Consider the following 63,438-nt stretch of genomic DNA (forward strand, 5'->3'; position numbering starts at 1 on the left):
TGAAGAGTATTGGTGTTAACTCTTCTTTGAAGGTCTGATAGAATTCTGCACTGAAACCATCTGGTCCTGTGCTTTTTTTGGTTGGAAGACTTTCTATGACTCCTTCTATTTTTTTAGGCGTTATGGGACTGTTTAGATGATCTATTTGGTCCTGATTTAATTTTGGTATTTGGTATCTGTCAAGGAAATTGTCCATTTCCTCCAGATTCTCCAGTTGTGTTGAGTACAGGCTCTTGTAGTAGGATCTGATGATTTTTTGGATTTCCTCAGTTTCCGTTGTTATATCTCCCTTTTCATTTCTAAGTTTGTTAATTTGGATACTTTCTCTGTGCCCTTTGGTCAGTCTGGCTAAGGGTTTATCTATCTTGTTGATTTTCTCAAAGAACCAGCTCCTGGATTCGTTAATTCTTTGTACGGTTCGCTTTGTTTCCAATTGGTTGATTTCAGCTCTGAGTTTGATGATTTCCTGCCTTCTACTCCTCCTGGGTGAATTGGCTTCTTTTTGTTCCAGAACTTTCAGGTGTGTCATTAAGCTGCTAGTGTATGCTCTCTCCATTTTCTTTTTGGAGGCACTCAGGGCTATGAGTTTACCTCTTAGCACTGCTTTCATTGTGTCCCAAAGATTTGGGTATGTTGTGCCTTGATTTTCATTAAATTCTAAAAAGTCTCTGATTTCTTTCTTTATTTCTTCTTTGGTCAAGGTGTCTTTGAGTAGAGTATTATTCAGCGTCCATGTGTATGTGGGCTTTCTGTTGTTTTTGTTGCTATTGAAAATCACTCTTACACCATAGTGATCTGATAGGAGGCATGGGATTAGTTCGATCATCTTATATTTGTTGAGGTCTGCCTTGTGTCCAATTATATGGTTGATTTTGGAGAAAGTACCATGAGGTGCTGAGAAAAAGGTATATTCTTTTGCTTTAGGGTGAAATGTTCTATAAATATCAGTCAAATCCAATTGGTCCAAAGCTTCAATTAGTTTTACTGTGTCTCTGTTTAGTTTCTGTTTTCCCGATCGGTCCATTGAGGAAAGTGGAGTGTTGAAGTCCCCCACAATTATTGTGTTAGGTGCAATGTGTGCTTTGAGCTTTAGTAAAGTTTCTTTTACGAATGAGGGTGCCTTTGCATTTGGTGCATAGATGTTCAGAATTGAAAGTTCTTCTTGGTGGATTTTTCCTTTGACCAGCAAGAAGTGTTTTTCTGTGTCTCTTTTGATGACTTTAGTTTGAAAGTCAATTTTATCTGATATTAGAATGGCTACTCCTGCTCGTTTCCTGTGACCATTGGCTTGTAAGATTGTCTTCCAGCCTTTTACTCTAAGGTAGCTTTTATCTTTGACACTGAGGTGAGTCTCCTATATACAGCAAATTGTAGGGTCCTGTTTCCTTATCCAGTCTGTTAGTCTATGTCTTTTTATTGGGGAATTGAGACCATTGATGTTAAGAGATATTAGGGAATAGTGATTATTACTTCCTGTCATTTTTGATGTTCTTTTTATATTTGAGTGGTTATCTTCTTTTGGGTTTGATGAAGGAAGGTAACTATCTTGATTTTTCCAGGGTGTAGTTTCCCTCCTTGTATTGGAGTTTTCCTCCTATTATTCTTTGCAGAGCTGGGTTTGTGGAAAGATATTGTGTAAATTTGGTTTTGCCATGGAATATCTTGGTTTCTCCATCTATGGTGAATGAGAGTTTTGCTGGGTATAGTAGTCTTGGCTGACATTTGTGTTCTCTTAGAGTCTGCATGAGATCTGCCCAGGATCTTCTAGCTTTCATGGTCTCTGGTGAGAAGTCTGGTGTGATTCTGATAGGTCTTCCTTTATATGTTACTTGGCCTTTCTCTCTTACTGCCTTTAATATTCTTTCTTTGTTTAGTGCATTTGGGGTTTTGATTATTATGTGACGGGAGGTATTTCTGCTCAGGTCCAGTCTGTTTGGAGTTCTGTAGGCTTCTTGTATATTCATAGGCATCTCTCTCTTTAAGTTAGGAAAGTTTTCTTCCATAATATTGTTGAAGATATTTGCTGGCCCTTTCTGTTGTAAATCTTCACTCTCATCTATACCTATAATCCTTAGGCTTGGTCTTCTTATTGTATCCTGGATTTCCTGGATGTTCTGGGATACAAGCTTTTTGCATTTTGTATTTTCTTTGACAGTTGAGTCAATGGTTTCTATGGTATCTTAGGCATCTGAGATTCTTTCTTCCATCTCTTGTATTCTGTTGTTTATATTTGCATCTATGGCCCCTGATTTCTTCTCAAGGTTTTCTATCTCCAAAGTTGTCTCCCTTTGTGATTTCTTAGTTGTTTCTACTTCTGTTTTTAGGTCCAGGATGGTTTTGCTCAGTTCCATCATGTTTTTGTCTGTGTTTTCCTGTAATTCTTTAAGAGATTTTTGTGTTTCCTCTTTCATGACTTCTGCCTGTTGACTCAAGTTCTCCTGCATTTCTTTAAGTTTTTTTGCCTTTCTTCTTTATTGGCTTCTATCTCTTGGGCCTTATTCTCCTGCCTTTCTTTAAGTGTTTTTTGTGTTTCCATTATACGGGTTTCTAGCTTATTCATGTTCCTCTGTATTTCTTTAAGAGATTCATTCATGTCCTTTTTGTGTTCTTCTAGCAGCATCATGAACAGTGATTTTAAATCCAAATCTTGTTTCTCTGGTGTGTTGGCATAACCAGGACTTGCTGATGTTGGAGAGTTTGGTTCAGATGCTGCCATATTGCCTAGATTTCTGTTAGTAGCGTTCTTGCGTTTGCCCTTTGCCATCATGTTCTCTGGAGCTAATTGGTCTTGTCTCTGGCTGGTGTTTCAGCCTCTGAGACCCCTGCTATGTCCGCCTCGGGCTATGCCTGTTAGCCTGTTTGGTTTTGCCTGCTAGGTCTCTCTGGCTTCCCTTAGGCAAAATGGCAGTGGTGTGCGTGCGCTGGCGGGGGGAGGGGGGAAACCTCCTGGCCGGGTTTGCACCCTGGTGGCCCCCCAATCAGCCCAGGGCCTGGGTGCAGGCCAACGCCCGTCGGGCTTAGAGCCCCGCGATGTTGGTCTCGGGTTATATTTGAGTACCTCAGTCTGATTTCTCTGGCGACCGAGAATCAATATGGTGGCCTCGTATCTGACTGGCAGGAGGCAGAGTTCTGATGTGGCTTCTGTGTGGTGAAAGGCGCCATAAATCCTCCGCTGCTCGCAGCCTGTCTGACCAGCGATGGCCAGTGGTCGTGGGCGCAGGGTCTGCCTGGACCCTGTCCGCTTGGTTCTACAGCTGATGGCCCTTCCTCTGGACCAGCTGCTGCTGCCGCAAAAACAATTCTTAACAATAAAAGAATGTGTGGGGCAATCACTACCCATGAGCTAAAACTATACTACAGATCAATAGTGATAAAAACTGCATGGTATTGCTATATCACAGACAGGTTGATCAATGAAACTGAATGGAAATCTAAGAAATATAACTTCACGCTTATGCACACTATTAAAGGGTCACAGAGTTATAGAGCTTGTGAACCACAGATTTAAGATGGTCAAGCAAATTTTAATTCATGTTAGGAGCAAACCATTACCTTTGTGAGTTTTGGGCAAGTGGTCTGCTAACTTAGTCTGAAATATGTGGGTAACATGCCCACATTTTGAATAGATTTTAAAAGTAAAGAATTCTAGGTGCTAAAAATTATGCATAATTTTTAGAGCACATTGTTTGTTTGCAAAGACTCAGGATTTAATCCACTGTTATCCTTATATGGTGTCAAGAAATAATTTTAGATTTTGAGATACACAAAATTTTCAAAATGTGGTGGGATGAGTTTAAAGGACACTTTTCATAATTTTGGATAAGAAGGTAGAGAATAATGGTTAGAGTGATGTCACAATTAACTTATGGTTCTAGAGGAACAAGAATTTTATTGGTCAATATAATCATGTTACACATTGCACATAATGTGAAGCAGTGTCAGGGATTCGCCCACATGATGCTGACCTCAGACTCAGAGAACTAATTGCTTATTTAGCAGGACAGACGTCAAGATGGGTTACATTTAGCTATGCCATGGTTTCTGCTGATTGCTGTTTCAGGACTTCAGTTGAAATAAGAACAGTACTGAAAGATTTGAAAATGTGAAAATTTATGAGGAATGTTGTGGTATGAAGTTTTATGTGGCAGACAAACTGTGTGAAATTCCTGTCATCTGAAACTGTTAGAAATCAATGCCACCAGAAAGACATTGCATAGTCAGCACTGGGAGAAATGAAAAGGTCCTTAAAGGAAAAAACACCACTGGTTGAAGTAATTAATATGATTTAGAAATAAGAATTTAGAGAAAAAGCCCCAGGACCATCACATGATTTGGTGAATAGAGTGTCCTTATTGCAAAATGTGAGAGATTTCAATAGGAAAAATTAATAATTTAAGTCAGTGGAAACAATAAGAGCTCATGCAATCATATCTCAATGTAATGATTGTTTTCAAAAGGGTTTTCTAAATTTATATTACAAATGTTTACTTATTTTGGGGACTGGAAATGCACTAGTCCAACTTCAGAAAATCAATTCCTTACTTCATCATGGGGTTCCAGGGAATTAACCTCAGAATATAATACCTGCTGAGAAGAAGCCATATCCACAAATCCATCACAGGAAAAACTTGTGACCTAATATGTGATGGTCAGAACGGTAGAGATCCAGTAAAATTCAGTTTATATGAAGAATCATGTGAACTATGTTTTAAGTAAATATTTGCCCCTGTGGTGTCTTTCATCCCTGTTATGAGGAAGTGTGTTTAATTCTGGCCTAAACAAAACAATGTAGCACTTGTTTACAAAGATTACAATTAGAATGCTTGCACTGGAAGCCAGGATAGAGAACATTTCCATAGCTACCCTGACCTTCCCAGTGGTGCTGTGGTAGACAGGGAGGAACGTGACCCAAACACTGCAGAACACAAGCATGCTGAAAGCCATGGACTTGGATTCATTAAATGTGTCAGGAAGGTTCCTGGACAAGAAAGCCAGGAGGTAACTACCCAAGGCCATGACTCCCAGGTAGGCCAGAGCACAGTGGAAGGCAACAGCTGAGCCCTTGTTGCAAAGTATGATGATGTGTCCCTGTTCAGAGTGAGCATCCATGTCAATAAATGGAGGGCATGTTCCCAGCCATATGCCAGAGAGAAGTACTTGTATCAGAGTGCAAGCTGGAATGACACACTTAGGGACCTGTGATATCTGCAACCATCTGATCTTTCTTCCTGGAGCTGTAATCTTGAAGGCCATAACTACAGTGATGGTTTTGGCCAACACAGTGGATAGAGTCACGGTGAACAGAAGTCCAAACACGTTCTGTTGCAGGATACATGTGGCTGTGTGTGGAAGACCAAGGAAGAGCAATGGACAGAGGAAACAGAGGGTCAGAGTGATGAGCAGGATGTAACTGAGAGATCTGTTATTGGCCTTCACTACTGGAGTGTCTCTGTGGTTTACAAAGACCCCAATAACAAGAGCTGTGAGAGTAGAAAATCCAAGGGACACGAGTGTGAGTCCCTTCCCCAAGGGATCATCATAGGCCAGAAAGGTGACAGTTTTCTCCAGGCAGTGTGTCTTCTCTGCATTTGCATAATGAGTTTCTGGACACTGCACACACTGATTCATACCTGGTAGAAATGAAGTTGATCATGAATGCATGGTCAAGTTTCCCTTTATCCTAATACATTTTATGCTTCAAACTCATTGGATTGTTATTGCAACCATGTTCCCTTGCCACTTTTGGTATGGAGATATGAGTATTCTAAAGTAAATAATTACACAAGTTAAGGTTTATACTTCTTTCCAAAAACCCCATGAAGAGTATCCTTTTCTGGAGAATATGGTATTTTTCACATTATACATTATAAGTATATCACTGTGGAAACTATGCAGGAACTGGAGGGAGGATAAGGAGGTACGAACTGAAGGTGAGTCCACTGGGGTGAGGTGCTGCCTCTGACCTGCTTTGTTATGTAGCTTGTGATCACCTCCTCAGAGGTGCACCAACCCAGTGAGGCAGCGCAGCCCACAGCAACCACTAAACATGAGGATGTACAAAACTCTTTGCTACAGTCCAGCCCTTCAAAGGATTTTCAATTGTGGTTTTTCTTTTATTACATAAATCTTGATTGTGTCAAATTGACAATGAAAAAAACCCATAAAATCTCATACCGAGTGCCTATTTATTTTAGTTGTATATTGAAGTATTCTTATTTTTAGCTTTTTACCTCTCTTTTATTTATATTTTGTAGTACAGTTGAAGCACATATTTTCAAACTAGAAAATACCAAATTACATTGCAATAACTAATTCAATTTTTATAGCAGTTCTCAAAAATATTTCTAAATTTCCAATAGAAGATGTGAATTCAATTTTGAAATAAACATTTTTCATTGAATTTCTTATGTAAAATGATTTTTTAGTCTGGGATATATGACACAAATTCATTTTTATTTATAAAATTTTTTCAGTTTGAAAATATTTTCTTCTCATGTGATGTTGGTTGGAAACTACTAAATATGTCTTCAAACCATTCCTTATCTTTCCCCAGCCCCTTTCATTTTTGATGGAAGAAAGTTCTCACAGGTATTATAGTGAATATATGGATGTTTGAGAAAAGTTAGTAGGCCTTTTCTCTTTTAACTACTACTGGGTTCTGTGATGAAATTTTGGGTAGAGTAGGGGATGTAAGTTCCTTTTCATATTGAGATAATTTCGTGGCTATTAGTTTACTGTTTTGGAAAACTTTTTGAAACATTTCCAGGAAAAGAACTACTTAATAGTTTAATTTATGTTTTCTTTGTTCCTCCAGAATAGATTTTAAGAACTAAATCTTTGTGAATAAAACTCAGAGGAGAAAAATAAATGCTCCTAATATTATTTAATCACATATTTCTTGTCACAAATAACTTTCCGTATTTTTGTAAAGGCTTTATTTCAAAAACTATTTTAGTTTCACTTTTCCTTAAAAGATACAGAAAGACTACATTTACTTCTTTTTACACTCAGTTCTGTATTTGTGTATCTTTCTTATGCTTTCTTAAACTCTCCTGTCAAATAGTTAACATTTTCTCAATGTGACTATTCATGCTAATGTAACAATTTTACATAAATCTGTTCTGCTGTGTTGTTAGATTATATTTGTTGCTGTGTTATACTAGCTTTTAATATTATATCTTATAAACAATATTCATTAATTTATGGCAACTGATCTATAAGACAAAATTTATTTCGTATAAGGCGTATGGTTTGTCTTGAAATATATGTTTATTATATTTCCCTGTATTCAAATTCCTTTGATCAGTAATTTCTTTAACTTTTGAGTGTTCAACATATATGTAGCTGTATTTTTAATCAATGCAATCTGATACTGTGATGTAGGTCTAAACCTTTATTCTATTCCATCCCTCCAAATGTACATATCTCTAAAGTGTCTGAACTTCAGTCTGTAATAAAAAAAAGCATTTTGGGGAGACAGTTGAAGTGGTCCTTCTACAACCACATTAAATTCATAAGTGAAATTTATATGTCTTCAATCTGCATACAGGAACTATAACCGAATTAACAGACAATTAGGTAGTCTATATGTAGCAGAGAAATACCTTATATAAAATATTTTACAGTCAAATAATGGAAATTAATAGATGAGGAAATATAATTATCCAGAAATCTGCACCAGACTTCTATTCTCCCACTACATCTCTGCCCAGGTTCATCAAGCCTGTTGATCCAGAACCAAAACATTTAGATTTCTTTCCTTCTCTAATTGTCCCTGCCCAAAAAACTTTGTCAGGCATGGCTCTGAGGAGATCGTCCCTGCCAGATATAAAATTTTCTGCCAAGTCTCTTGCCATCTTTTTAAGACCTGCTATTCAAGAACCATATAGCCCCAAAATATATACCAGGGGACTATCACACCAAGATCATGGTGGTTAGCCATCATCCCAATATATATCATAACAGGAACATGCAGTGACTAAAACATCTAGATGGCTGTAGGAGTTCTCTAGTGGAGTTTTTTGGTTCACTTAGGTAGACTATCATGTCATCTGCAAATAATGATAGTTTGACTTCTTCCTTTCCAATTTGTATCCCTTTGACCTCCTTATGTTGTCGAATTATTTATTGTTTTAATTTTTGTTTTATTATTAAAAAAATCTAGATGGCTAAAGGCATGAAACTAACTCAAACAACAAAATTCAAGAATATTATGACACCAACAGGGCAAACTTACTCTACAACAGCAAGCCCTGCAAATCTTAACACAACTGAACCACGGTGCCCTTAAATCCAGTCTTATGAAGATGATAGAGGCCGTTAAAGAGGAAAGGAATAAAATGCTTAAAAAAGAAAAGGAAAACACAATCAGACAAATATAGGACTTTACAGAGGAAACAAATAAATCTCTTAAAGTAATAGCAGAAACTACAGTTAACCAAGGAAGTAAGTAAAGCTGTTCAGGAAGTGAAAGTGGAAATAGAAGCCAGAATGAAAATACAAACCGAGGGTAAACGGCAGATGGAAAAGCTAAAGAAGCTTACAGAACAACAAATGCAAGTATCACCAATAAGATAAAAGGATGTAGGAGAGCATCTCAGGCATACAAAAATAGAAACTGGCACATCAGTAAAAGAAAATGTTAACGCTAAAATATCCCTGAAACAAAACAGCCAAGAAATCTGGAATACAAGGAAAACAAGTAACCTTAGAATGATCGGAATAGTAGAAGGTAAAGAGTCCCAGATCCCAGGGTGAGAAAGTATTTTCAACAAAATTATATTAGAAAAAATCACAATGTAAAGAGAGAAATACCTATAAACATAAAAGATGCTTGTGTAACACAAAATAGAGTGGGCCAGAAAAGTCCTCCCTCAACAAAATAATGAAAATGCAGAATGTAGAGGACTAAGAAAGACTAAGCACTGAGGGAAAAGACCAGGTATCATTCCATGGCAGACCTGTTAGTATTGTGCATTTTCAATAGATTCTTTAAAAACTGAAGGGCCTGGACAAATATCTTAAAACCTATGAAAACATCACACATGCCAACCTAGAGTCCTATAACCAGCAAAACTGTCAATCACAATAGATGGAGTAAGCAACCATAATTCAAGACAAGTCTGGATTTAAACAATATCTATCCAAAAATCCATTCCTAAAACAAAATGCTAGAAGGAAAACTCCAACAGAAAGATGATAGCTAATTTGAAGGAAACACAAGAAATAGGTAATTCCATACAAGGAAAATCAATTTAAACACACACAAACCCATATACACACAACACCAACATCAAATAATAGGGATGAACAAACACTGATCATTAATATTTCTCACCATCTATGGATTCAATTTCTCAATAAATGACACAGACTAACAGAACAAGTACAAAAACAGGAACTCTCTGTACTGGCTGGTTTTGTGTGTCAACCTGACACAGGTTGTACTGACACAGAGACAGGTGCTTCATTTGAGAAAATGGCTCCATGAGATCCAGCTGTGGGGCATTTTCTCAATTAGTGATTACAGGGAAGGGTCCCTTGTCAGTGTTGCCATCCCTGGGCTGGTAGTCTTGCTTTCCATAAGAAAGCAGGCCAAGAAAGCCAGGGATGCTAGCCCAAAAGTAACATCCCTCCATGGCCTCTGCATCAGCTCCTGCTTCCTGACCTGCTTGAGTTCCAGTCCTGACTTCCTTTAGTGATGAACAGCAGTGTGGAAGTGTAATCTGAATAAACCCTTTCCTCCCTAACTTCCTTCATGGTCATGATGTTTGTGCAGGAATAGAAACCCTGACTAAGATGCTTTCATTTTGCTGTATAAAACAAACAACTCAGCAATACCAATAGACATTACCTTAGAGTAAGTTCTGAAAAAAAATTCCAGGACAAAAAGCCCTAGAAGTAAGCTGAAATAATCATTCTTATACTTATTAAAATAAACTTCCAACTAAAATTAATAAAAGGAGATGGGAATGGATAATTCATACTCAGCAAAGGAAAAATCTACTAAGATGATATTTCAATTCTCAACATGCATGCCTCCAGTTCAAAGGCATGAACATTTGTAAATGAAACATTGATAAAGCTTGAACCACATGTCAAACTCTGAACATTACTAGTGCTTAATTTCAACGCCCTGTTTTCACCAATTGACATGTTATTTAGTCAGAAACTAAACAGAGAAATAACAAAACTTACAGACATTATGAATCAAATGAACTTAAAAGGCATCTAGAGAATATTTCACACAAACACAAAAGAATATACTGTCTTCTCAGCACCTAATGGATTCTTCCCCCCAATATTTACCAGATAATCAGTCACAAAGCATCCTTCATGGATACAAGAAAATTGAAACATCATTTTTTCTGTTATGAGAGAACCTTGGAGGAAATTTGGACTTCAACAACAGAAATACCATGAAACTTAAACACTCATGAAAACTGAAGAACTCATTACTCAGTGATCTCTGGATTAGGGGAGAAATAAAGAAATTTTTAGATTTCAATAAAAACAAAGCACAGCAAACCCAAATTCTTGGGAAACAGTAAAAATAGTGCTAAGAGGAAAAATCACTACACTGAGTGTCTTTATAAAGAATTTAATTTGAAAATTCTCAAAAGAGTAATTTAAGCATATATGTGAGAGCTCTAAAAAAATGAAATACCAGGAAGAGGAGGCAAGAAGAGGAAATAATCAAATCAGGGCTCTGAAGTCCCATTTGCCAATTCTTTATCTTAGAGCATAAGTCATTGGTGCTCTGTTCAGGGAATTTTCCCCTGTGTCCATGTGCTCGAGGCTCTTCCACACTTCCTCTTCTATTAGTTTCAGTGGATCTGGTTTTATGTGGAGGTCCTTGATCCAATTGAACTTGAGCTTTGTACAAGGAGATAATAATGGATCAATTTGCATTCTTCTGCAAGCTGATCACCAGTTAAACCATAACCATTTGATAAAATGATAATCTTTTTCTCACTGGATGGTTTTACCTACTTTATCAAACATCAAGTGACCATAGGTGTGTTGTTTCATTTCTGGGTCTTCAATTCCATTGCACTGATCTACCAGTCTGTCACTGTACCAGTTTACCATTCACTTTTTAAACACTGTTGCTCTGTAGTACAGTTTGAGGTCCAGGATGCTGGATTCCCACAGAAGTTCTTTTATTTTTGAGAATCATTTTTACTATCCTGGGTTTTTTGTTATGCCAGATGAATTTGAGAATTGTTCTTTCTAACTCTGAAAAATTGAGTTGGAATTTGGATGGGGACAGCATTTAATCTGTATATTGCTTTTGACAAGATGGTCATTTTTACTATATTAATCCTGCCAATCCACAAGCATGGGAGATCTTTCCATCTTCTGAGGTCTTCTTCAATTTCTTTCTTCAGTGACTTGAAGTTCTTGTCATACAGATCTTTGACTTGTTTTGTTAGAGTCACATCAAGATACTTTATATTGTTGGTGATTACTGTGTAGGATGTTATTTTTGTAATTTCTTTCTCTTACTGAGAAAGACCTAAAGAAATGTTCAAGATCCTTAGTCATCAGGGAAATGCAAATCAAAACAACCCTGAAATTCTGCCTCACCCCAGTAAGAATGGCTAAAATCAAAAACTCAAGTGACAGCAGGTGCTGGCAAGGATGTGGAGAAAGAGGAACACCCCTCCCCTCCACTGCTGGTGGGACTGCAAGCTGGTACAACCACTCTGAAGTCAGTTTGCTGTTTCCTCAGAAAATTGGACATAGTATTACCTGATGACCCAGCTTTACCACTGCTGGGCATATACCCAGATGATTCTCCAACATGTAATAAGGACACATGCTACACTATGTTCATAGCAGCCAGAAGCTGGGAAGAACTTATATGTTCCTCAACACTGGAATGGATACAGAAAATGTGGTACATTTACACAATAGAATACACTATTCAGCTATTAAAAACAATGAATTTATTAATTTTGAAATTCTTAGGGAAATGAATGGAAGCAGAAGATATCATCCCAAGTGAGATAACCCAATCACAAAAGAACACACATGGTATGTGCTCACTGATAAGTGGATATTAGCCTAGAAGCTCAGAATTCCTAAGATACAATCCCCAGACCAAACAAAGTTCAAGAAGAAGGAAGACCAAAGTATGAATACTTTGGTCCTTCTTAGAAGGGGGCACAAAGTGACCATGGGAGGAGATAAAGAGACCAAGTGTGAGCAGAGCCTGAATGAAAGACCTTCCAGAGACTGCCCCACAGAGAGATCAATCCCATATACAGTCACCAAACCCAATCACTATTGTGGATGCCAACAAGCACTTGCTGACAGTAGCCCGAAATAGTTGTCTCTTGAGAGGCTCTGCCAGTAGCAGACAAGTGCAGAGGTGGATGATCTCAGAAAACCACTGAACTGATCATAAGTTCCCCAATGGAAGACGTAGAGAAAGGACCCAAGGAGCTGAAGGAACTTGTAGTCCCATAGAAGCAACAACAATATGAACCAACCAGAACCCCCCCAGAGCTCCCAGGGACTAAACCACCAACCAAAGAGTACACATGGAGGAACCCATGGTTCCCGCTTCGTATGTAGCAGAGGATGGCCTTGTTGGACATCAAAGGGAGGAGAGTCCCTTGGTCCTGAGAAGATTCGATGCCTCAGTATAGGGGAATGCCAGGACAAGGAAGCATGAGTGTGTAGGTTGGTGAGCAGGGGGAGGGGCGATGGAATAGGGCGTTTTCAGAGGGGAAACGAGGAAAGGGGATAACATTTGAAATGTAAGTAAAGAAAACATCTAATCAAACATAAATAAATATATATATAAATAAATAAAATCAGAAATGAAAAGGGAGGCAAAAACACAGACAAGAAAAAAAAAGTGTTAGCTTACTTCAAAGCTTATACTCCACAAAACTGGAAATGCTTAATGAACTGGCTGAATTTCTAAACAAATTCCACACTTACTAAAGTTAAATCAAGATCAGGTATCCTATATAAATATCTCTAAAACCCTAAAAAAAAAAAAAGAGAAGCAGTCATGAAATGTCTCTTGATTAAAAATACCCTAGACAATTGGAATACCCAAAACATAATCCACACATCAAATGATGTGCAAGAAGAATGTAGAAGAGGCCCCTAGTTCTGGAAAGACTCAGTGTAGAAGTATAGGGCAAAACCAGAACAGGGAAGTGGGAAGGGGTGTATGGGAGAACAGGGGGAGGGAAGAGGGCTTATGGGACTTTTGGTTAGTGGGGGAACAGAAAAGGGGAAATCATTTGAAATGTAAATAAAAATATATCAAATAAAAAAAATACCCAGGGCCAGGTGGTTTTATTTCAGAATTCTCCCAGGCTTTTAAAGGAGAGCTAAAACCAATGCTTCACGGATTACTCCACCAAATAGAAACAGGAGCACTGCCAAAATCATTTTATGAGTCCACGGTCAAACTGATACACAAATTTCACAGACTCAACAAACAAAAATAATTTCGGACCTATTTCACTTATGCATATTGATGCAGAAATACTAAAAACAATCTATAAAAATCAAAACTCACAAACCAATTCCAAGAACACATCAAAAATGTCATAAACCATAACTCAGTAGGATTCATCCCTGAGATCCAAAGATGGTTCAATACATGAAAATCCTTCTGCCTGATTCACCATAGAAAAAAACTGAAGAAAAAAAACATATTGATCATCTCATTAAATGTTGAAGGAAACATTATGAAAATGTGATACCAATTCATTCACAGAAAGGAACCTCCTAGCTTGACAGAGCACTGGAAATCCCAAAAAGCAGCAGAAAGTGTCAGATGCAGATATTTGTACCCAACCAATAGACAGAAGCAGCTGACCCCTGTTGTTGAAATAGTGAAGGTTGAAAGAAGCTGAGGAGAAGAGCGATCCTGTAGGAGGACCAGCAGTCTCAATTAATCTGGACTTATGTGATCTTTCGATCACTGGACCACTAAACAGGCAGCATATACCAGCTCCCAGCACACATACAGTAGAGGACTGATGGGTCAGTGTTATGAGATGATGCACCTAACCATCAAGAGACTGGAGACCTCAGGGAGTTTAGAGGTCAGGCAGGTTGGGGGTCTGGACCTCCATGTGGAGACAGGGGGTGTGAAGGAAGTATGAGATGTTGAACAGTTGGTGAGTAGATGGGGGTGAATAAAATATGGAGTGTAAAAAATTAATTAAAAGAAAGAAAATGTGACATCAATTCATTTTTAAAGTATTTGAAAAATCAGGGATATATGTCAAAGATCTAAATTTTACACAAACAACATACAGAAAGCCAGTAGCTAATATCAAATTAAATGGACAGAAACTTAGGTAATTCCACTAAGATCAGGGACAAGACAATGTTGCCCACTTTCACTAATCTATTCAATACAGAGGTTGAAGTTGTAGCTGGAACAGTCAGAGAACTAAAACAGATCAAGTGGCTACAAATTGGAAAGAAAGAAGTCAAAGTATTGCTTTTGACAGATGATATGATAATAAACATAAATAATTCCAAAAATTTCTACCAGAGAACACGTACAACTGATGAACACTCGGGGAGTAGGGGACCAGAAAAGGGGAAATCATTTGAAATGTAAATAAAAAATGTATCGAATAAAATTAATAAAATTAATAAAAAAGAAAAAAGAAATAATAATTAAAGAAATATTAAAAATCAGAAAAAAGTGGCTGAATACAAAATTAACATTAAAAATGCCATACTCCTTCTTTACACAAATGATAAATGAGCTGAAAAAGAAATTAGGGAAACAGATTACTTTACAATATTTACAAATAATATAAATATCTTCATGTAATTCTAGCCATGCAACTGAAAACCTATAAGAAATTATCTTGAGTGCATCTAATAAGTGGATATTAACCTAGAAAACTGGAATACCCAAAACATAATCCACACATCAAATGAGGTACAAGAAGAAAGGAGGAGTGGCCCCTGGTTCTGGAAAGACTCAGTGAAACAGTATTCAGCAAAACCAGAATGGGGAAGTGGGAAGGGGTGGGTGGGAGGACAGGGGAAGAGAAGGGGGTTTGCGGGACTTTCGGGGAGTGGGGGGGCTAGAAAAGGGGAAATCATTTGAAATGTAAATAAATTATATCGAATAAAAAAAAAAAGAAATTATCTTGAAATCACTGAAGAAAACATTGAGAAAGATATCAGAATATCCAAAGATCTCTCATGCCCTTGAAATTGAAATTAACATAATGTAAATGATTACCAAACCAAAAGTAATCTACGTATTCAATCCAATTCCCATCAAAATTACAATTCTTTACAGACCTTGAAATAGTAATCTTAACTTTATATGGAAAAACAAAATCCCAGCATCACTAAGGGAATCCTGAACTATAACAGAACTTTTGGAGGCAACCCCATCCTTGACCTTAAGTAATAGTAATAAAATCTGCATGATACTAGTCTAGGAACAAACATATTGATCAATGGAATCAATCCTCAAAGCCACATGCCTACAGACACTTAAATTTCTGACAAAAACCCAAAATCATACAATAGGGAAAAAAGAAAGCATCTAAATAATAGTGGTGAGCTAATGGGATGTCTTATGTAGAGGAATGAAAATAGATGTATATCTATCACCCTGAACAAAACTGCAAGTGAAGTGGATCAAAGACGTTAGCATAAAGACTCCAGAGAACCAGGTAATGCTATTAAAAATGGAATACAGAGCTAATAAAAGACTTTCCAAATAAGGAATCTCAAGTGACTTAGAAGCTCCTAGTGAATTGTTCAACATTCTTAGTCATCAGGGAAATGTAAATCAAAATGACCCTCAGATTCCACCACACACCCTTTAGAATAACTAAAATCAAACTCTCAGGTGACAGCAAATGCTGGTAAGGATGTGGAGAAAGAGGCAAACTCTACTATTGCTGGTGGGAATGGAAGCTGGTAAAACCACTCTTGAAATCAGTCTGATAGTTTCTCAGAAAATTGTAAATAGTACTACCTGAGGATCCAGTTACACCACTCCTGGGCATATATCCAAAAGATGCTCCAATATGATCATATCAGCCTTTTTTATAATAGCCAGAACTTGAAACAACCCAGATGCCCATCAATGAAAGAATGGATACAATACTTATCATGCAAATACGCAATGGAGTGATATTTAGCTATTAGAAATGGCAACTTTGAGTTTTGCATTCAAATGGATGGAAGTAGAAAATACCATCCTCACTGAAAATGTTGAGCAGCAAAAGAACATGAAACATATGTACTACTCTCTCATAGTGATGTGGCTATTAGGCAAAAGGCTTGTAATACCCACCATACAATGGACAAACTATGAAGATCAAGCTGAAAGAAGACCAAATTGTGGATCCTTCAGTCCTACTTAGAAGATGGAAGAAAATAATAATGGGAGCTAGAGGGAGAAAATTGGTTGACAGAGCAGAGGATGAGGAGAAAAGAGTGTCAGGATACAATTCACAGACTAAATGAAGCTCAAGAGGATAGAAGAACAAATTATGGATACTTTAGTCCTTCTTAGTAGGGGGAACTAAATACCCACAGGAGGAGATACAGAGACAAAGTGTAGATCAGAGACTGAGGGAGAGATAAACCAGAGACTGCTCCACCTAGGGATCCATCTCATATACAGTTACAAAACCTGGAGACTATTGTGGATGCCAACAAGTGCTTGCTGATAGGAGCTTGATATAGCTGTCACCTGGGAGGCTCTTCCAGTGATTGACAAATATAGAGGTGGATGCTCTCAGCCAACCATTGAACTGAGCACAATGGACGAACTAGAGAAAAGACCCAAGGAGCTGAAGGGGTTGCAGTGCCATAGGAAGAACAACAATATGAACCACCCAGCTCCCCCAGAGCTCCCAGGGACTGAACCATCAACCATAGAGTACACAGGGATGGACCCATGGCTCCAGATATATATGAAGCAGAGGATGGCCTAGTTGGACATCAAAGAGAGGAGAGGCCCTTGGTCCTGAGAAAGCTAGATGCCCCAGTATAGGGGAACCCCAAGACAGGGAAGTGAGAGTCCGTGGAATGGTGAGCAGGGGGAGGGGGGAGGAGTTAGGGGATTTTCGGGGGGAAATAAGGAATGGGGACGACATTTGAAATGTAAATAAAGAATATAACTAATAAAAATAAAAGTGCTTGCTCAGAGGAGCCAGATACAGGTGTCTACTAACAGAGTCTGAGAAATACAGATGGGGATGCTCACAGCCAATCATTGGACTGAGCACAAGAATCCCAATGGAGGAGTTAGACGAAGGCCTGCAGGAGCTGAAGGGGTTGCAACTCCATAGGAAGAACAGTATCAACCAACCAGAACACATGGAGAGAACCATGGGTACAGCTGCATATGCACCAGAAGATTACCTTATCTGGCATCAGTGGGAGGGGAGCCCTTTAGTCCTGTGGAGGGTGGATGACCCAGTGGTGGAGAATGCTAGGGCTCTGAAGTAGGAAGGTGTTGTGTGGGTGGGGGTGGCATCATCATAGAAGCAGGAGGGATGGGATTGGGGGTTTGCTGAAGGCAAAACAGGAAGGGAGATAATATTTGAAATGTAAACAAATAAAACAAACAATAAAAAATTTTAAAGAAAGAGCATAGACTTAAAGATTTAGTTGCAAATCTAAAGTAATGTAATTGCCACGTAGTTCTCTTGTTTAGTTTTTTTTTCATTACTTAGTTTTGTCAGTGCGCCATAGGGAGGATGTAAAATCCTCTGAGAGACTTGTCCTTCACCTGTCTCATTGGAAATCTCATTGTCTGGGCAAGGACTGCAGTCAAAGCAACAGGTAGGCCTTCCCTCCAGAACAACTTTCCTGAATCCAGGGCTGCAGCTCTCACTGCAGACAGACCGAGGAATCTGAAAAATATTTAATACAAGATACAAAATGCTTAGCTCCTAATCAGTGCCCAAGTACATATTTTATAATGGAAGGTGTATTAATTAAAATTTATATTTAAAAACGTACAAACGTGCTATTGAATGAAAAGTGGAAATGAAGTTTGGCCAGCAACAGCGATCGCTTTCCTCCTGCTGAATGTGGACAGAATCTGCCCAATTTCCTCACATCACTGCTGTCCTGATTCCTTGCCATGATGAACTTCACCCTCCAACTGCGATGTTCTGAAGACAATCCTACTTTCCTCGCATTGGTTTTGTTGCCATTTTTCCAAGATGAGACTTAAGAATAAAGGGACATCCTCTCAGTTTGTTGTGTGTCTGCCAAAGGCTTAAAAGCAAAGGCCGCCAGAAAACTGACTGTGACTGCCTTTCTAGTTGTCTTAGTTGTGGTTTCTATTGTGATCAAACACCGTGCCAATAGTAAACTGAGGACAGACATGTTTCTCATCAATGGAAATAAGGACAGGAGTTAAAGCAGGAAACTGGAAAATTAATAGAAATGGAGAACATGCAATATTTCTGTTTACTATCCTGCTAATCATGGGTTTTTCACCCATGATTCTTAAACAACTTAGGACCACCTGACACCACTCCATTTTATGTGTCATTGCGATTATTTTTTCACTAATTGTTTTATTAATTTCACATACAGGATGCTACCTCTCCTAGTCCACACCCTAACACTCCCCCCCCTGGCCTGCTGTGCTGAGAGGGTGTGGGCCCCCTGGATTTACTGCCACTCTGCCACATCATGTCTCTACAGGATTAGCTTCATACTCTCCCACTCTGGCCAAGGAAGGCAGCTAAGTTGTGGAGTGAGTCCCACAGATAGCTTAAGGACAGCCCCCACTTCAGCTTTTTGGAACAAACATGGAGTTTGAGCTGCACATCTACTACATATTTTGAGGGTGTTGAGACTATGTCTATCTCATGTATGACCTTTGATTGGTGGATTATTTTGTCAGAGCCCCCAAGGGTTGAGGTTACTAGACTCTTGGTCTTCCTGTGCAGTTCCTAAACTATGCTCAATCCTTCCATAAGAGACCCTTAGCTCTGTCCAGTGTTAGGCTGTGGATCTCTTCATCTGTGTCTGTCTACTGTTGGGTGAAGCATCTTGGACGACACTTGTGCTAGGTCTTTTTCTGCAAGCATAACAAAATATCATTAACTGTTTCAGGGATTGAGTATTGCCCCAGGATGGATCTCAAATTGGGCCAATTATTGGTTGGCCATTCTATCAATCTCTCTTCCATCCTTGCATTTCTTTTAAATAGGACAGATTTGGGGTCAAAATTTTTGTGTCTGTGTTGTTGTCCTTATCCCCCCAAGGCAGGACCAGCATGGCTATAGGAGTTGTTTGTCCTCTTCATGTACTATATCTCCACGGCTATTTTTCTCAGCTATGATCACCTGAATTTTCTACTGGTACCCTTCCTAAAGCCATGTTTCTGACACTTCTTGTGATTCCCCCAAACCCTCCACTGCTGGCAGCTACAGATTGCCTTTCATTCTTCTAATTCTCCCAACACCTGATACTGAGACCACCATTCCCTACCACCTTCCCTCTCACACCCAAGTCCTTCCTCCATCTACCAATTATGACTATTTAAAAACCACTTCTAAGTGAGATTCAAGTATGCTTCCTTCAGTATCCTGCTTTATTTAGCTTCACTGGATCTGTGGATTGAATCAGAGCTATCATGTACTTTATGACTAATGTCCTCTCAAGAGTGAGCAAATACAGTGCATGCCTTTTGGGTCTGGGTTACCTTATTGAGGAGGATATTTTCTAGTTCCATCCGTTTTCCTTGAAAATTTATAATGGCCAAGTGTTTTAATAGCTGAATAGTAGACCACTATGTGAATGAACCACATTTTCTGAATCTGTTTTTCTATTGAGGCCTATCTGCGTTGTTTCCAGTTTCTGGCTATTATGGATAAGGATGCTATAAAGATAGTAGAGCAAGTGTCTTTCTGATATGGTAGAGCAGTTTTGGTTATATGCCCAGAAGCAGTATATATACACTTCTTCACGTAGTACTATTTCAAGTTTTCTGAGAAAATGCCAGATTGTTTTCCTGTGTGATTGTACAAGTTTGCAATCCCACCAGCAATGGCGGAATGCTGCCCTTTCTCTATATCCTTACTACCATATGCTATCTCTTGAGTATTTCTTTTTATTTTAGCCATTTTGATTGGTGTAAGATGATTTCTCAGGGTCATTTTCACTTGCATTTCCCTGATGACTATGGTTGTTGAACAGTTCTTTAACTGCTTCTAAGACATTCAAGGCTCCTCTTTTGAGAATTCTCTATTTAGTTCTTTACCACATTTTAAAAATTTTGTTATTAGCTTTTCAAAATAAGGAATCTAATTTCTTGAATTACTCATTATTTACAATATTAGACTTCTACTGAATGTAATGTTAATGAAGATCTTTTCACAGTCTATCAGCTGCCACTTTTGTCCTATTGATAATGTCCTTTGCCTTATGGAAGCATTTCAGGTTCAGTTATCAATGGTTTCATGATCCGTCCAGGAAATTGTCTTCTCTGCCAATGGGTTCAAAGCTATTTCACACTTTCTCTTCTATTAGACTCTGTGTATCTTGGTATTATGTTAAGGTTTGTTTTTATTTATTTATTTATTTTATTTACATTGCAAATGATTTCCCCTTTTCTGGGTCCCCACTCCCCGCAAGTCCCATAAGCCCTCTTCTGTCCCCCTATTCTTCCATCTACCCCTTCCCACTTCCCTGTTCTGGAATTCTCCTATACTCTTGCACTGAGTCTTTCCAGAACCAGGGCCCACTCCTCCATTCTTTTTGGACATCATTTAATTTGTGGATTATGTCCTGAGTATTCAAAGTTTCTAGGCTAACATCCACTTATCAGTGAGTGCATACCATGATTGATCTTTTGAGACTGGGTTACCTCACTTAGTATGATGTTCTCCATCTCCATCCATTTGTCTAAGAATTTCATGAATTCATTGTTTCTAATGGCTGAATAGTACTCCATTGTGTAAATATACCACATTTTTAGTATCTATTCCTCCGTTGAAGGACATCTAGGCTCTTTCCAGCTTCTGGCTACTACAAATAGGGCTGCTATCAACATAGTCGAGCATGTGTCCTTATTGCATGCTGAAGAATCCTCTGGATATATGCCCAGTAGTGGTATAACAGAGGCCTCAGGAAGTGACATGCCCAGTTTTCTGAGGAACCGCCAGACTGATTTCTAAAGTGGTTGCACCATCTTGCAATCCCACCAGCAGTGGAGGAGTGTTCCTCTTTCTCCACATCCTCGCCAACACCTGCTGTCTCCTGAGTTTTTGACCTTAGTCATTCTGACTGGTGTGAGGTGAAGATTAACGGAACAACTGAAAACCCTGGAACAAGAAGAAACTAATTCACCCAGGAGGAGGAGAAGACAGGAAATCATCAAACTCAGGGCCGAAATCAATCAAGTAGAAACCACAAGAACCATACAAAGAATCAACAAGACCAAAAGCTGGTTCTTTGAAAAAATCAACAAGATAGATAAACCCTTAGCCAGCCTAGCCAAAGGGCACAGAGAAAGTATCTAAATTAACAAAATTAGAAATGAAAACGGAGATATCACAACAGAAACAGAGGAAATTCAAAAAATCATCAGATCCTACTACAAAAACCTGTACTCAACACAACTGGAGAATCTGGAGGAAATGGACATTTTCTTAGACAGATACCAGTTACCAAAATTAAACCAGGATCAAATAGACCATCTAAACAGACCCATAACCCCTAAAGAAATAGAAGGGGTCATAGATAGGCTTCCAACCAATAAAAGCACAGGACCAGATGGTTTCAGTGCAGAATTCTATCAGACCTTCAAAGGAGACTTAACACCAATACTCTTCAAACTCTTCCACCAAATAGAAACAGAAAGAACACTACCAAACTCCTTCTTCGAAGCCACTATTACGCTGATACCAAAACCACACAAAGACCCAACTAAGAAAGAGAATTTCAGGCCAATCTCCCTTATGAACATCGATGCAAAAATACTAAATAAAATTCTTGCCCACTGAATCCAAGAACACATCAAAACGATCATCCACCATGATCAAGTAGGCTTCATCCCAGGGATGCAGGGATGGTTCAATATACGGAAATCTATAAATGCTATCCACTACATAAACAAACTCAAAGAAAAAAAACCACATGATCATTTCATTAGATGCTGAAAAAGCATTTGACAAAATTCAGCATCCTTTCATGCTAAAAATCTTGGAAAAGACAGGAATACAAGGCCCATATCTAAACATAGTAAAAGCAATATACAGCAAACCGGTAGCCAACATCAAACTAAATAGAGAGAAACTTGAGGCAATCCCACTAAAATCAGGGACTAGACAAGGCTGCCCCCTCTCTCCATATCTTTTCAATATGTTAAGGTTTTTGATGCACTTGGTCTTGGGTGTCTTCAGAGTGATAAATATTGGTCTATTTGCCTTCTTCTATAAGCATATATTCAGTAGGAGAGATATCATTTGTTGAAGATGCTTTCTTTCTTTTTCCATTGTAAGGTTTGGCTTCTGTCAAAAATCAAGTGTCCGTAAATGTACTACAGGGAGCTGATTTCATTCCACTGATCAACTACTTTCATTTTATAGGAAACTATAAAGTTTTTATACCATTGCTCAGTATTACATTTTGAGGGCAAGGATGGTGATTTCTCCCAAAGTTCTTTTATTGTTCAGGTTCATTTAGCTATCCTTGGTTCTTGTTTTTTCCATATGAAGTTGAGAATTGCTCTTTGAAGGTCTGTAAATAATTGTGTGAGAATTTTCATAGGAATTACACTGTATCTGTAGATTCCTTTATTAAATTTGTAAAATTTAGGTAACACTCTAAATTTCCAATTTTCACTAGATTAATCAAATTCATCCATGAGGATGAAAGAGGTTTCCATCTTCTCACATCTTCTTCAATTTATTTCTTCAAGGACTTGAATTTGTTTTCATACATGTCTTTGATTTCCTTGGTTAGAGATACATCAAAATAGTTTACATTATTTGTGGTTATTATTGGTAAGGGTGTTTTTTTCACTAATTTCTTTCTAATCCCATTTTTTTAATAAATTAGGGAAATATCTCCCATAGTAATGGTCCCTCATACTACCATGTTTTATGATAATACTCGACAGGTTTTCCTTGCTGAAAGAAGATCAGAAATACTATCTATACTAAGATTCCTCTTCTCAGGGAAGTTCAATTTGTGTTATTTTGAAAAAAATTTACCTTGGACTCTAGAAGTTAATGTAAACAGCCTGATATCTCTTATGTTACAATGATATCAGAAAGTACTAACTGATAACCTTTCTTTAAAGGTCAAAATAATTAGATAATTTAAAAATATTTAAAACACTTCCACAAGAATGAGCGATCAGTAAAACTCTTAATAATAATAGTTATGAGTGTATTGATGGGGTAATTATTAACAACCAAGATTTACTACATCAAGAAGCATATAAGATTTACTTAGAAACACACCTCTGTAAATCCTATGGGCCAGTTAATCATGTATTCAGATATCATCAGCTGTTCCCCCTTGGAAGCACTAGGAACAAATGTACCCACTTTCACCAATAGTGAAAGACCTGATGGAAAGTTCCAAACGTTGTGAATATCATACTCTGGATCAGCCATCCTTTTCCAGTCCAGAACCACAGGGTCACCAACAGAGTTTTTGAACTGAATAGTCTTCAGAAAAGGGTGAAGCTGAAAGATATGAGAAATCGTATGATGAAGTTGAAGTTATGGATTTATAATTTAATTATGAATAAGGAGTTATTTCCTGACAATAAGGTATGATGTTAACACTGTTTTAATTAATTATCTATGGGATTGAACACAACAAAAGAAACCTTAGGAGAAAATAAATATAATTTATTTCTTAAATGTCAGTTTGCATAGAAAATGCCAGGCCAAGAAGTACCAAATGATCAAAGATAATACAGCAAACAAGTCACAACTTTTTATCCCTTTTCAAAAGATTGAAACTACTTCATTTCTATCACTATTATCTAATAGAATAAAATATAATTCCAAGAATCTATAAAATGGTACAAAAGAACGTATTACTTTGCCATGGTTGAAAAAAAAAACTATCTTATTACTCTTCCAAGTATTACTAAATGTTCAAGGACTATGGAGTGAACAGATCTCAACTTCTTTGAAAAACTAGGTATATCCTTATATTTCCGGACATTTTCACAGCCTCAATGTTTAAGATGAGGTTATTTGTGTTTGGTGGAGAGTAGGAGTGGGCTGATTTAGAGAACATACTTATGCTAATGGCATACAGGAATTTTGTATATATTTTGTGTAAAATGAACTTGAAAACCTGGATTTTTTTTTCTTCTTTCTTTTTTCTTTTTGTTCTGGTTTATTTGCAAGAATGAGAACATGCATTTCAAACAATCAAATGTTTTATAAACTTAGCAACATAGAATACAATGGCAGTTTTCAAACTAGAAAGCATAGCTTAACATGAATTGGTAGCCATGATTTACATGTATGTTGACTTCTATGAAACCCAAAGATACACAGTTGTCCTGTATGCTTCACTGACTTAAAGAGTGCTTATAGTTCCTATGAATAAAAAGTCACACAACATTTCCCTAGATCCAATGACCTAATGCCCCAAAGTCCCCTGACACATACCTCTCAAGACAGCTTAACAGGGTAACCCCACGAGACCCAGCAGCTTGGCACTTGGATTTGGATTGCAGATGCAGTCACATTGACAACTATGACTACCCATCACAACTAACTGTATGTCATGCTGTGAAACACCAAATTATTCTTATTTATCTAAAGTGGGGTATCCTCTAAACAACATTTTCATTGCCTTTACCCTATAATCACATTTTCTTGGCAATTCCCATTCTACTTTCTAAATCTACTCTGGAATTTGGATCTACATTTCCTTTTTTATAGGTTTTGTATGCTTTTCAATGTAATTATTCAGTTCCATCCTGATTGCAGTTCCTCTTTTTAGACTAATCCATCTCACCACCCAACCCCCATCAACTTCTCTGAGATGGTGGAGCATCCCCTGGGTATTCCCAACTCTAAGACATGAAGATTCCTCAGGGATCGGCACATTAATGAAAGTCTTGGTTTTTCTACTGAGAAATTATCAAGACAAATATCTCTGCTATTTTTTTTTTGTTTGCTTGGGGGTTTTGGTTCTTTTTCAAGACAGGGTTTCTCTGTGTAGTCCTAGCTGTCCTGGAACTCACTCTGTAGACCAAGCTGGTCTCGAACTCAGAAATCTGCCTACTTCTGCCTCCCAAGTGCTGGGATTACAGGCATGTGCCACCATGCCCAGCTATCTCTGCTATTTCTACAAAAAAGAAGAATTAGTCTGTTGAACAGAATCTTCTACAGGCCACTTATCATATACATAGACATTGAACTATATTGATATCTAAGCACTGAAATATGCACTATGTCTTATGGGTTATTGAATGGAAAAATAATATAGTATTACTAGTTTGAGAGCTTTTCAGGCATCTATTGGTGAATTTAAAATACAAAGAAAGGCACATTACCTGCCAGGGGGATAACAGAGTCCTATCAATATTTGCCTGTGGTTGAGCTTGTATTTGATTGAGATTCTTCTCATGGAGACTGTGGGCCATTGCATACACAGCATTGTACACATTGTAACCCTCTTCAGTCATGACCATTTCAAAAAGACTCCTTGGCAACAATCCCAAAGAGGCATTGGGCACACAGTTTTCAATGATTTTACGTGCAGAATGAAATCTTGAGCAATTGAAAAAAATCATCCACAAGATAAGAAGAAAAGTATCTTCTGGGTACTTAACAGGATTGGCTTCCTGCATAAATTTTATGAAACCAACAATCTCCCCATGATGGGGTGAAAAAGTGAGAGCCCCATGGGATAAATGTGACAGTGTATATGGATGAATACTTGGGCTAATCCAGTTTTTATTCATAACCCAGATTTTATTCATTGTGTACTTTCTATGGATATTTACTATTATAGTCAATAGGAAATTATTGTGTTCATAAATTACAATCACATCTGCAGATGACTCTATAGTACGCATCTGATCATATCTTAGCAAATAATATATTGGTTCTCCCACAAACGATACTGTTTCCACAAAAGCTATGCAGGCTTTGTTCTTTTCCATCTCCATTCTAAAATCTGATGCAAACTGAGAACCTTTGTGGTCATCTGTGATGAGCAGTCCCACCCAGGTCCAGCTGAAATGAAGCATCAAAGAGGCAATACCACAGAACAGAGCCGTGTCTTTGGGGGCTACCTGGTACACAGATGTAAAATGATTTGTGTCAATCTCTGCATGATCAAAAGGCCCAACAGTAAGCTGAAAGGAAATCAGTATTTTAAAAAGGAGAACAATAAATGTCATTTAAATAGTCTTAGTCTTAAAAACCCGATTTAAGTTATAAAGTTGATACTCTGCTCAATAGTTCTTAATGCCGCATCTCATCTCCTGAGTGTTTCCAGAAAAATTATTAAAAGTATCAAAGTTTTAAATTGCCTTGTGTACTGTTCACCCTCCTTACTCTACATCAAAGAAAAAAAAAATAACAGACTGTGTCCGTACTTGTCTTTCTATTTGCTCTTTAATGCCAATTAATCAAAATCTCTCCTTTTCATTTTGCAAACAGCTAATTCTGAGAAAAGAAAGCTGGCTTCCCACCACTCACATCATGTGCACTCACCTGAGGAAATTTGTAAAGACCCAACAGTGTCCCAATGATTTCAGATGATTTCCATGATATTCCAGTAAGTGTAGCAGCCGATTTCCACTTTTTTCTACAATTGTAATTAGGGATAAATATGCTCAAACCTGTGAGCCAATAGAATACACTCTTCAGAATGTTCCTTTCAGTATCTGAGAGACTATATATCTCAAGTCCCAGAGACGTGTTTGGTAAAACATGAGGGTTCAAGTTGATTTCATTGATGGCAAATAACATGGCCAAAACAAGTTGGTAGTTTCGTATATCCATCCTGCATAGAAGTATCACAGCATTCATATTGGGAACTCATAACTATTATACCTATAACTTTAAAGCAATGGCTTTTATATTCTGAAAGCTTGTGTTTGCTTAGAACACACAGTCCTTCAACAAATTCTTCATTTCAAATGATATGCTGAAGAGCAAAACTTATTAATTATATATCCAAGAGAGTTTGCTTTCTCTGACTTCCAGATGTGGAAATATAACATAATTCCGTCGTAGAATGAAATATATTTCTTCACAAATTATCCACTGTACTTATCTTCCAGTATGCCAAACCATGAAAAATAGTTTATTTTTCATGAACCACCAGATTCATGTGATATACTATTATGAAAGAGCTCACTTTGTGAATTCACTCTATCTGTGGCAAGATTTGGCTTTTGAAAAACCTGTTCATTTTTGGTTTACCCTGGAAAATAGATGGATGCAACCTTCTCTGTGTGGGCCAGAGATTAAATAACTATTGCAAGATGGAATGGCTAGAAAGGGAATCATATTGTGTAAACCCTCAGAGCCACTAGGTACCTCATTTGCATGGAAAACTATGTTTTGTGGTATGTGATCACATGTCTTATGTCCTTATGTGGAAAATATGGCAAGTATCCAATTCAGGAATGTAGTAGGGAGTTAGGAGATGCCTACAATCTCTGGTGGGTGCCTGGGTACCAGGGTGCCAGGGTCTCAGACATACTCAAGCTTACTAGGTTTCTGGCTTTTTCTTCTATCCCAGACTCATCTCCTTAAGAAAACTAGGAGCTGGGTGGCAGTGGCACACGCCTGTAATCCCAGCACTCTAGGAGGCAGAGGCAGGCAGATTTCTGAGTTTGTGGCCAGCCTGGTCTACAGGGTGAGTTCCAGGACAGCCAAGGAACTCTGTCTCAGGGAACAGAGAAACCCGGTCTCAAAAAAAACCAAATCCAAAAAAAAAGAAGAAAGAAAGAAAGAAAGAAAGAGAGAGAGAGAGAGAAAGAAAGAAAGAAAGAAAGAAAGAAAGAAAGAAAGAAAGAAAGAAAGAAAACTAGGAAAAGGATCAAGATTGGTGGCAAGTTTCTATGTTGGCGCACATTTTGTGATGTTTTGTCACTATTATTGGATTGCTGAATTCTAATCTTTCAGGGAGTAAAGCACTGGCTTAGTTGTCAGTTCTTGGTTTTGCTATTTCTACAGACCATCAGTGGCCTGATATTTTGTGAACATTCATCCTTCCTCACTTGCCTGTAAGACGTAAGATATATCTGACTACCAATAGCTGGGAAGAAAGTGAATAGCAAAACTTCCAGGAGATATAGGGATACTTCAAAGCAGAAATCAAAGGTGGGAGTCTTGCTAGCAGGACACTGTGGTTTTTGGATGGACCTGAAGATGAGCAGAGAAGTAAAGTGGACCACATCCAGGACATAGTGGCAGGTATTACAGTGGAGAGTTTCAAAGTTTTCTGGTAATCTGCTCACCTAAAACTCCTATGCCTTAAAATATTGAAAAGCATCTGTCATTATCTATACCACTGGTGGGTGCATGAGTCTACTACATACAACCTTATTAAACATGCAGAAGCAGGCCTATCTGTAAATTCCATATGAGTCTGTCTATATCTTGCTTCCAGACAACCCTGGATATACATTAACCCTATCTCAAAGAAAATGAAAAAGTAGAAAAATTTCACTGTGAAGTCACAAATATTGTTAAAAGTACCTAAGTTATCGCTTCTTGACCTTTTGGCTAAGTTAGATGCTCTCCACTAAATGATTCTAAAATACAGGAGAAAGAAAGGAGTCAACATAGTAGGACTTCACTGCTAAAGAGGACAGTCAGGTCTGGAGGTCAGAATAACATATGAACGCCTAGCCTCAAGTGATTTGGTGATTTCTGCTTTTCCTCACTGATGAGCACTCATAGAAGCCCACATAAGCTCTGAAGCTGCAACATTGACAGGATATTTTCCCTGCCCACAAACAACATCTAGTTTCACTTCTGGTTTCTATCCCAGAGCTGAACCTGTGCACCAGCTCTCTATACCAAAATACTGCCAGTAGAGAGTTAGTCTCCAAGTAGTGATGACAAACCTATGAGCAGTGATAAGACTACCAATCTTCTCTGAGGGAACTGACCAGAGTCCTCAGATCGCAGGAATCAAGGAGAAGTGTGAGATAGAATCGCTTGGATTTCAGTCACTGCCCAGAGTTAACCATGGGCCACAGAGAGAATTCCTCCCAGAGAGAACTGATATCAAAGGAGTGCTGACACGCAGACTTGCAGAAGGGACAAGCCACAATCAAGGACAAGAATACCAACTAACACCAGAGATAACTAGATGGCAAGAGCCAAGGGGAAGAACATAAACAACAGAAACCAAGGCTACTTGTCATCAGGATAACCCACATCTCCCACCACAGCAAGCCCTGGATACACCAACAAACCAGAAATCAAGGCTCTCATTTAAAATCAAATCTCATGATAATGATAGAGGACTGTAAGTACATAAATAACTCCCTTAAAGAAATACAGGAAAATGCAGGAAAACAGGTAGAAAGTGTTAAAGAGGAAACACAAAAATACCTTAAAGAATTATAGGAAAACACAACCAAATAGGTTAAGGAACTGAACAAAACCATCCATGATTAAAAATGGAAATAGAAACAACAAAGGAAACAAAAGGAGACAACACTGAAGATAGAAAAACTAGGAGAGAGATCAGGACTCATAGATGCAAGCACCTCCAACAGAATACAAAAGATAGAAGAGAGAATCTAAGGTGCAGAAGACACCATAGAAAATATTGACACAACAATCAAAGAAACCCCAAAATGAAAAAAGTTCCTAACTCAAAACATCCTGGGAATCCAAGACACAATGAAAAGACAAAACCTAAGGATAATAGGTATAGAATAGAACAAAGATTCCCGACAGAGAGGGCAAGTAAATATCTTCAATAAAATTATAGAAGAAAACTTCCATAACCTAAAGAAAGAGATGCCCATGAATATATAAGAAGCCTACAGAACTCCAAACAGACTGAACCAGAACAGAAATTCCTCCCATTACATAATAGTCAAAACACAAAATGCACAAAACAAATAAAGAATATTAAAAGCGGTAAGTTTAAAAGGTCAGGTAACATATAAAGGCAGACCTATCAGGATTACACCAGACTTCTAAACAGAAACTATGAGAGCTAGAAGATCCTCAGCAGATATCATACAAACCCTAAGAGAAGACAAATGCCAGCCCAGGCTACTATCTTTCTACAAATTCAGCCCTGCAAAGGGTAACAAATGGAAAATTCCAACAGGAGGAGGGAAACTACACCCTAGAAACAGAAGAAAGTAATCTTCTTTCAAGGAACCCCAAAGAAGATACCCAAAAGAAAAGAACATAATTTCATCTTTAACAACAAAAATAACAGGAAACAACAATCACTATTTCCTAACATCTCTTAATATCAATAGACTCAATTTCCCAATAAAAAGATATAGACTAACAGACTGGATATGTGAACAGGATACAGCATTTTGCTGCATACAGGAAGCTTAGCTCACAGTCAAAAACAGAAACTACCTCAGGGTAAAGGGCTGGAAAACAATTTTCAAAGCAAATGATCTCAGGAAAGAAGCTGGAGTAGCGATTCCAATATTGAATAAAATCTACTTACAACCAAAAGTTTTCAAAAAAGATAAGGAAGGACACTTCATACTCAACATATGAAAAATATTCCAAGGAGAGCTCTCAATTCTGAACATCTGTGCTACAATTGCAAGGGCACCCACATTCATAATAGAAATTTTATTAAAGTTCAAAGCACACAGTGAACCTCACAATAACAGTGGGTCAGTTTAATATTTCAATCTAACCAATGGTCAGATCATGGATACAGAAACTAAAGAGAGAGACACAGTGAAACTAACAGAATTTATGAAACAGATGGATTTAACTGCTAATTACAGATGATTTAACCCTAAAGCAAAATAATAAACCTTCTTCTCACCATGGTACCTTCTCAAATTATCTACCATATAATTTGGACACAAAATAAACATCAACAGATCCAAGAATTTTTAGTTAATCCCATGTATTCTACCAGACCACCACCGAATGAGGCTGATCTTCGATAACTACAAAAACAGGAAGCCCGTGTACACATGGAAGTTGAACATCTATCTCCTCAATGTTAACTTGGTCAGGAAAGAAATAAAGAAGGAAATGAAAGACTTTTAGAATTCAATGAAAATGAAAGACACAACATACCCAAACTTTTGGGGCACAGTGAAAGCAGTGCTAAGAGGAAAGCTCATAGCTCTGAGTGCCTCCAAAAAGTAACTGGAGGGAGCATACACTAGCAGTTTAACAGCACACCTGAAAGCTCTCTTACAGAAATAAGCAAATACACCAAAGAGGAGTAGACAGCTGGAAATAATCAAACTCGAGGATGAAATCAACCAAGTAGAAACAAAAAGAACTATATAAAGAATCAGCAAAAGCAGTTGTTGTTTCTTTATCAACAAGATAGTGGAAATACTTAGCCAAACTAATTAGACAACACAGAGAGAGTATCCAAATTAACAATGTCATAAATGAAAAGGGAGACATAGCAACAGAGATGGAGGAAATTTAAAGAAATTATCAGGTCCTAATACCATAGACTATACTCAACAAAACTGGAAGTCCCTTTCTCAGAGGAACAATAGCACCCTCACTTAAGTCCTCCTTCTTCTTGAGCTTCCTGTTCTGGGTGAATTGTAAATTGTTTATTTTGAGCTTTTGGACTAGCATCCGCTTATTAGTGAGTGTATACCATGTGCATTCATTTGTGACTAGGTTACCTCACTCAGGGTGACACTTTCCAGTTCCATCCATTTGCCTAAGAATTTCATGAATTCACTGTTTTTAATAGCTGAATAGTATTCCATTGTGTATATATACCACAGTTTCTGTATCCATAATACTCACAGGAGCAATAAGGGAGGCAATGTGTGGAGCAGAGTCTGAAGTAAAGGCCACCCAGTGACTGCCCTACGTGGAGATTCATCCTATAAACAGTCACCAAACCCTGATACTACGACAAGAAGCATGTGCCAAAAGGAGCATGCCATGGCTGTCTCCAGAGGGGCCCTGCCAGAGCCTTACAAATACAGAGGCAGAAACTAGCAACCAATTATTAGACTGGGCTTGTGGTCCCCAACGGAGGATATGGAGGGTGGTCCGGAGGACTGAAGGAGTATATAGACCCCTGGGAAGAACAATGACTTCGGACACCCAGACACCCCAACACTCCCAGGGACTGAACTATCAACAAAGGGGTACACATGGTTCCAGCCAAAAATGTGTCAGAGGAAGACCTTGTTAGGCATCAGTGAGAGGAGTGGTCTTTGGTCATGTAAAGGCTCAATAGAGGCCCCAACAAAGGGAAACGAACAGGGGGAATGTGGGGGGGGAAGGTGGGACTGTGTCGGGTAGAGGGGCATATATGTGGAGGCAGGGGGTGGGAGGAGGTGTAGGGAATCTTTGGGGAGGGGGGGTTTTGGGAGTTGGTAAATTGGGAAAGGTTTTACCACTGGCAATCTAAATGAAGAAGATACTCAATAAAAAAATAGTAAAAATAAATTAATAAATAAATGCACAGGGCCAGAAGATTTGAGGGTAGATTTCTATCAGAATTAAAGACGTCTTAATACCAATAAACCCAAACTCTTTCACAAAATAAAACAGAAGGAACACTACCCAATACATTTTACAAAGCCTCATTTATGCTTTGTAAAGCCTCATTTATGCTAAACCACACAAAGACCCAACAAAGAAAGAGAATTTCAGAACAGTTAACAATTTCCCTGATGAATATTGCTGTAAAAATATTCAATAGAATTCTAGCAAAATGAATCCAAGAACACATCAAAATGATTATTCACCATGATCAATTGTGCTTCATCTCAGGGTTGCAGAGATGGTTCAATATATGGAAATCCATCAACTTAATCCATTATATAAACAATGTCAAACAAACAAAAACCCACATGATCTTCTCATTGGATCCTGAAAAACTTTTGACAAAATAAATCACCCCCTCATGCTAAAAGTATAGGAGAGATCCGGAATTCAATTCCATACCTAAACATAATTAAAGAACTATAAAGCAAACCAACAGAGTTAGAGAACAGGAGTAACCAAAGAGGGATAGAGGAGCAGGAGGGCAAAAAGGAGGGGCATGAACAGGTAATAGAAGAGGCAGGGGAGAAGACAGAAAATAAAACAGAAACAAGTAGCAGTGGAGATGTCGAAATTGGGGCAGACAGTCCTAGACTCCAGAAAAGTGAGAGGCTCCCAGGATGCAATGGGGATGGCTTTAGTAGTAATATCCAAGAAATAGATACAAAACATCTACACACAACCTCCAGTGGATAGTCATGACCCCCAGTTGAATCATGATGCCACCCATGTAATTCAAAACTTTAAACCCAGAAATATTCCTGTCCAAAGGAAAGAGAGAGACAAAAATGGAAGAGAGACTGAAGTAAAAGCCATCTAGAGGCCACCATGAGAGGAATTCATCCTACCTGTAGAAGCAAACACCCACAATATTGTTGATGTCAAGGGCTTGCTGGAAGGAGCCTGATATGACTGTTCTCTGAGAGGTTATGCCAGCAACTGATTATTACTAATGGAGAAACTAACAGGCAACTACTGGACTGAATGCAGGGACCCCAATAGAAGAGAAGGGGAAGAACTGTAGGAGCTGAAGGGGATTGCAACCCCATATGAAGAGCAACATCAAGTAACTGGACCATCCAGGCCTCCCAGGGACTAAACAAGCAACCAAAGATTGTACATGAACCAAGACATGATTCCAGATACATATGGAGAAGAGGATGGCCTTCTCTGACATCAAGGGAGGGTAAGGAGGCATGATTCTCTGTGTAAAGGGATGCTAGACTGGTGAGGCAGTACGGGGTGAGTGGGTGGAGGAGCACCCTCTTAGAGGTAAAGAGTAGGGGGGTGAGGGGCAATGTGATTGGGAGCTTTGTGGAAGTGGAACTGGGAAGGGAATTCTCATTATAAATATAAACAAAAAATGATAAATAATGTATTTATATAAGAAAAAAGAAGACAGCATAGATAAAATAGATATATCATTCAAATAAAATGTTAAATTTTAAAAAATTCCAGACCCAAAACATCCGGAAAAATCTTGGACAATATAAAAAACAAAGTTTACACACATAGAAATAGGAGAAGTAGAGAATCCCCATGTCAGAAATCCAGGATATTTTAACAAAGCCTTAGAATAAAAATGTCATATCCTATAGAAAGAGTTGCCTATAATCATGCAAGAAGCTTACAAAATACCAAAAAGACAAGCTAAGTAAACATTCCTGCTACATAATAATCAAAACACTAAGTACACAAACGAAAAGAAGAAATACAAAAAAAGATTAAAACTAAAAGAGAAAATGGAAAGTAATATATAAAGGCATACCAAATAGAATTACATCAGAATTCTTAAGAGACACTCTAAAAGCCATGTGGGCCCAGGAAGATTTCATATAGACTCCAAGAGACCACAGATATCCATGGATAGTATTTTACCCAGTGAAAACTTCCCTAACAATAGATGAAGAAAACGAGATAGACCATGAGAAAGACAAAGTACAGAATGTACTTGTAGGAAAATTCAAACTAAAGGATGTCAAATGTAGCCCTGAAAATTCAGGCAATAAATAATCTCATACCAGCATAACAAAAGCAGCAAAGCAAACATACACTCCACCCTACCACCAACATCAATACCTAAAATAAAATAACAAGAGTTAATAATCATTAATCATTGTCTCTCATTACCAATGGACATAATTCCCTGAAAAACAACACAACCAAATAAAATGACTACAAAATCAAGATGTTACTTTGCTGCATAATACAAACACTACTCAACATCAAAGATAAAAAAAATTATCTCAGAATTAAGGCCTGGAAGGGGTTTCCAAACCAATATCCAAGAAGATCAGTAAGGTCACGTCTAACAAGATAGACTTCCAGCTAAAATTGCCAAAAGGAGATGGGGAAGTGGACTTCATACTTACCAAGGAAACATCTACCAATAGTATACTTCAATTCTCAACAACTATGCCTCAAATTCAAGGGCACCAATATTTGAAAAGAAACATTACTAAAGCTCAAATCCCATCATCCTTCACACCCTTGTAGTGCAAGATTTCAATATTCCACGCTCACCAATAGTCTGGACATACCAGACAAAAACTAAACATAGAAATTGTAGATGTAATAGACAATATGAACCAAATGGACATAGCAGATAACTAAAAAGTATTTCGCCCAAACACAAAAGAAAATACTTTCTTCTGAGCACCTCCTCTAACACTCTTAGAAAATTACCACATAATTATTCACAAAGTATATTTAAACTCTTAAAAACATTGAAATAAACCTTTATATTTGATCAGGAAAATACTAATTAACAGGCTATCAACAATGACATCACGTGTAAGCTATCATCAATGACAGAACAACAAATAGCATAGTAACTCATGGACACTGAAGATATCTCTTTAGAATAACTACTGGATCAAGGTATAAATAAAGGAAGAAATTAAAAACTTTGTTGCTATTCAATGAAAATGAATACAGATCATAATCAAAGTTGTGGACTCAATGACGTTGTGCTAAGAGGAAATGTTAAAGCAGTATGTACTTTCATAAAGAAATTGGAGAGATCTTCTACATTCAACTTAACAGCACACCAGAATATTCTACAATAAAAAGAAGCAAACACATGCAAGATAATTACATGGTAGGAAATAGTCAAACACATGGCTGAAATTATTACAACTGAAACAGAAAGAACAAAACAATCAGTTAAACAAGAGTTGATTCTCTAAAACAAACAGGATGAAAAAAAATGTTTATCCAAACTGCCTAAAAGACAAGAAAGCTGTACCCAAATTAACAAATTCAGAAAGAAAAAGAGGCAAACAACCAAAGATAACAAAGAAATTCAAATAATCATTAGTTCCTCCTTTAAAGACCCTTCTTCCACATAATTGGTAAAAGAGGTAAAAGAAAGGGACAGTTTTCTTCATAAATACTACTTACCACAGTTAAATGAAAATCAGATAAGCAGTGCAAATTGACCTGTAGCCCCAAAGGATATAGAAGAAGTCATTAAAATCATTCAATTAAAGCAAAGCAACAACAACAACAACAAGAACTGAAGGTCAGATGGTTTTAGAGAGAATTCAACAAGACTCTCAAAGAAAGACTAATGCTAATCTTCCTAGAAATATATTCAAAAGGAACATTGCCCAATTCATTTTATGATGCCACTGACACTCTAATGACCAAACACCACAGAGTATAAGAAAGCCTGTTGTAGAAAAATTTCTACTGAAAGTAGGTGAAACTACTGAATAAAAGACTTGCAAAGAACTGAAAGGGCATTGACAACATCATCTACTATGATCAACCGGGTCTCATCTCTGAGATGAAGAAATGGTTAAATATATACAAATCTTTCAATGTAATCCACAGTATGAAAAACCTGAAAAAAGTGCATAATCATGTCATTAAATGCTGAAACAGCATTTGAAAACATGGAGAAACCTTTAAAGATAAATAGTATTCTACTGATCTGTGGTATAAGGGACATACACTTAAGAAAGCCAGTTTACACCAAGCCTAAATCCAAGAAAGCAATTCTTCAAACATCAGGAAGAAGACAAAGCTGTCCACTATCTCCAGAACTATTTAATATAGTACTTGAAGTTGTAGATTGAACAATAAAACAGAAAAGGAGTTTATGGGAATTCAAATTGAAAAGGAAACTATCAAAATATCACTATTCACAGATGATATGATAATATAAATAAGTGAGTCCAAAGTCACATATACTAAACTAACCAAATATTATCAATAACCATCATATATGGAATCAATAAGGAGACCAAGGAAGAAATTGCTAGTGAACCACTCTATACAACAGCCACAAATTATATAAAAATCTTGTGGTAACAAACACCAAGCAAGTTAAAAACATGTATAATAAAAATGTTCAGTCATTGAAAATAAATTGAAGATGTCAGAAGACAGAAAGTTCTCAAGAGCTGATGCAATAGTAGGATCAACATAATGAAAATGGCCTTCTAATCAAAAGAAATCTCCTGTTTCAACTTAATCATTATCAAAATTACAACAGAATACTTTTCAAAACTTAAAAGAATATGTAACTTCATACGTAGAAATAAAATCCCACTGTAGATAAAACAATTATGTACAATAAAGAAAATCCCAAGGTATTACTTTCCCTGATATCAAACTGTACTACACAGCAATCGTAATAAAACCATCAAACGGGTTTATTAATAGAATTAAATGAAAAAACCCTTATTGGAATCCATACACCTATGGACAATTGATCTCAGATAAAAATCCAAAAATTATACAATTGTAAATAAGAAAGTACTTTCCATGAATTGTTGTGGTCTCACTAGATGTCAATGATTATAGAATGCAATTAGTTGCACATCCAGGTTTTGCACAAACCTAAATTCCAAATAGATCAAAGATATTAACATTAGACCAGAAATACTGAATCTAATCCTAGAGAAATTAGGGCAAACCGTTGCATGCATTGAAGAGGAAAGACTTTCTGAACAGAACACCACTCATGCAGTTGCTGTACATTATCACAGCTAATAAAATGATAATAAAAAAGTTTGGTAAGGCCAAGGAAAGACCAGTTGTTCAAAACAGCAGTCTTCAGAATGCAGAAAGATTTTCACCAATTCCACTTCTTGCAGATAGCTATTATCCAAAATATTTAGAGTACTCAAGAGACTAGAAAACAACAAATCAAATATTTCAATTAAAATGCAGTACAGATCTAAACAGAATTTTCAACAGAAAAATCTTAAGTGTCTGGGAAACATTTAAATAAATGTTCAAAATTCAACAGAAAAATGTAAATCAAAATGATTCCGTGATTTCATCTTACACATGTCTGCTTGGCTAAGATCAGAAACAAAAGTGACAGTTGACGCTGGTGAGGACCTCAAGGAAAGGATGTGCTTGCTCCTCCATTCATGGCAAACTTCTACAGTGACCTTGTCCATCAGCAACTCAATAGCCAGCCATACCTCTTCTGAGCATACATCAAAATATTCTACAGTTGTGCCCAAGGACATTTGCTCAACCATGTTCTTTGCAACTTACTGCATAACAGCCAGAAACCAGAAGCAATCTAGATATCCCTCAGTCAAAGAATAGACAAAAATGTGTTAAGTTTACATACTGCCATAGTACACAACTCTTTAATAGAGCATCATGGATTTTGGAAGTAGATTTATCCAGAGCAAGCTTATCCAGACCCAGGAAGATGAACATGGCATGTTCTCACTGACAAGTGGATTAGTTCTGAGGTACAGATTTGGAGAGAGCAAGTAAGAAATAGGGATTAAGGGACAATGCAAGAATATTCACAATGTAACAAATATTAGTGTCATGTGTGTATAAAGAACTTGTTCTTTGCCAGGCGGTGGTTGCACACACATGTAATCCCAGCACTCTGGGAGACAAGAGGCAGGCAGATTTCTGAGTTCGACGCCAGCCTGGTCTACTGAGTGAGTTCCAGGACAGCCAGGGCTACACAGAGAAGCCCTGTCTCCAAAAAACAAAAACAACAAACAAAAAACAAAAGCAAAACAAAAAAAAAACAAAAGAACTTGTTCTTTTGTTTATTACTATGTACTTTCACTTCCACAGTACTATTGTCATGTTATTTTGTTAATTTAAATCACCTTACACCAAAAATACTACAGTTTAATGATTAGGATGTTTTGGGTAATTTGAAATCCACCAAATATCCTTGTAACTGAAGGCATCACTAGCAATATTTTTGCTGAAAAAAGTTAGTTATTTAAACACCAGTATATAAAATGGATCAAACATGTAGACTTCATTTTATTGGGAAACACTTCAGCTTGGGGTTTTCATGCTTGCCTGCTGTTTATGATTCCAAAATATTTTTTTTGATTAAAAAAATACCTTCCACTAAACTATTGCAAATTGGATTAATAATAAAAAATCAGAAAATGAGTTCAATTACACACACGTATATTGAAACTCCAGTGTTAAGGTTCATAATTCTAGCCACTCTAAAGCACATGATCATTGTGTTCATTGTGACCATGACGCTTGCACTTGTGCACATAGAAAAGGAAAAGGAAGAATATCAGAAAGATCCTTTTTCAAAATGACTGTGCACCGCATCACTCTATTATAAAAGATTTAATCAGAAGCATGAATGAAATTTAATAGATCTTACTCTATATTTACTTTATATGAATACTTTATATTCAGATACCCTTTCTTGTAGAAAACTAGATAATTTTAAATTACATTAAATAAGGCGAATATAAATATATTTAATATATTTATACTTTATACATATATTTATCATGCATGAAAAAAGAAATCACTTCCCAAATTCTGTTGTCTTATTTCATATCCTGTTAAATCATCTGACAAGTCATTTTCCACTTGTTAGCATTTGATGAGCTGTTCTACTGCAAATGTGCTTTTGCAGTGAGATTGCTCCCACTACACAGTCTGGACAGACATGGGGCATAGTGCAAAGTGGTTCCTGACGTGGTGCAACTGCACAACAGTGTAAAAGATTTATCAAGTGCATCCATGGTTCTTGCAAAGTTAAAAAAGATACATACCTGGGGAATTTAGAGAGCCACATGAAATATTCCAGCTGGTTGTGAACTTTTGGATTACTCTGATCATCTTTAATATTAAAATTTATTTCAAAATATGAAAAGATGTCTTCTTCACCTAATGATGTTTTATTTCTGAATCATTTCCCTTCTACACTGTCTTGACCTAACAATTTATCAACTTACCAATTTGCTAGCAAAGTGTTAGCAATGTTTCTACTTAGACTAAATCCACTTAGACATTGAGCAATTTTCCAGCAACTAACCAGAAGCAGGACATTCATTGCACAGTTTTCCTTCCCCAGGTTGAATTCAGAGTTGAGTGTGTACTTTGTTTCTCTATTTCAGTTCTTTAGTTTATATATACCCTGATAGAAATTTCAGCATGCTACAATATACACTTTGTTTCCTTGAAAAATTATTGTACATTGCTATTTATGTCTGAGATTACCAAGGAAGCTGAAGCAGACTTTGTCTAGATCTGCTGTTCCTGCAGATATTAGACTGTCTAGGAAAGAGCCTTCAGTGACATAATCTCAGAATATTCCTGTATGAATAAATTCATAAAATCAAGTATTGCATAGTGGAAATTTATAAATTAAATAGGTTGTAATGGATAAAAATCTGAAATCATATGAATTAAAAATATTAGCTTTCAATACTCTGTAAAATGGTAAGGATAGAAATTAAAAGTGAAGAGAGATAAATTTCTAATTCTGCCATCACTGCATTCAAATCTGTGTCAGCTGACACAAGCAACACTTATCACTCTAGAACCTGAGGAGGTATTACAATGTCACAGATTTCAAAGGTATTACCTGCTCTAATACAATCACAAATGAAACTCCGCGATTCTCTGAAGTGTTGTGTTAGGCTACTGCCAACATCCCTTGTAGTACAGGACTGGCATGAAATGTGCTCACAGTCTGAGGAATTACAGACAGCATGGTGAAAGGTGATCAAACTGCAATGACCAAATATGAAACACAAAACTCTGTAATGACATATTTCTCTTCTCACTTGAGAGGACATAAGGAGTCATCAAGAAAAGAAAATTAAACAGAGGATCTTGGAAGGGAATATATGAAGGAAACCTCATGAGGAGAAATTTTTGGAATAAGGTTCAAATCCACACTTAAAGTAGGACAAATGAATATTTAAAAATGAGTTGATACAAATCACTTACCATAAATCATTAGATGTGCCCAAAGGTAATGTTTTCCAATCTATTGTTAAACTTGAAGCAGTGTCACCTATGAGAGGAAAAAATGCACCAATGACCACAGACCCATCATGTTGCAGTACATGTTCTGATTCTGTTAGGCCAAAAGGGGCTGCAATGATCCAGATGGGTGTTCGCATCTGTAAAAACCAGAAGATAAAAAGCCAAGAGAAGAGCATATTAAGAGATCTTTCTGCCAAGATCTAAGTCGTGGAATGGTACAACCTATGGTGTGTTACATATATATATATATATATTCAGTGCTCATATGTGTTTGCATGTGTGTGCCTGTGTGTGTGTGTGTGTGAGTGTGTTTACACTGTTGTTGTTGACATCATGACAGAATATTTCACTCTAATCAGCCAGAGATATGTGCAAGGATCCTTCCATTCACCCTGTGAGAGTTCTATGGCACTTTATCCTTCAGGCTATCCATATGAGTCACCTCACTCAGTGACAAACAGGTTACAGCATCAAAGGACATGCTTTCATTTCCACTAGGAATCACAATAATTACTCCAAGACTGAAACACCCCAGTGTTGCTTTCTGCCTCTGTGTTTATGGCCTAAAATGTTTACCAAGAAAGAATTTATTCGAGAGCCTTTCAAGATAATGCCCACATATCACATCAAAGGAAATCACTGTTGGAAAAATATAAATACACATTAAAGACCCATACCAGAACTGATGAACTTAATTAAAGGTGCACCATGCTCCAAAAAACTTAATAGTATTGGTCTTAAGTTCACTTTTTACTCTCGTATTGTTCTTAGGGTTCTGAGACAATTCTATCTTTCATACATGCATGTCTACATACCAATACTTGGCCAGTTTACTCCTGCATACCCTTGTGTCACATTTGTGTCACATTGTTGGGTAACCTACTACCAAGGTGAAGTTATTACTTCAGATGCATAACTTAATTTCAAGGTAGAAATCAGGTTAATGATTTGTTCTTTATCCATCCTGGAACAATGAATATATATATGTATAACATAATATGTATATGTATGTGTATGTGTATGTGTATGTGTATGTGTATGTGTATGTATATGTATATGTATATAATTCATATTCATTGCCCTCTTAACAACTCATTTCTTTTTTTCTTTTTTTGACATGAGGGTATTAGAGAAATTCCCCCCATTTCTCCAAAGAACATATCATATGCTGTGGGGGTCTCTATGTTTCTTTCATGGAGTCACTCAACAAATGTATCATAAGCAGGGACTATTTTCAATCAATAAAACAATTTAAGGCAGAATAAATACATTGTTCTGTAGTGTAGACGTGCTTGCATTTTCCTGTTAGTTTGATTGCCATGAAGGTTGTACAACATAATAACTAATAGAATGTATAGGCACGTGTAGGTGAATGATACAGGTAAGCAAAAACTTCTGTAAATTAAAAAAAAACCCTATCCCACCCTCCCTCCCCCTGCATCTATGAGGATTCTCCCCCACTCACCACTCATTCCTGCCTCTATTCCCTACCATTCTCCTATACTGGGGCATCAAACCTTCATAGGACCAAGTTCCTCCCTTCCCACTGTTGCCAGATAATCCCATCCTCTGCTATCAATACAGCTGGAGCCATGGTCCCTCCATGTGTATTCTTTGGTTGGTGGTTTAATTCCTCAGAGCTCTGGGGGGGTCTGTTTTGTGGATTTGTTGTACTTCCGATGGGGTTGCAAACCTCATAATCTTATTCATCCTTCCCCTAACTCCTCCACTGGGGTCCCCATATTCAGTCTGATGGTTGGCTGCAAGCATCCTTGCCTGTATCAGTAAGGGTCTGGCAGAGCCTCTCAGGAGAGAGCCTTATCAGGCTGCCATCAGCAAGTACTTGTTGGCATCAACAATAGAGAATGAGTTTGGTGGCTGCATATGGGATGGATTCCCTGGTGGGGCAGTCTATGGATGGCCTCTCCTTCAGTCTCTTTACCATTCTTTGTCCCTGTATTTCCTTTAGACAGGAGTAATTGTACATTAAAATTTTAAGAAGGGTGAGTGACCCCATCCCTCAACCAGGGGCTGTGCCTAACCTCTGGATATGGTCTCTATAGTTTCTCTCTCCATATTTTGTTAGATATTTCAGCTAAAGTCATCCCCATTAGGTCCTGGGAGCCTCTTGCTTTCCTTGTTCTGGGACTTCCTATTGGCTACCCCCAGTTCCCATCTGCCATTGGTACAGACCTCCGTTCAATTTCCTGACCCTCTTTACACATCCCCAGTCTCCTCCCACACCTGATCCTGCTCCATCTTTTTTTCTCTCCCTCCTCTCTTCCTTCAAAGTCCCTCCCACCCTCTACCTCTTGTGATTATTTTGTTCTCTTTTCTAAATAGAAGTGAAGCATCCGCAGATTGATATTTCTTCTTCATGACCTTCCTGTTATCTGTAAGGCAAAGGACACAGTCAATAGGACAAAGCAACAACCTTCAGAATGGGACAAGATCTTTACCAACCCTACATCTGATAAAAGGATAATATGTGCCACTGCTGCCTATCATTTCTACTGGGGGAGACTCTTTCCAGGTCTGCCATAGTGAAAACACCATTTTCTGATACATTCTAGAGAATCAGCTGCACTCAGAGCATTTGAGAACCAGAAGCACTCAGGGACTTTGGGTCTGCTATAGTGAAGACAATGTCTCCTGATGCATCATAAAGAGCCCACTGCACTCAGGGCACTTGGTCCCTCTGCAGGAGTGTGGAGTGGCCTGGGAGCATGGTGATGATCCTGGAACACAGAGCTACATACACAAACACCACCACAGGAGAGCTCGTCTCCCAAGAGTGCCTACATACCAGTGTGCACAGAGAGAACAGGAATCCCAGGAGTACAGATACACAGGCTTGCAGGACAGAGAAGCCACAGTCAGAAACACCAAGACCAGCTAACACCAGAGATAACCAGATGGCAAAAGGCAAACACGAGAACATTACCAACAGAAACCAAGGCAACATGGCACCATCCAAATCTAGATCTCCCATAATAGCCAATCCTGGATACACCTAACACAACACAAAGGCAAGATCTAGATTGAAAATCACATCTCATGATGCTGACAGAGGACTTCAAGAAGGACATAAATAATTCCCTTAAAGAAATACAGGAGAACATGAGTCTACAAGAAGCCCTTAAAAAACGAAACACAAAAATCCCTTAAAGAAATACAAGCAAACATGGGTCAACAGGTAGAAGCCCTTAAAGAGGAATCACAAAAACTCCTTAAAGAATTATAGGAAAACACAAACAAGCGAAGGAACTGAACAAAACCATCCAGAGTCTAAATATGGAAGTAGAAACAACAAAGAAATCACAAAGGGAGACAACTCTGGAGATAGAAAGCATTGTAAAGAAATCAGGAGTCATAGATGCAAACATCAGCAACAGAATACAGGAGAAAGAAGAATCTCAGGGGCTGAAGATACCAGAGAAAGCATGGACTCAACAATCAGAGAAAATGCAAAATACAAAACGTTTGTAACTCAAATCATGCAGGAAATCCAGGACAGAATGAGAAGATTATATACCTAAGCATTATAGGTATAGAAGATAGAAAAATTTACAACTTAAAATGACAGTAAATATCTTCAACAAAAATTATAGAAGAAAACTTCCCTAACCTAAAGAGAGAGATGCCCATGAACATACAAGAAGCCTACAGAACTCCAAATAGACTGGACCAAAACAGAAACCCCTCCCATCACATAATTTAAACACCAAATGCACAAAACAAAGAAAAAATATTAAAAGCAGTAAGGGAAAAACTGTCAAGAAACATATAAAAGCAGACCTATCAGAATTACACCAGACTTCTCTCCAGAAACTGTGAAAGCTAGAAGATCCTGGGTAGATGTCTCAAATCCTAAGAGAACATGAATGTCACTCCAGGCTACTATACCCACCAAAACTCTCAATTACCATAGTCAAAGAAAACAAGACATTCCATGACAAAACCAAATTTACACAATATCTTTCCATAAACCCAGCTCTACAAAGGATAATGAGTAGAAAATACCAACAAAGGAGGGAAACTACACCCTAGAAAAAAAAAGCAAGAAAGTAATCTTCTTTCAACAAACCCAAAAGAAGATAGCCACACAATCAGTATTCCACTTTTAACAATGTAAATAACAGAAAGTAGCAATCACTTTTCCTTAATATCTCTTAACATCAATGGTCTCAATTCCCCCAATAAAAAGCCATAGACTAACAGACTGGATATGTTAAGAGGACCCAACAATTTTCTTCATACGAGAAACCCACCTCAGTAACAAAGACAGTCACTACCGCACAGTCAAAAGTTGGAAAACAATTTTCCAAGCAAATGGTCCCAAGAAACAAGCTGGAGTGCCCATTCTTATATCAAATAAAATCAACTTTCAACCAAAAGTTGTCAAAAAAAGATAAGGAGGGACACTTCATAGTGGTCAAAGAAAAATCTACCAAGATGAACTCTCAGTTGTGAACATCTATGCTCCAAATGCAGGGATACCCACATTAATAAAAGAAACTTTATTAAAGCTCAAAGCATACATTGGACCCCACACAATAACAGTGGGAGACTTCAATACCCCACACTCAGCAATGGACAAATCATGGAAACACAAGCTAAACAGAGAAACAGTAAAACTAGCTGAAGTTATGGACTAAATGGATCTAACAGATATTAATAGAACATTCCACCCTAAACAAAAACAATATACTTTCTTCTCAGCACCTCATGGTACCTTCTCCAAAATTGACTGTATAATTAATTGATCTCAAAAGAGGTCTCAACAGATACAGGAATATTGAAATAATTCCATGCACCCTATCAGATCACTATGACCTAAGGTTGGACTTTAGTTCAAACAAAAACAGCAGAAAATATACATAATCAGGGACGCTGAACAATGTTCTACTCAATGATAGCTTGCTCAAGGGAGAAATAAAGAAAGAAATTAAAGACTTTATAGAAATTAATGAACATGAGGACACATCATCATGCCAAAACTTATGGGACACAATGAAAGCAGTGCTAAGAGGAAAACTCAGAGCTCTAAGTGTCTCCAAAAAAAAATGGAGCTTACGCTAGCAGCTTGACAACACACCTTAAAGTTATAGAACAAAAGAAAGCAAATACACCCAAGAGGAGTAAACTTCAGGAAATAACCAAACTCAGGACTGAAATCAACCAAATAGAAACAAAAAGAACTATACAAAGAATCAACGAAACCAGGAGGTGGTTCTTTGAGAAAATCAACCAGAGAGATAAACCCTTAGCCAGACTAACCAGAGGGCACAGAGGCTCTCCCCAAATTAATAAAATCATAAATGTAAAGGGAGATATAACAATAGAAACTAGCCAGGCGGTAGTGTCACATGCCTTTAATTCCCAGCACTTGGGAGGCAGAGGCAGGCAGATTCCAGAGTTCAAAGCCAGCCTAGTCTACAGAGTGAGTTCCAGCTCAGCCAGGGATATACAGAGAAACCCTGTCTCATGGAAAAAAATAGAAACTGTGGAAATTAAGAAATCACCAGATACTACTACAAGAGCTAATACTCAACAAAATTGGAAAATCTGTACAAAATGGACAATTTTCTAGACACATACCAGGTGACAGCATTAAAACGGGATCAGATAAACCATCTAATTAGCATCTAAATAGTTACATTAATCCTGTTGAAATAGAAGCAGTTGTTAAGCATCTCCCAAGCAAAAAAAAAAAAAAAAAAAAAAAAAAAAAGCCCAGGACCAGATTGGTTTAGTGGGGGAATTCTATCAGATCGTCAAAGAAGAGTTAATACCAATACTCTTCAAACTATTCCACAAAATAGAAACACAAGGAACACCAGCCAATTCATTCTATGAAGCCACAATAATACTTATACCTAAACCAAACAAAGACCAAACAAGGAAAGAAAAGTTAAGACCAATTTCCTTTATGAACATTGATGCAAAAATACTCAACAAAACTCTGGCCAGCCGAATCAAAGAATGCATCAAAACAATAATTCACCATCATCAAGTAGGCTTTATCTCAGGGATGCAGGGATGGTACAATATATGGAAATCCATCAATGTAAGCCACTACAAAAACAAAATTAAAAACACCCACATGGTCATTTTATTAGATGCTGAAATCACTTTTGCCAAAATTCAGCATCCCTTCATGATAAAAAACTTGGAGAGATCAGGAATTCAAGGCCCATACCCAAATTTAGTGAAAGCAATTTCCTGTAAAGCGGTAGCCACTACCTTATTAGGACTACACATTATAAATCCACCTGTGACAAGAGCTCTCTACCCCCAAACTGTAGTAGGCAAATTTGGCATAAGGCTGAATTTGTCCTGAATTGCCTTGTTCATCTTTCCAGGTTAGAAGCTTAGTGCTTTGCTTTGGGTTATTGACATAACCAATCCCTCAGAGGTGAGTGAGCGTATCTGACAAGGGCCAAGTTGAAGGCCAGTCTTGTCCTCTACTAATTGTCACTTCAGCTCCAGCATCTATTAATCCTTCAAAGTTTTTTCCCTCAATTGTTAATTTAAGGTTAGATCTCTTACTAGTAATAGATTGAACCCAGTACACAACAGAGGGACCAAAGCCACTCTGTCCTCTCTTACTGGAATCTGGAAGGTAGTTAGTTGATACAAGGGAACTAAGTTGAGCAATTCTTTGGTTAGCAGGTATAGTTATAATACCATGAATGGAAGCAGCCATAATTTTAATTTCTCCCTCATAATCATTGTCTATGAACCTGGATAACCCTGCAGTTCTTTTACAATAGTACTGCTTCGTCCTAGAAGCAATCCACAAGTTTCTGCAGGCAAAGATCCAAAAACTCCTGTAGGCAGGGTCTGAACTCCCATTTCTGGGGTTAATACAACATGGGAGGTTGAATAGATGTCCAATCCAGAGCTGCCTTGTGTTGCCCTGAAAATTCAAAAACAGATGTCCCTGGCCTGGCAGCGGCTTCATGGCCCTACAAAATGCTTGCTGTGGGCATCTGGGAGGAGGCTGGCCCCTCTGCCTGAGGCTGGGCCCTCTGCCTGAGGCTAGCCCCTCTGCCTGGTTCCCGACATGGGAAAGCCCTGAATATATCTTAGATTTACAGTCCCTGGCCCAGTGATTACCTTTCCTGCATCTAGGACAAACTCCTGGGGATAACTTGATTGCCCACTTACAGCACCTCTGTTCCTAGGGCAATCACTTCTAAAATGACCCAAACCTCCACATTTAAAACCCATTTTATTCTCTGTCTCTGTGAGCGTATTGCTTGCCTGGTGGTTCCTTGCAAAGCTATAGCCATAGCTAGACTTTGATTGTATGAAGGCCCAATCTCTGCACAAAGGCAAATATACCCAGCTAAGTCTATCCGTCCCTTATAAGGTCTAATGGTGGTGTGACAAGCTGCATTAGCATTCTCATAAGCCAACTGTGTGACAAAGATTCTGCTTGAGAATTTCCAAAAATTCTACCTGATTTCAGTAGCCTATCCACAAAATCCTGAAAAAAGTTCATCAGGTGCCTGTCTAATGCTTGCTAAACTTCCACTGAGATCCCCTTTAGTCGATAATTGATTCCACGAATGGTGAGTGGTGGGCAGCCATTGCAACCTGTGCATACACTCCAACAGGGAACCCAATCTGATTAGCATTGCCTCCATATTGACCCTCTCCTAGTAGCATGTTAGTGTCCCAATCTGAATTACCTGATTCATCCCAGCAGTTCTCTTACTAGCTTCATGCCATTCAGAATTCCAAAGCAAGAAATCTCCTCCTGACAAAGTAGGCTTACATAGAATCTTCCAATCTTGTGGGGTTAAGTTTGACTGTATCACAGTATCCAAGAAAGCTTGTGGAAAAGGACCGAGGGCTATGATGTGCCACAGCTGTCTTTAATTCCTTTATCACTTTGAACTCCAAGGTTTGATATTGTCTAACTATATTCTGCTGGTCTATGATCTCAACGACAAAGTTAGATGTGTCCTACCTTTCCCTGTGAGCCTGACTTACAGCTCTTTCTAGTGGCGATTGGTGTGTCTCAGGATCAGTGCTCCTTCCTGAACTTGATACACTTTCTGCAACATAATTTCAAACTCCAATTTATGTAGTTGCATATCCATCTTGGTATCATCTCGTACAGTAGAGGCCACAGGCAGAGCAGAAGGTGCACTAGGAGGCCAATCCTCACCATAATATTAGGCACCTCCTTCGTCTGAATGAGCTTTCTCCTCTAATGTTAGCTCTTCAGTAGTGTCTCTGTATCTTTCTAAGTTAGGGTTGAGAAGACTCTTTTCTGAGGAAGTCCTCTCTGGCAGGCTTGGATCTTGAGATTCCTCAAGTTCTCCCTGTGTGATATCTGGTGCCTGTGAGATCTCTTCATCACTAGCATCTTTTATAAGCATCCAGAGGCAGAGGGTAGTATTATCTGCCTTGGTGGCTCTTAGTGCTTTTCCAATTTTTTCCCAGGTTCTCTTATATAAAGTTCTTTTTTTCTCAGAACCATGGGCAACAAGAGTCTATCTGATCTAAAAAACCTTCTAACCATTGTTTTTCAAACCCTACTCCTTTCTCCTGAAGCAGCTCTTGAAGGCTGCGAACAAACGCCTGTTTTGAATTTCCTATCCCATTTCCCACTGTCACCTCCTAAGCAAGCTCAGTGTTGGGTCTACGCTGTCCCACTTAGCCTGTATCCTTCTGCACCAACAACAACAGCTTCAAAAAGATGAAATTTTAGACTAGTGTTAGTATTTAGCTCCTGTATTTGCTCCCCATGCAGGGTACTGTCTTTTTCTATTTTCTGCAAAGCTTCGCCAAGACAGGGTCACCTCAGGAGACCTTCCTGTGCCTGGACACTCGTCAGGCGCAAATCTGTAATTGCTCGCAGTTATGTCAAACAGGTTTCCTGGAAGGGAAGCTGGGGATCTATGGGAAGTTGGGGAAATGAGATGGAGACCAAGACAACAGCACCTGCTCAAAGCTTCAAGGTTTAATGGAGGACTCAGAATTTTAAGGTTTCATGCAAGACTCTTCCCCCAAATTCCAGGGTGTGTTCTGGGAACTGGTCTGGCTGTTCACTTGGCATTGGCTCCACTGCACAGGCAGCTGGGTGGGTCACCTGCTTAATTCAGGAATTTGTAAATCTGGAGGAACAAAGAACTTCACCTTGGTCTGAGTGCTCCACCCTAGGTGGAGAGGATTATGGCTAACACAGGAATTTCTGCTCAGAGGCTGGGAGTAGAACTTCTTGGTCAATGTCAAGTTCCTGCCAGGTGGCATGGCATCCCAATAAGGCTCTTTACACTGGATGTTTTCAGTCAGGAGCTTTTTGCATTTTGTGTTTCTTTGACTGCTGTGTCAATGTTTTCTATCTTCTGCACCCAAGATTCTCTCTTCTTTCTCTTGTATTCTGTTGGTGATGCTTGCATCTATTACTCCTGATTTCTTTCCTAGGTTTTCTATCTCCAGTGTTGTCTCTCTTTGTGATTTCTTAAATTTTCAACTTCCATTTTTAAATCCTGGATGGTTCTATTCAGTTCCTTCACCTGTTTGAGTGTGTTTTTCTGTAATTCTTTAGGGGCTTCTATCTGTTTACCTGTGTTCTCCTGTATTTCTTTAAGGAAGTTACTAATGTTATTCTTAATGTCCTCTATCAGCATCATGAGATGTGATTTTAAATCCAGCTCTTGCTTTTCTGGTGTGTTGGGGTATCCAGGATTGCTATGGCGGGAGAACTGGTTTCTGATGTGCCAAGTAGCATTGGTTTCTGTTGCTTATGGTCTTGTGCTTGCCTTTGTCATCTGGTTATCTCTGGTGTTCATTGTTCTTCCTTTTTTTTTGGCTGGAGCTTGTCCCTGCTGTGGGCCTGTAAGCCTGTGTCAGCACTCTTAGGAGACCAATACTCTTCAGACAGGATGTGGATGCAGATGGCTGTGGAGCCTCTCGGCTCCAGGGTGCAGATGGTGACTGGACTGGTCCTGTCCCAGCTGCTCCACTGGATGCCCTGTGCATTCCTAAACTTTCCCCTCCAGACAGTTATTGGAGACAAAGTGTGGATCTCACCTCCGTGCCCAGAAGTGAAGGCTCTGCTGGGAGATCCCACTCTCCTGGTGGGCAGTGCACAGAGAGAAGTGTAGCTGCCGGGCTCCCTGGTGCAAATGGTGACAGGAGGGCTCCTGTCCCAGCTGCTCCACTGATCATATGATGGTGAACATTTCGTTAGGTGCTTCTCGGCCATTTGATATTCCTCAGTTGAGATTTATTTGTTTACCTCTGTACACCGCTTTTACTAGGGCTACGTGTTTCTCTGGAATCTAACTTGTTGAGTTGTTTGTATTTATTGGGTATTAGCCCTCTGTTGTATGGAGGGTTGGTAAAGATCTTTTCCCAATCTGTTGATGGCAGTTTTGCCCTCTTAACAGTGTCCTTTGCATTACAGAAGCTTTGCAATTATATGAGGTCCCATTTATCAATTACTGATTTTAGAGCACAAGTCATTGGCGTTCAGTTCAGGAAATTTTCTACTGTGCCCATGTGCTTGAGGCTCTGCCCCACTTTCTCTTCTATTGGTTTCAGTATATCTGGTTTTATGTGGAGGTCCTTGATCCACTTGGACTTGAGCTTTGTACTTGAAGATAAGAGTGGATCCATTTGCGTTCTTCTACATGCTGACCTCCAGTTGAACCAGCACCACTTGTTGAAAATGTTCTTTTCCACTGGGTGGTTTAAGCTCCTCTGTCACAGATCAAGTGACCATAGGTGTGTGGGTTCATTTCTGTGTCTTCAGTTCCATTCCACTGATCTACCTGCCTGTCTTTGTTCCACTACCATGTGGTTTTAATGACTATTGCTCTGTAGCACAGCCTGGGGTCACGGATGGTGATGATTCCCACAGAAGTTCTTTTATTGTTGAGAAAAGTTTTTGATATCCTGAAGGTTTGGTTATTCTAAATAAATTTGTGTATTGCACTTTCAAACTCTATGAAGAACTGAGTGGCAATTTTGATAGGGGTTGCATTTGATCTGTAGATTGCTTTTGGCAAGATGGCCATTTTTACCATATCAACCCTGCAAATCAATGAAGATGGGAGATCTTTCCATCTTCTGAAATCATCTTCAGTTACTTTCTTCAGGAACTTGAAGTTCTTGTCATACAGATCTTTCTTTCACTTGCTTGGTTAGAGTCACAAGGTTTTTATATTATTTGTGACTATTGTGAAGCATGTTGTTTTCCTAATTTTTTCTCAGCCTGTTTATCCTTTGAGTAGAGAAAGACTACTGATTTGTTTGACTTAATTTTATATTCAGCCACTTGCTGAAATTATATTTCACCTGTAGGAGCTCTCTGTTGGAACTTTTGGTGTCACTTAAATATACTGTCATATCATCTGCAAATAGTGATATTTTGACTTCTTCCTTTCCAATTTGTATCTCTTTGACCTCCTTTTGTTGTCTAATTGCTCTTCCTAGGATTTTGAGTACTATATTGAATAGGTAAGGAGAGAGTAGACAGCCTTGTCTAGTCCCTGATTTTAGTGGGATTGCTTCAAGTTTCTCTTTATTTAGTTTGAGGTTGGATACTGATTTGCTCTGCATTGATTTTACTAAATTTATGTATGGGCCTTGAATTTCTGACTTTTACAAGACATTTGCAATGAAGGGGTGCTAGATTTTGTCAAATGATTTTTCAGCATCTAATGAAATAAATGATCGTGTGGTTTTTCTCTTTGAGTTTGTTCCTATAATGAGTTATTGTGTTGGTGAACATTTTATATATTGACCCATCACCGCATTCCTGGATGAAGCCTACTTGATCATGGTGAATAATTGTTTTGATATGTTCTTTAATTTTTGTGAGAATTTTATTGAATATTTTGCATCAATATTCATAAGGAAAATTAGTCTGAAATTTTCTTTCAATGTTGGGTCTTTGTGTCGCTTAGGTATAAGCATAATTGTGGCTTCTTAAAACAACTTGGATAGTGTTCCTTCTGTTTCTATTTTGTGGAATAATTTGAAGAATATTGTTATAAAACCATATGGTCTTGTGCTTTTTTTGTTGTTGTTGTTGGGAGACTTTTAATGGCTGCTTCTATGTCTTTAGGGCTTATGGAAATATTTAAATAGTTTGTCTGATCGTGATTTAATTTTGGTACCTGGTATCTGTCTAGAAAATTGTCCATTTCACCCAGACTTTCTAGTTTTGTTGAGTATACTCTTCTGTAGTAAGATCTAAAAATATTTTTGCATTTCCTGTTTCCGTCCTTATGTCTCCCTTTGATTTTCTCAAAGAACCAACCCCTGGTTTTGTTGGTTTCCATGTAGATCTTTTTGTTTCTACTTGATTAATTTCAGTTCTCAGGTTGATTATTTCCTGCTGGGTACTCCACTTGGGTGTATTTTCTTCTTTTTGTTCAAGAGCTTTCAGGTGTGCTGTTAAGCTGATAGTGTATGATCTCTCCATCTTTTTCTTTCTTTGGGGGACAGGGAAATGACTCATAGCTATGGGTTTTCCTCTAAGCGCTGTTTTCATTGTGGATATTAGCAATAAAATACAGGATACCGATGCTACACTCCACAGACCCAAGGAAGGTAAGCAAGAAGGAAGGATCTAGTGAGGATGCTTGAATCTCACTTAGAAGAGGGAATAAAACAGTCATAGGAGATAGATGGAGGGAGGGAACTGGGTGAGAGAGGGGATAGGGAGGTGAATGAGGTGATACAGGGTTCAGGATCAGGTGGGGAGACAGAAGGGCCCAGAAGGCCAGGAGAATAAAGGGAAATCTGCAACTTGCAGGGTTTGGGGCTGGAAGAATCACAAGGACGTGCCAAAAACCTGGGATGGTGGAGGCCCCAGGAAATCAACGGGGACGACCTTAGCTGACACTCACAGCAGTGGAAATATAAAGCCTGAAAAGGCCACCTCCAGTAGCCAGACAGGAACCCCAGTGAAGTGATAGGGACACCAACCCACCCACAAAACTTCTGACCCAAAATTTATCCTGTCTACAAGAAATGGAGGGGTAAAGATGGAGCAGAGACTAAGGGATTGGCCAACCAATAACGAGCCCAACTTGAGACACATCCCATGGGCAAGCACCAGTCCATGACACTACGATGATACTCTGTTATGATTCCAAACAGGAGCCAAGCATAACTGTCCTCTGAAAGGGTCCACTCAGAAGCTGACTGAACCATCCAAACATGGGATGGAACTGGGGGACTTGTATTAGTCAGGGTTCTCTAGAGTCACAGAACTTATGGAATGTCTCTCTATATTGAGGGAATTTATTGTGATGACTTACAGTCTGTAATCCAACTAACCCAACAATGGTCAGCTGTGGATGGGAAGTCCAAGGATCTAGTAGTTGCTCAGTTCCCACGAGGCTGGTTGGTTCAGCTGATCTTCTGTAGAAGTAGGTTCCAACAGATGTGCTGGCAAGTAAGTGCAAGTGGGCAAAGAAGAGTGAATCTTCCTCCTTCAATGTCCCTATGTAGGTCTCCAGCAGAAGGTGTGGCCCAGATTAAAGGAGTATGCCACCACACCTGGATTTGGAACTTGCTTTGTCCTAGGCTGACCTGGAACTCAGAGATCTCCTTGCCTCAGTCCCCTGGGATTAAAGGCGTGTACCACCTTTCCTGGGCCTAAGCTGTTCATGGCCACTATGCCTCAAGATAGATCTCCATGCCAAGATCCAAATCAGAAACTTGTATCTTCCAGCCTCAAGATCTGGATCACAAGTATGCCCCTCAATTCTGAATTGTAGTTCATTCCACATGTAGTCAAGCTGACAACCAGGAACAGCCATTACAAGAATCTTATGGAAGATTTGGGGGAAGGATTGAGGGCCTGGAAGGGGATAAGAACTCACAGGAAAACCAACAGGGTCAACTAACCTTGACCCCTGTGGGCTCTCAGAGACTCAATCACCAACCAAAGATGTTTGAATGGGCTGGAACTAGGCCTCCCCACACATATGTAGCAAATGTGTAATTAGGTCTTCATGTGGGTCTTCCAACAGGTGGAGTGGCGTGTATCCCTAAAGCTGTGAAATATGTTTCCCTAACTTGGTTACCTTGTCTGGTCTCAGTGAAAGAGGATATGTGTAATCCTGCAAAGACTTGATGCACAAGGGTGGGGGATACCCGAGGGAGGTCCTCTAAGAGGAGAAGGAGATGGGAGACGGGGGGAGGGACTGAGTGAGGGGAAGACCAAGAGAAAGGGCATCAACCAGGTGAATGAATGAATAAATAAGAGTGAATAAATAAATAAATAAATAAATAAATAAATGTTTTTCTTTTATTTTAAGTGTATGGGATTTGGGAGGGGGTGTATGGGCACACGTGTACAGTGCCCAAGGCCCAGTGGTCAGAAGAAGGTATCAGATACCTCTGATGATGAAGCTAACAGGCAGTCATGAGTTACCATGCACACTAGCCACTGGGCCATCTCTCCAACCACAAAATTATTCCATTGCTACAGCATGACTGTAATTTTGATACCATTATGAATCATCATGTAAATATCTGATTTGCAGGATGTCTGGTACATGACCCCTATGGGGGTTGTGACCCCCCCCCCCCATATTGAGAATCACTGTTTTAGGGACTTGACGTGAAGTGTGAAATCCACAATGTGAGGTCGCCTACTTGGTGAGGTTCCAGGCCAATGAGAGACCTTGTTTTATTGAAGAAGATGAAGAAGAAGAAGAAGAAGAAGAAGAAGAAGAAGAAGAAGAAGAAGAAGAAGAAGAAGAAGAAGAAGAAGAGAAAGAAAGAAAACATCTAAGAACGGACACATGAGGTTGACCTCTGACTTCCACATGCAAACACACACACACACACAGGCACACACACACACGCACGCACGCACGCACACACGCACACGCACATGCACACGAACATGTGCAGGCACACAGGAGAATCACTGTCGCCCAAGCTGGTCTCACATTCCCCATTCTACTACCTCAGCCTCCCAGTGCCAGTGTCACAGGCACGCATCCCACACCCACAGTCTCTGTGCCTGCTAAACAGAGCCAGCACGGGGCAGTGAGGCAGAGAGGCAGGCATGGGTGCCTGGGAGAGGCTCAGCTCAGCTGCAGTCAGGCCAAATGGAGGATCTGTACAAGCAGAGCCCTGCTGTGCTCAGGACGTGAGCCTGCATTTTCACTGGGAACTTCTGCCTCTAACAGAACAGCTGGGACCTGTGGGACCTACAGTGCAGAGTATTGGCTGGAGGATGCTGGCACGCAGTCATTTAACAGGGAGGATCCCCGTGAAAATGCAGGCTGTCAAAGGCTGAACACCAGCTACCAAGGGCAGAGGCATCTGGCATGCTCTCTGAGTTGGGCTGAATTCCTTGGGCCTCCTGGATTTCAGTGTCTGCCAGTGGCATACAGAGGATCCTGACCCAGCCTCTAAGGAGAAGAAGGAAATGGAGGGGGGAGTCGGTACTTTTGACTGTCCCCCCATGCTCCCAAACCCAAAGACCTGAAGGACAGAAGGAGCCTGCCCATTCCCAGAGAAACACACACCTTGTCCTGGGATACAGCAAGACCTGCACCCCTCCTGCTGCCCCTGGGAGACTGGCCAGGCACCCTGGGAACACGATCAGGCACCTAACCAGCACTGACCGTGAAGGGTCTCTGTTTTCTAAGCTGGACCTAGGATAAGTATCCACCACACACAGAGGAAGGCCACACTGGCTATGAGGCCTCTGTCTTGGCCTATATACAAGACACCCAGGACAGGTCTCTGTCCCCCAAGTCTCTGCTAAGACTGGCAGGTCCTGCACAATGATGCACTGAGAGGTTAGGTAGGCACAGGAGGACCTTCTACCTCACCAGGAGAGCTTGAAAAGCAACATGCACAGCAGAGACATTTGGTACAAAGTTTATAACACACCCTCCCATGAGACAGTAACTTAAAGTGTTTTGCAACAATCAGGAAGGGTAGATCCAGGAGGACCTACTTCCAATGCCTGGCTACACATTTGGTCCACATGGTCATAGTGGGGACAGGACAGCACATCAAGCCTGAGGGAGGGGCTTGGAGGCCCAGAGCATTAATCTTCTACAGGTGTGAGGAAAGGATTCAGACCAAAAGCAACCTGTGACCTTCCAGGCAGTCCAAGGGTTGGCAGCCATCTTCCCAAGGCCAAGGCCACCTGCCCATTCAGACTAACAAGGTGTTCTTCACCTTCAGGGCTGTCAGGGAGGGTGCTGACTTCATGAACAGTCTCGGGCCAACCATTCCCGGGGCCATGCTGGGATGGCCCTCCTCGAAAACCCATTGGTGACCAGAGAAGCCCTCCGAGCAGGACCGCATCTTTTGAGGCCATGCGATAGTCAAGGAATGCTGAGGATGGGCCCTGCCCACACTCAGTGCCAGACAGGCACCCAAGACCCTGGTCCACAGTCACCAGCCAGGACCCCGGGACAGCTCCAAAGCCAGGAGTGCCTGATCAGGGGCATGGGGCCAACACTTGACTGGCCTACGGGTGACTTTCCAGCTTCCATAGCAGCTAGGGTCGGTCACCAAGGGTCAGCGTCAGCGACAGACTGGACTTGCGCTCTGGCTCTTCACCCTCCTGGCAGGGCTGGGAGGGCCGGGATTTGAAGAAATCTGAAATGTAGCAGACCTGGGGAGGGGAAAGACAGTGAGTATGACAGGAAGAAAAAGAATGTCTTCTGGGGGCCCTGAAGGAGAAAGTGAGGGGGTATAGTCATGTGGATGGGTGGGGCCAGCAGTGAGGGGCTGTTTGAAGCTAATTCCACTCCTCAGAGGGTCTGCAGATGAGGAGTTGCCTTGTGAACCTTCTCCCCACCTTAACTTTTCAAATAAAGGCTTGAGCCAATGATTGGGCAGGAGGAAGGGGGAGGAGCTGAGAGTCGAGGGGAGGAGCCAAGGGGGATAAGTAGGAGGGGAGGGGCTTCGGGGATTGCAAGCTAGGCTGCAGAGAGAATCTCATGGCCTGGAAAAACTGCAAGTTACATGGACTAATATAGATGGGAATAGAGTAGTGTAGCAGGAGATCTGCCCAATCTAGACTTGTAGCTTGTTTTGTTAAACGATTGAGATTTCTTTTACCGGGGAATTGGGTTGGAAACAAAAGTAGCAACAAGGGCCAAGCTCTTGAAGACAAAACAGCAGGCAGAAGTTGCGGGCCATCGGAGGCGGGCAGTGCAGATCCTGTAGGTCAGGCAAGCAGCACTCACCCTGAGGCAGGCCACCAGGGCTCCCTGCAAGAGGCCGACGAGGACATCACTCCAGTGGTGCTTGTGGTCAGACACTCAGGTATAGCCCACATAGAAGGCAAAAGCCACCAAGAAGAACCGAACGGTGGGCCTCAGCAGCTGGACCCACTTCCAGCAGAGCCGGGCCTGCACGTACAGCTATCGGGACATCAGCCTGCCATCAGCTGGGCCCACGAGTGTCCACAGCCTGCCCAGCCCGGGGCGAGAGTCGCAAGGCCCCCTACCCTTAGCGCCTCGTCCACACACCCCATTGTGCAGAAGGGAAGACCAAGGCCCAGGGAAGGCGTGGCCCCATAAGGTCCCCTGGGAAGGAGATGGGTACTCACCGCCAGGAAGAACATGCAGTACATGCCAAAGGAGGAGTGGCCAGAGTAGAAGGACAGCCTGGGAGAAAGGACAGCAGCTCAGGTCATGGAGACCCAGAGGCAGAGCCACAAGCTCCTTAGGGAGCTGGCAGCCATAGACGAGTGCAACTCGAAACTCAGGCAAACAGGGCCAGATGGGTGGCTCAGCAGTTAAGAGCCCTGACTGCTTCTGCAGAGGACCCAAGTTCAGTTCCTGGTGCCCACATCCTACACTTTACAACTATCTATAACTCCGACTCCAGGCAATCTGATGCCTTTGGCCTCTGAGGGTACCTGTAGTCATACACACACACACACACACACACACACACACACACACACACACACTTTTTTTTTTGGTTTTTTTCAAGACAGGTTTCTCTGAGTAGCCCTTTGTGTTCTGGAACTAACTCTGTAGACCAGGCTGGCTTCGAACTCAGAAATCCACCTGCCTCTGCCCCCCAAGCACTGGGATTAAGGCGTGCCCCACCACTGCCAAGCTCACACACACACACACACACACACACACACACACACACTTAAAAGTAATAAAAATAAATTTTCTTTAGGACTTACTTTTATTGTATGTGTATGGGTGTTTTGACACATCTCTGTGTGCCACATGCATGCAATGCCTGCAGAAGCCAGAAGGAGGCATCAGATCACATGGACCTGAAGTTGCAAACTGTTGTGTGTGGACTAACTTGTGAGTTTTCAGACTCTAATACACATCCCCTGGAATAAAAATAAAAATTTAACCCGAGGGGTACTGGAGAGATGGTGTAACTGTTAAGAGCACTGGCTGCTCTTCCAAAGGACCTCAGTTCATTTTCCAGCACCCACACGGTGGCTCACAATCATCTGTAACTCCGGTTCTCAATTCTTGCCTCCACGATTACTGGCCATGCATGCGGTATACTGAAATATGCAGGCAAACCACCCATACACATAAAATAAAACTAAAATTGAGAAACAAATTTTAACCTGAAGGAAGGCTTGCACACGGGACACTCCCTCAGGAGGCCCTGGAGCAACCGTCTCCCCTCCTGACCCTCAGTTCACCAACTCCAACCCCTGCCTGCTCCTGGAGCAGCCACAGCCAGCATAAGCACACGGTCAGGCTCCCAATACTACAGTCACAGCCACTGCTGTGGCAGCTGGCAGTCTGGGTTGCTGGTCATCACCTCATCTTAAAAAGATATTTGTCACTGCTCGAGCGGCAGCCATGACCTATGCTTTGGAGACTCTGAGGAGTCATTCCCCAACCTGGGCACCCCCAGAGCTGCTCTCCAACCTTAGCAGATACAATAAGGCTAAGGCAGAGTCCCCAGCCCCACCCCAGCACCCAGAAAACAAAAGTGAAATGTATGTCCAATCCTGTGGACCTCTATGCAGACCATAGACCTCATTCTAACAGGCCCACCCTCAGTTCCCTCATGTGAGCCATGAAATAGTCAATGACCTCAGTATCCACTGTCCCTGTGACTTGGTGTCGAGTCACAGCTGTGGGTTTGACCTTAAGTACAGTCACAAACAGAAACAGACAAGAGTCACGGTTTTGCAACAACAAAAAATATCCAAGGCGTGCACATACATAACGCAGCTAATAACTAGAAGCTGCCTAAGGAGCTGGGGAGACGGTCAGCCAGGATGGTGCCCCTGTGCAAGCCAGAGGACCTGAGCCACCCTAATAATCACAACAAAGGAGGCAGTGCATTCCTTAACCCAGGACTGCAGCTTGCTGGCCATTCCAACAGGACTGCACAGCTCCAGGTTGAGTGAGAGTCCTTGCCTCAACCTTTAAGTTGATGAGGGACTGGAGAGTAAACTCTGGGGTTGGGAGCGCTCAGTGCACTTGCAGAGGATGAGGGTTCAGATCCCAGCACCCACACAGCAGCTCACAGCAGCAGCTTCTAACTCCAGTCCAAGGGGATCTGGTGCCCTCTTCTGACCCCCATAGACTCTGGCAGCTCCAGCAGGGAGGCGGGCATCTCCTGGAAGTAGTTGCCCCTGAGGTTGAGCACATGGAGGCTACAGTAGAGCAGCGACTGGGCCAGGCAGGCCCTTGGGCTTCGATCCTGGGCCGCTCAGCTGGTTGTTCCTGGCCAGCAACATACGCTGGACGCTCAGTGTCAGCAGGTCGGGTCCCAGCACTGCGAGGTCATTGCCACTCATGTCCAGGAGCAGGAGGAGGAATCCACCGCCCAGCGCGCCCGTGGAAGTGACCAGCAGCAGTCACAGCAGCTCCTCCTGCGAACAATGCCCCACACTCTGTGGATGGACCAGTTGAGTTTGGCCTCCCAGAGCCCAGTGTCCTCCATCCAGCGGGATCCTAGGAAGCCTGATGAGGCAGTGCATCCCCGAACCTGAAGGGTTCGACCCCATCAGAAGTGGTGCAGCATGGCCCTGCCCAGGCACTCACGCATGATGGAAGCCTCAACCTTCTTCTTTACTCTTTGGCTAATATCCACTTACAAGTAAGTATATACAGTTGTAGATTTGGTTTATTGCTAATATTATCTTAATGGGGTTCCCAAATTATACGAGAATTTGCATGTCTAAGTGTGAGACACTGTCCTTCCTCCCAGATTGTGCTAAATGCTAAATAAATTTGCTGGTAGCAAATGACTGGACAGGGAGACAGAGGTGGGACTTTAGATTTCTCAGACAGTAGATCACTGAAAGAAGGAAGTTTTAGAATTATCATGCTGTCACCTTTCCCTGGGACTAGATGTCCCAGGCTAGGTTGGTACCCACGAGGGTCTTCCTCTTCTCTGTGCACAGGGTAGAGGGGAATATGGAGGGAGAGGGATTTGTAAGATCATAACTAGAAGAGGAGATGGGGGACTGCAGTCAGGCTGCAAAGAGATTTTTTATTGCTTTTCTATTGTCAGGTATGGTCCTTGAATTTATGATTTTTCCAAGACTTTTATCATATAGGGTATTGGATTTTGTCAAATACTTTCTCTGCATCTAATGTAATGGTCATGTGATTTTTTTCTTTGAGTTTTTTTTTTTATATAGTGAATTACATGTATCATTAAGGGGTGATGGATTTTGTCAAATACTTTCTCAGCATCTAATGAAGTTATAATGTGTTTTTTTTTTTCCTTTGAGTTCCTTCATATAGTGCATTACATTGATAGATTTCTGTATATTGAACCATCCCTGTATCCCTGTGATGAAGCCTACTTGATCATGATGGATGATTGCTTTGATCATGGATGATTGGTAGGTAGATATTGCTTAAATTTGCTTTTGTCATGGAATGTTTTGGTTTCTTCATCTATGATGATTGAGAGTTTTGAAGTCGACTGAAGCCTCAGTTGATGTTTTTTGTTCTATTAAGGTCTGCATGATCTCTATCCAGGCTCTTTTGGCTTTCATAGACTTTTGAGAAGCCTGGTGTAATTCTATAGGTCTGCAATTTTATGTTACTTGGCCTTTTTCTCTTACAACTTTTAATATTTTCTTTGTTGTATATATTTAGTATGTTGATTATTATGTGATGAGAGGATTTTTCTTTTCTGGTCCAATCTATTTGGCTTTTTGTACATTTATGGCCATCACTCACTTTAGGTTGGGGAAATTTTCTTCTATGATTTTACTTAAGACATTATTCTGGTCCTTGGAGTTGGGAATCTTCACTCTCTTCTTTTCCTATTATTCTTTTTTAATGTAATTTTTAAAATTAATTATTTTTGTACACTCCATATTTTATTCTCTACCCTGCCAACCCCTGTCTACCCTCCACCTGTTCCACATGCCATACCACTTCCCCTTCCCCTGTCTCCACGTGGATATCGCTAAACCCCATCCCACCTGACCTCCAAACTTCCTGGGGCCTCCAGTCTCTTGAGAGTTAGGTGTATCACCTCTGACTGAACACAGACCTGACAGTCCTTTATTGTATGTGTGCTAGGGGCCTCATATCAGCTGGCATATGCTGTCTGTTTGGTGGTCCAGTGTTTGAGACATTCCGGGGGTCCAGATTAATTGAGACTGCTAGACCTCCTACAAGGTTGCCCTCGGATTCATTCAGCCTTCCCTAATTCAGCAGCAGGGGTCAGCTGTTTCTGTTCATTGGTTGGGTGCAATTATCTGCATCTGTCTCTTTCAGATGCTTGTTGAGTCTCCCAGAGTGTTGTCATGCTAGGTCCCTTTTTGTGAGCGCTCTATAGCATCAGTAATAGTGCTTGGGACCATCCCTTGCACTGGATCCCACTTTGAATCTGCTGCTGGGCCATCTTTTCCTCAGGCTCCTCTCAAGTTCCATTCCTGTATTCTTTCAGACAGGAACAATTATGGGTCAGAGTTATGACTGTGGGATGGGTCCCCTCTCACTCATTTGAAGTCCTGTCTTCCTGCTGGAGGTAGGCTCTATAAGTTCCCTCTCTCTACTGTCAGGCATTTTATCTAGGGTCCCTTCCTTTTAGTCCTGTGAGTATCTCAACTCCCAGGTCTCCGGTGCATTCTGAAGGGTCCCCCCAACCTATCTTCGAAGGTTACCTATTTCCATTCTTTTTGCTGGCTCTCAGGGCTTCAATCCTTTTCCCTCCACAAATGTCAGATCAGGTTCCCCTCTCTCCCCTCTTCCTCTTCTTCCCTGCCATGTCTACTTTCCTTCCCAGGTCCCTCCCTCCCTCCCTCCTCACTTGTGATTGCTGTCTTCTCTCTTGCAAGTGAAACTGAGGCGTCCTCACTTGGCACTTCAGCTTGTTGACCTTCTTGAGTTCTATGGACTGTATCTCAGGTAATCTGTCTTTTGTTTGCTTGGTTCTTTGGTTTTTTGTTTTTTTTTTTTTTTGCTAATATCTACTTATTACTGAGTATATACCATACATTTCCTTTGGGGTCTGGTCTGAGCTACTTCACTCAGGATGATATTTTCTAAATCTA

The 63,438-nt window shown here is 39.8% G+C and overlaps 1 protein-coding gene and 1 pseudogene across 1 annotated transcript; both read right to left on the reverse strand.

Moving 5' to 3' along the window:
- Nucleotides 1–4,701: 4,701 nt before the first annotated feature.
- On the reverse strand, nt 4,702–41,125 carry LOC127671128 (vomeronasal type-2 receptor 116-like). The gene is made up of 6 exons (XM_052165812.1): nt 40,911–41,125; nt 26,697–26,988; nt 25,529–26,335; nt 23,463–23,690; nt 17,762–17,885; nt 4,702–5,630 (listed from the first exon to the last, which is right to left on the reverse strand). Exons 1-6 carry the CDS (start codon nt 41,123–41,125, stop codon nt 4,702–4,704), a joined length of 2,595 nt encoding a protein of 864 aa, XP_052021772.1.
- A 15,690-nt stretch (nt 41,126–56,815) lies between these two features.
- Nucleotides 56,816–60,714, reverse strand: LOC127670608 (phospholipid phosphatase 2-like; annotated as a pseudogene).
- Nucleotides 60,715–63,438: the final 2,724 nt, after the last annotated feature.

This window comes from Apodemus sylvaticus, chromosome 20 (assembly GCF_947179515.1).
Source record: "Apodemus sylvaticus chromosome 20, mApoSyl1.1, whole genome shotgun sequence".
Lineage (NCBI taxonomy): Eukaryota > Metazoa > Chordata > Mammalia > Rodentia > Muridae > Apodemus > Apodemus sylvaticus.

Coding starts and splice junctions, on each gene's coding strand:
- LOC127671128 (XM_052165812.1), bottom strand. CDS start 41,125: ATGCTCTTCTCTTGGCTTTTTATCTTCTGGTTTTTACAGATGCGAACA. Junction 26,989..40,910: donor GGCACATCTAATGATTTATG/GTAAGTGATTTG, acceptor ACTTCTATGCAG/GATGGATATACGAAACTACC. Junction 5,631..17,761: donor TGAGATTTCCAATGAGACAG/GTGAAGGACAAG, acceptor CATTTCTACCAG/GTATGAATCAGTGTGTGCAG.